Below are 60,948 nucleotides of genomic sequence, written 5' to 3'. Positions count from 1 at the left end.
AACCAAAGTTAGGCATGCAAATAGAAAAGTTGGGTACATAAATATTTTTTTCAATTTAAATGTGGTTTGTAAATAATTAAAAGTATTGCTTCGAAAATATTATAAATAATTGCTCAAATGATTAAAACCAATTGATATATTTCATTCAACATGCATAACATTCAATGTTTATATGGTAAATAAACAATTATTGTACCAAAATGTAGTTTTTATTAGTAGCTAAATTATCGTATCTTATTTCTTCCAAGAATCTGTATAGTCTTAGTACTACATGTACTATACAAATTCTTGATTTAACAGAAGAAAATTTGTGTAACTTAACTGTTGCAATATATATTAAGAATTACATGTGGACAGGATGTTCTCAAGAAAATTCAGGTATTCCAAGTAGGCTATACACACCCAGGGGTAATACGATTGTCGTATAAAAAATTGCTGCTTTACCAGTATTCATCCATGCAACTTACCAGTTGACGGACCATGCCACAACAATATAAAAAGTTTATGGTTATCTCGAAAATCTTCATTTGTATCAAAGGTTTTAGAACAAAAATGGATTTTCTTCGTCAAAAAAGTGAAGGGAAATATTTAAACATAAAAAAAATCAAAAAAATCGGAGAATTTGTCAATGATAAAAAGAAAATTAGTATCTACTCCGGGATTAATAGAAAACTGTATTTAAAGGGGGTCCCACTAATGATGTCTATAGTAATCATTGGTTGGTATTATAAAATCGATCTAACACAGACAGATTCTTGAGAAAAAATCAGAAGGAAAGTATATCAAACATTTAGATTTGATATAAAATTATAAAATACAACACTACAATTGTAATAAAAAATGTTTTGGTTGTTCTAAAAAAAATCAATAAATCTTAAATCAAGATGAATTCATTGTCTGAAAACAAGAAGGACCCTCCTTTTAGACAAACACGCTCACAAGAGGAATGGTGGGGTTCAAAACAGATACACGCTCACATTTAAAAAAAGCCCCAGGTCGCCCATTTTAGTAAAGCAAATTTGACTGGTAGTTTTTAGACTGGCAAATATGTCAAATGCTGTTTGTCAGTGACTTCGACATAAACTCCAAGTGAAAACAATTATATTCCACATTCGATAAAAAAAAAATAGATAAAAATTAAAATATATGGCGGGGGGGGGGGGCGGTATTCGGAGTACTCCAATCAGGGCACACGAAGGTTATCGTACTATACAAACCCTTAATTCTTCTACGTTTAGTAAAGCGATAATAAAAATAAGTATATAACAGCAAGAGAAAGTGCAGGATATGTCTATACATAATTAAGACGAAATTTATACTGTTGCGATAGTGTCAAAACATCTTTAGGACGGTCGAGATATATTCAGACAGGTTTAAGACTGTCAAAAACGTGTAGAGACTTTATCAAGAATCTCAAGAATAGGTCGAGACTTATCGAGACAAATTTAAGACAATCAAGAAATTGTCGAAACTTATCAAGACAAATTTAAGACAGTAAAGAATTGGTTTAGACTAATCAACACTCTTGTCAGATGATTCAGAAAGGGTCAAGAAATATTAAGACAATGTTAATACTGTCAAGACAACATAGACAAATCAAGAAACTTATTAGACAAATTCATACTATGTTAAGAATTTTAAAAAACAATTCAGACGAAGATAATTCAAACAAAGAAAGAATGTCTAGTAAAACCTCATGCAAACTCAGACAAAAAATGGTCTTTTCAGACCTTTCTGATTTTGTAGTGAGAGCGTCTGAGATCACCCTCTGTTTTGCTCAGGTTTGTGTTGCTGTTATACTCCTATTTGTGACATATTCACTTATTTTCTCTGTTTTTTTTTTGTTCACCCACACCGTTGTCAATATAATCGAATTTAATGCGACTGGCATACAAGTGAGAGGTTTAGCTAGCTTTACAACCAGGTTTAATCCACCATTTTCTACATAAAAAATGGCTGTACCAAGTCACAGGTCAGGGATATGACAGGTGTTATTCATTCGATTGATGTGTTTGATTTTACAATTTTCCGTTTTGAATTTTCCTCGGAGTTCAGTCTTTTTTTTTTATTGCACTTTTTTAAGATCTAAAATAATTTGAAATGTTTAAAAAAAATCTAATTTGGATCTCACAAAAAGGGTAAGGTGCAATGTGCAAAATGATAATGAGTAAACCACTGGATTGTTTGCTTAACAGCTAATTATGGTTATTTCTGGAGTCGATATATTGAATTTCTTAAAGACAAAACAATAATGATTTTTACATGTGACTAAGATGCTTTTTATTTTTGGTTAATTACATAACCATGATAACCACATTAGTATCTAAATAAAAATGTTAATATATGACACCTAACGTAATTACTGTTCTGCTTTCATTGTATTGTTTAACCGAGCAATACGCGTATGGTCGGATCATTCAAGTATTCTAGTATACGCGTATTGTCCGAATACGTTTATTATCCGGAAAAAAATAAAATATATGTATAGACATGTAATAATGATCAAAGAGGCTATGACATGTGTAAGTATTATTTCATTAAAGATAATAACATGATCAACACGACGGGTGTCACATGTGGAGAAGGATCTGCTTACTCTTGAACATTGACACGCAGACAATTAATGTTAATCAGAATTGATGATTTGTGTATACTGCTTCCTTTTTCGAGTCCGTTTGAAGACTTTCCTCTTCACTCTTATTAGAATCAGTAGATGAGATGCTAGTATGCCTTTCTTTTGTGATCTCAACATATTGATGACTTTCGGGACGATTTTGTAAAACCGTTTGGTACGGGTTTTCATATCCATCTCCAACATTGCCAATTATAACATTATTTGACGTGTCACTATCAGAGTCACTACAATTAGGACTCTCTTGATCACTTGATGTTTCAGCGTTTGCATGTTCATTAATTTCTATGCAGTTTATGTTATCCATGCTTGAAATGGTAGGAACTTGCAATAAATCTGTACTAGAAGTGTTTGTGTCATTCGAAGAAGGAGACAAATGTTGATGTTGCCTTTGTGCGTTGTAAACTTCAATTTGTGGTAAATCATTATGGAAATAATCAAAATTTAATTCATACGTATTATCATCGATTGGTAGCACATTGATTTCATTTGATATATGAGCTGCCTGTTGGTGTGTCATATTTTGATCTTGGTTGTCACTTCTGTCTGACGAACGTATGTTCCTTTCAGCGCGATACGGTAGTGTGCCAATTTCATCATATGTATGATAATTGTGGTCTTCATTATGATGTATTTTATCCCGAGTCTTTTTATGTTTTACACAAAAACAAATGTGCATAATGGTCATATACACAATTAGAACAGCAGCAATGCTGCAAAATACCATGACGTATATTCTCTTACCTTTGCTCAACGGGAGATTCTCTGTAATAAATAAATTTAAAAATATATATATATATATATATATATATATATTAGAATTAGCTCTTCACGATATCACGTCGCCGTCAAATTTTGTTTAGCGGAAGCAGAAGTGTTTGTTTTCAATCTCATGCCGATAGGCTTTGTCATGTTATTGAACAGAAAAAAAGGTAGCCGAGTGGTCTAAGTAGTTTTTACTTCTATCGCTTGCCGTCAACACTAAGCTTGTCAATTCGAATTCCCCTCATGCGGTTGCACTCAATTCCAATTTTAATTGAATAGGATTGTCAGTTTTCCTATCGAATATGGGTGGTTTTCCCCGGGCACTCCGGCTTCCTCAAACAATAAAATAGTTATCAAAGGTACCAGGATTATAATTTTAATACGCCAGACGCGCGTTTCGTCTACATAAGACTAATCAGTGACGCTCAGATCAAAAAAGTTATAAAGCCAAACAAGTACAAAGTTGAAGAGCATTGAGGACCCAAAATTCCAAAAAGTTGTGCCAAATACAGCTAAGGTAATCTATTCCTGGGATAAGAAAATCCTTAGTTTTTCGAATAATTCAAAGTTTTGTAACAGGAAATTTATAAAAATGACCATATAAATTGATATTCATATCAACAACGAAGTGCTGACTACTGGGCTGTTGATAACCTCTTGGACGAAACTGGCCGCCACGAAATAGCGGTGCTTAAAACACAAAAAAAAAGAAAAAAAGAATAGCAATCGAATATAAGATTCTAACCGGAAGACGATATCCCCAGTTTAGTGGGAAACGCTAAGTATTTCATTGTTATGTACAATGTATTTCATGCTGAATATTGCTTTCTTTTTACCAACTGTTTTGTATTTTTTCTTGAAATCTAGTTTTTAATTTTAACACTTATTTCTTACGTTTCATTTGTAATCTTTATACCTACCATTATCTATAATTTCAAAATAATAATCGGTATTACCAAGTTGATTCTTTGCTGTAATACGATAAGTTTGAAAATCAGCGGTGTCCAATACATCACTTTCAATTAAAATTTTATAACCTTCAATTCCTACATTATTGGTATACTCTGTGTAACGCAATGTAGATTTAGAAAGGGTGTATTCTTGTAATTTATTACTTTTAATTGAGTTCAGTTCTTTCATTTCAACAAATATTTGTTCAACATCAGGGTAACTATAAAGGTAAAACGACAGTGTAATTGACTCTCCAACTTCTCCTATTTTAACATTTCTGTTTTCTGGTGCAAATACAGGTAAACCTATAACAAAATGTTAATTATAATCAGTTGGAGACAACATCATTCAATCAAACTGCATCATGATATTTTTAATTATCAAAATCAATAATCTATTTTGTGTTACAAAAAGTCCACGCCGTCCAAGAATTTTCCTTCATATGAGAATTCACAAACAAAAATAATGTTTACCAATTAAAAATGTATACATGTATTCAAATTTATCAAGCTCAACAAATGTGTTTGCGATGAAAATGTCAAGACTTTTGATGATATCATCTTCAATAAATGTGGTCTGTGGAATCGGCGCTAATCTTCAAAATATTTAGGTTTCATATTTTTGTAGGAAAAAACAGCAACTAATATGCTTTCATTCATTCAGACAAAGTGTCCACCTCCTGTTTGATAATGATCATTTTTTTAAATTGGTATTCACCATAGATGTAAATCAAACTAATGTGCTATCCTATTTTTGTTACTTGCGTTTGAATCTGAATTGGTCTTTTATGTAATCTTCCGGCAACATTAACTACAAAGAACATGTTAACCGATAATTTGTTAAACACAAATATACTTTTTTAGATATTGTTTAACTATCATTTGACATTTTGAAATATAACAATAATAGAAATATATAACTTGTAACCCATAAATGTTAAGCAAATGTATGAATTACATTTAAATTCATGTGTCTAACCTTCATATTTAACATTAGTTGACCAAGTCTGAAGTACATTTCCGTTACTGTTTGGAATACCATTACTCACAGCACAAGTATATCTGCCATTTTTCAGGTACGGAAACGTTTCCGTATTGAAAGGGAATGATTCATTATTCAAATTTACAGAACGTACACGTTTCCCGTCCTCTGAGTCATGATCTAACCAGTACACACTATACACTGCTGGAACTCCATCGCAATCACATTCAAACGTTCCATTCGTATAACGGCCAATAACGGAAGGAGCATCTACAATGTTAAATTAAAATGTAACTGTCTTTATCTTTAAATACTCATATATACACGAAAATTTAACCAAATATTCATTGACAATAAGTCAATAGTGTACGCAATTAGGTCCAACAAATAAATGTGTTCAAACGTGAAAATATGACAGATATATTGCTTCATCGGAACCTTATTAGTTATTTCAGCAGGTTTTCAACACACCTATTGCGCTTCATTTTGCGGTGTGCTTTATTATCTAATTATATCCAGGAAAATTTTATATTTCTATGAGCGTCTCAAGTATTTTGATAGCCTTTACATCATGATGAATTCTTTGATTACGTTCTACTAAATGTATTGTTGTTGCTCACATCTAGAGCGAGAGTTTGGATTTCATATTTCTGCTGCGTCAAATCAAAAGTTGTAACGGTGTAAAGTTCTAGTAATTTGCCAATAATGAGGCATGGTAAAGATTTTACAACCGGACAAAATAAACGTGTAAATAGAAGTTAACATGTTTTTTGTGGATTTCATGATTGTTTTTTTTTTTGTTAATATTTATTTAATTAAATGATATGTCACTTGGTACACATGAAATTGTCCTAAACAAAAAACAAATATTACATTTTCAAAATCTTTCTGACGAAACTTTAGTTTTAACTTTTGCACTAAATCGCCAATAACTAACTAATGTAGACATTTCCTAGGTTACTTCAGGATGATATGTATGAATTGGTGTTTTCATGGTTTTAAAAATCAATAGCTTCAATGTTATTAACTGTGCTTATATATTTCGTAAACATACTAAAAATATTGAAATCTTCAAATTGTACTTGCTATTTCGAAACAAAACAATCTTGACGTTCCCATGACAGAATTTAGTGTTGCTTCGTTACCAAAAAACAAAGCCATGACCTTGCATACTTACACCTTATTATCAATTTTACTTCAATCATTATCGACGAATGCGTACTGTCGACACATTTGTATGATGTCAGATGATCTGTTCTGTCTGGTATAAACAAATAGCTCACAGATTGATTATCACCAATTGCTTTGACTGTTCCGTTTGTTTCAATCTTTAATTCAGTATTGTACTGTGCTGTGTTAGAGGTACAATGTATTTCCAGTTCTTTCCCTTCTTGTCCAACTATTGTTTCAAGATCTGTTTGGGTTGTGAACCGTAAATCTGTAATGAGAGGTCAGTTTTGCGTAGGGCTAACGTTATACAAAACAGCTGTACTTACTTCTGTTGTTAATGTAATCCTTACTTCAAAAACTGTATTAATATTGTACTTACTTCTATTTTTTATATGTGTCTTTAATTTATTATACTTGCTTTGTTTATTTTGTTTTTGCTTATAGTTAAAATGTGTAAGTTCTCCTAGCTGCTACTCAAAGTGTTAATGTTTTCTTCAAATCTACCTACCATGTGTTTGTTGTGCAAACATCTTCTGATTTGTTTATATTAACATCATATCACTTACTATGATATTTTCTCTACACATTAATTTTATTTGTTAATCTTTTCCACACGTCTACTTCATATGGTAATATTGTTTTGACATCAACTTTCTATGTTTGGTTTGTAATGACAATCAACTTACTATATGTATATTGTCAGTTTATTTCTACGTTAATGCTATGCCATTGCAGACACATAATTGCACCATTGTCGTTGTTTCGACTTTCTATGATTATGCTGTGCTTGCATCTGCATACTTTATTTGTTTTGTCCTCGCATCTTCATACTATGTTGTGGTTATTTGCACATATTTTGACTATGTTGTGGTCTTCTGCTTACTATTTTCATGTTGTCTCAACAAATACTTTCAATGTCCATGTTGTCCTTTCATTCGCTTACATTGTGATATTGTCATAACCCCCACCGTGTATGTAAATGTTGTGCTTACATCTTCTAATGTAACTGTCTTTCTCTTTATTTACTCATATATACACGAAAATTTAACCAAATATTCATTGACAATAGGTCAATAGTGTACGCAATTAGGTCCAACAAATAAATGTGTTCAAACGTGAAAATATGACAGATATATTGCTTCATCGGAACCTTATTAGTTATTTCAGCAGGTTTTCAACACACCTATTGCGCTTCATTTTGCTGTGTGCTTTATTATCTAATTATATCCAGGAAAATTTTATATTTCTATGAGCGTCTCAAGTATTTTGATAGCCTTTACATCATGATGAATTCTTTGATTACGTTCTACTAAATGTATTGTTGTTGCTCACATCTAGAGCGAGAGTTTGGATTTCATATTTCTGCTGCGTCAAATCAAAAGTTGTAACGGTGTAAAGTTCTAGTAATTTGCCAATAATGAGGCATGGTTAAGATTTTACAACCGGACAAAATAAACGTGTAAATAGAAGTTAACATGTTTTTGTGGATTTCATGATGGGTTTTTATTTAGTCTATATTTATTTAATTAAATGATATGTCACTTGGTACACATGAAATTGTCCTACACAAAAAAACAAATATTACATATTCAAAATCATTTTGACGAATCTTTAGTTTTTAGCTTTTGATTTAAATCGCCAATAACTAACTACTGTACACATTTTCTAGGTTACTTCAGGATGATATGTATGAAGTGGTGTTTTCATGGTTTTAAAAATCAATAGCTTCAATGTAATTAACTGTGCTTATATATTTCGTAAACATACTAAAAATATTAAAATCCTCAAATTGTACTTGCTATTTCGAAACAAAACAATCTTGACGTTCCCATGACAGAATTTAGTGTTGCTTCGTTTCCAAAAAACAAAGCCATAACCTTGCATACTTACACCTTATTATCAATTTTACTTCAATCATTATCGACGAATGCGTACTGTCGACACATTTGTATGATGTCAGATGATCTGTTCTGTCTGGTATAAACAAATAGCTCACAGATTGATTATCACCAATTGCTTTGACTGTTCCGTGTGTTTCAATCTTTAATTCAGTATTGTACTGTGCTGTGTTAGAGGTACAATGTATTTCCAGTTCTTTCCCTTCTTGTCCAACTATTGTTTCAAGATCTGTTTGGGTTGTGAACCGTAAATCTGTAATTAGAGGTCAGTTTTGCGTAGGGCTAACGTTATACAAAACAGCTGTACTTACTTCTGTTGTTAATGTAATCCTTACTTCAAAAACTGTATTAATATTGTACTTACTTCTACTTTTTATATGTATCTTTAATTTATTATACTTGCTTTGTTTATTTTGTTTTTGCTTATAGTTACAATGTGTAAGTTCTCCTAGCTGCTACTCAAAGTGTTAATGTTTTCTTCAAATCTACCTACCATGTTTTTGTTGTGCACACATCTTCTGATTTGTTTATACTAACATCATATCACTTACTGTGACCAATACTTTCAATGTCCAAGTTGTCATTTCATCCGCTTACACTGAGACATTGTCATAACCCCTATAGTGTATGTAAATGGTGTGCTTACATCTACTAACCATAACGTGTTATCGTAATTTTTAAATACTTTATTTCTGCTGTCCTATCACCTACCTTCCATGCTATTGCGTTGCTGTTGCACACATTTACTTACTATGTTGATGTTATCCTAAGCTCTAATTAGGTCTTTTCCCTAAGAGGACCTATTGATTTTGTTCTGATTTGTTTTTGTTTTCATCCGCCTTTTTTTCTCTTGGTTGTTTAGCAAGATGTCAATTTGATATCTGATAAATGATTTCGAACAGTTTATGCGCATTCAAAACTGATACCGTTTAACTGAATACTTTTCGTTATATCCTCAGAATGCTGAGATTGGTTTGGATCGACGCGTTTCAAAGACTCCATGTAATAGTTGTTTTGCCTGATTTCACTGGATATAAATGATATGCATTTGTAACGGGTAAATCATAAGTGATAGAGACCTAGTATCAATTGATTTGAGGTCATTGGTCCAAAAAACTAAATAGGTCATGTTCAAAAGGTCAAGTTCATAATCTTTTATTCTTCTTTAAAAACCCCGTATAAGATAACGATAACATTTTTTTACTAACTTATTAGTTGCGACATATCGTTAGATATAAAGTTTTAAGTTGAAAGTGTACTTTGGCATAAAATGGCAGTTTTCTCCCTTTTTGTATTTAAAATTTTGTTTATCATGATATGACTCGTTAACCATTTCTAATAAAAACTTATGGATTTTGTCTAATGCTTAGTCCGTTTCTGTGTGTGTTACATTTTAATGTTGTGTCGTTGTTCTCCTCTTATATTTAATGCGTATCCCTCAGTTTTAGTTTGTTACCCCGAATTTGTTTTTTGTCCATGGATTTATGAATTTCAGTTTAAACAGTATTTATTAATTAAAAATGTCAAGACAAATATTACAATGTTACATAAAGTTCAAATATGGGATTCGGAAACAAGTTTGGAAAAACTTTTATAAATCCGTCTCCCTAAAAAAAAACAAAAAAAAATCTATTTAACATACAATATTACGTGCCAACAGTATATTCATTTTATGGTAGCATATGATACATTGAAAAAATAAACACACACACACACGCAAAAAAAAAATAATAATAAAAAAAAATACAAAAAATACAAAACAAAAAATAAAATAAAGGAAGACAATAAAAAGTGAGGGAAAAAAAAACAAACGACAAAAGCAGTCAACTCTTATTTACTTTTCTAGACAGTCACTGGAACCAACACACACGTTCGACCACAATCAATTACAACGGACAATCCACTCGATTTTACATCATATTTAAAAAAAAAGTATAAATATATAATATATATACATATACTAGATTAACTTTCAAAACGTTTTGTTTTATTTATGTATTCAGAAACTTTATGAAATATTTGCATATTGTCCTCGTCAGCTTTTAGACCATCCCCATATAAGATAATCTTAAGATTAAAACAAGAGATCGTCCCGATAGTATCCCTTCGAATTTCATTATATTTTGGACATTTGAAGAAATAATGAGAAGTAGTTTCTACTCGACCACAGGAACACAGTGCGTTCTCGATTAGATTTTTTTTAAATAGATGGTCCCTTAGAACACTACTCTGGAGCCTTATTCTGCTAAGCATATCTGTTCTCTTCTACAGCCGAAGTGAAAATACAATGGTATTTTATTAATATTTTGAGAGAGATAAGTCTTAAAACCCGATTTTGATTGGTTTAGACGGATGTCGTCAGGAATATTGTTCCAAAGGTTTACTACGGCTGGTAGAAATGACTTTTGATAATAGCTTGTTCTGCATAATACAGTTTGTAAATTTGAAGACCCCCTGGTCCTGTGGTCGTGTAGATCTAGTCTCTGATTTGGGACTAACACAGAAAGATAATCAGGACAATCTCCGTGAAACATTTGATGAAATTTTAATAACTTATGTTTGTCACGCCGAGACTGGAGAGTTTCCCAACCGGTTTCATCGTACAGCAACTGTCTCGATGTTATCTTAGTACCACCTGTAACGATTCTTGCTGCTTCTAGTTATAAGTTTTCCAGAGATGTTTTCAAATAATTAGGTATATTATCCCAGACAATGTCCCCATATTCTAAGACTGGGCGAATGAAAGATAAATAAATAGTTTCTAAATGTTTCCTTTTAAGTTTAAACTTTAACTTCCGGAATAATGCTAATCTAGGAATAGCCTTATCAATAATCATTTTTACATGATTATTCCAGCTTCCATCTTCATTTATAATAACCCCTAAATGCTTATGCGACTCAACTTCTTTTATGATATTAGTATCCATATACACTGGCGGGTGGTGGGGTTTTTGATGCCTTTTTCAAATGGTCATTATTTCTGTTTTGTTTGGATTGAAATTGACAAGCCATTGCTTAGACCGATTATGTATTTTCTCAATATCTTTATTTAACTTTTCTGCCGCTTCATATTCGTTATCAACCACTATATAAATTGAGATGTCATCAGCAAAACGTTTTATATCACATTCGATGTCATTAACTATGTCATTTATATAAACGAGAAATAAAATAGGACCCAAGATAGACCCTTGGGGTATCCAAGCTGAGACATGTTCGTTATTGGACGTTTCTCCACCAATGACAACCTGTTGCCTTCTTGAGTTTAAATAGCTTTCAAACCAAAGTAACACGTTACCATTAATTCCTATTTTTCTAAGCTTATATAGTAAGCCTTTATGCCAAACTCGGTCGAAAGCTCGACTAATATCGCAGAAGATTACCCTGACCTCTTTCCCTTCATCTAATGCTTTACCAAAATCGTTAATAATACATAGTAGTTGGTTTACTGTCGAATCACCAGGGATGAAACCAGACTGGAATTTTGTTAATAAAGAATTTGTAATAATAAAGTTAAAAAGGTATTTAAAAATGCATCTCTCCATTGTCTTACCAATGTTAGACAGCAAAGATATAGGTCTATAATTAAGTAAAAATTCTGGGCCACCTTTGTTCTTATAAACAGGTATAACATTTGCTAGTTTCCACACATCTGGAAACCTCCCTGTTAAGAGGGATAGATTATAAAGTTTTGTAAATGGATACTTCAAGACAGTTGCTGCCGCCCTCAGTAGTCTTGGACTGATTAAATCAGGCCCAGTAGCTTTTGAAATATCAAGATTCAAAAGCACATCTTCAACATCCTGCTCACTTATAACCAGTTCTTCTAGTTTATTAATTTCATCATTTTCTAATATTGGTAATACATTATATGAATCATCAACAGAAGACTGAGCGCAGAAATAATCGTTAAAATATGTAGCTTTGTCGTAATCACTTTCTATATATTGGTTATTGAAAATTAAAGTGGGATATGCTGATTTTTTGTTTGATAGTCCGATCAAATTTTTAATGGTTTTCCACCATTGTTTAGTGCTTATTGTGTGAATACTATCAACTTTATTTATTTGCTTTTCTAAGAATTTTTTTTTACTTGATCGAACATAGTTAATGCATTTATTTCTTATGCGTCGAAAATTTGACCAATCAATTTCATCGTTTGTTAATTTTGCTTTTTTATTTAATCTCTTACGTTTCAGAATCATTTTTCTTATATTTGAATTCATCCAAGGTGGATCATTTTTCCTGACCTGAACCATTTTATTCGGGATTGATTTTGCTGCCGCTTCGAGAATTTTTTCCGTAACATTTACTGCCGCGGTATTAATGTTGTGATTATCAATTAGATAATTCCAGTTAATTTTAAGGAGTTCGTTTTTAAACAATTCATAATCGCCTAAGTGGTATTGCCAAATGTGTCTTTTAAAGGATTTTGTTAATTGTTTTTCGATATCTATTACTGCACTTATAGGGCAATGATAACGTAAAGATTTTTCGAGGATGTTTTCACCAACTTCTGAGTAAAGTATTACCTCCGGATCATTTACCATAATAAGATCAAGTAGCGACACTGACTTTTCGCAAAAATATGTAGCATCAGTAATTATTTGATATAAGCTATTTTGGTTGCAAATTTCTCTAAGATTTTGTTTGCTATGATTAAGTTGGTCATCATTAAAATCACCGCAAATTATAATTTTATCTGCATTCGAATTAATGGCAAGATCTATTGAATAGTTTATTTTTTCCCAGGTTTGGTTATCTGAATCTGGCGGTCTATAAAAATTCCCAAATAATATATTTGTTCCTTTAACATGTATTTTGACCCAAACACATTCCAATCCGTTTATTTTAAATTCAGGTTTTTCTTCACTAAAACTATTTTCTTTCACATAAATAGCCACACCCCCTCCTGCTTTATGATTTCTATCATTTCTGTATGGTTTTTTAAAAGATTCCAATTTGATATTGCTGTCATCAGTGTGTTTATTTAACCAGGTTTCGGTAAATAACAAAATATCTCTGTCGCTAAGCTCAGCTTCAATTAAATCTCGTTTCGCTAGGAAACTTTGTGTATCTAAACATGTAAAGGTTAGGAACTGACTACCAGTGAGCAAAGAGTCGGAATGTGTTGAACAGCTACTTGAACTACTTGTAGAATTAAAGATTGGACCGGGATTTTTTTCTATATCACCAGCTCTATACATGAGATAAAACGACCATAAACACGTGGCAATAATTAAGATGATCAGTAAAATCACCAACGACGACAATACACTCAAGTTCATTTTCTGAAAATCGTCAAGTTTATGTTTTTGTTTTGAGTAATAGTTCAATTTAACATTCAGTAAAGCATAAAATAACTTTGTTATTTCAATGTTACATATTATTCGACATAGAACATATAAATGTACACCAAAAGATTTGTACCTTGATAGGATCAGTAATAACACAAGTTGATCTATAGTTAGGCGTAGATGCTTAGGCAATCGAGTAGACCGCGAGTAATTTGACCCAACGCGTGCCCTATATGTAATAAGGTCAACGTTTGGCATAACGGTATTATTATAGTAGATACTTTGTGTAATATAGGACACGCTTGGGGGCTTAGTGTGCTCATAATATAAAAATGGTTATAATCGGATCGTGTGTTGGAGGTAACAGTGACTGTCAACAGCTGATAAAAAAAGTAGGACGTGGATGACTGATAAAAAAAAGTAAGTAGGAAAAAGTAAAATATATACAAAATGAAAAGGGGTAGCATGTAACAGGAAAAACAGGATTTTACCACAACAGTGCCAAACATAGTTGTATTGTTTAAAGAAAATAAATAGTATTAACTCTGTTTGGACATCAAGATACTTATCGTTTATCGAGAAAATATATGAGAATAAGTTTTTCATATACTTTTTTATATGTTTTTTTTTTTTTTTTTTTTTTTGGTGCTTTAATTGATTACAAATAAGCAATGAACAAAGGCTTTTTGAGTGAGTTTGATCTTTTTAACTAATTCAACTTTGCTTAGAGGTGAGTATGTATGTATCACCCTGATTTACTAAAAACAGTTGGAGTATTGTAGGCTAAGTCTAAAAAGAATCGTCTTTGATTTCTTTGTTATATAACTTATGCAAAAGTGAATTTTCTTAATTATTCATCGTGACTGATATTCATCAGAAAATAGTATTGTAGGAGTTCCGGTATTTTGAGTAAAGGGTGCAAAAAAAGCTTAAACAATGCAAGAAAATAAAGCAAACACAAAAAAAACACAGAAAACAAAAAAAAAACACCAACAACTGAAAACCCAACAACATAACCAGAGAAAAAAAAGGAAAAAAAGGGGGGAGAGAACAAAAAAAAAGTAAGTAAAAAGCCAACGGGAAACGGGAATACAACTTATTTCGACCTAAGGGGTAGAATACAATGACACTTTAAATTACATGTAGTATAGAACATAACTATTTTTAGCATTTTTTTTTTACATGTATCAAAGTAACAATATGTATACATTTTCATAAGTACTAATAGTCAAATGAGTACAGGTGTACGCTTGATTAATCTAAAATTTTCACTGTAGAGGAAAATTGTAAATGTGATATTTGTTCATCGATTTTAATTGGTTGATCATTTATAAGTAACAAAGAGCACTCGTATAAAGTTAAACAGGAACGTCACTAGCTGGTTGTTCGCTGACCCTGTCATGATCATTTGACGCGTACTGCATTTCTGTTTCTTGGTTGTCTTCAATCTCGTTTATTTCAGTAAAGTTATCGGATTGGAAAACATAGTCATTCAGATCATACATACGTGTGACGGCGTGTTTTTTGTTGTCCTTCCCAATAATCATGACCTTTCCATCAACCACCCAGGTTGCCTTGAGTCTATGGTTGCGCACGTACGCTCTAGCTTTGAATACTATTTCATCTCGCGTCTTTGTTAGGTCTTGGTTTATACAGATATCTTGAAGACCTGGTATTTCTCTAAGTTTCTTGGCCGATTTTAAAATTTCGACTTTTAAATCATGCTTTGGGAACCTTGTGATGATTTGGCGAGTTTTATTTTCCCTGAATTTTCCTGTGCGATGGCTTACGCTAATGTCATCATCTTTTATGTTCACTCCTATCCTTTTTACTATGTCAATCACCTTTTCAGTAGTATTTTCACCTCTTGAAAAAGGCACACCACTTAGACGGAGAAGACCTTTTCTACTGTGCTGTTCGAGATCGTCAACTTTTTCTTGTAGTTTAGTGTTTTTTACATGCAGCTCATTTAGTTGGTTTGTTTTTATTTGAAGGGTTGTTTCCAGTTTACATTGTTTTTCTTCTATGACGTTTATCCTGTCAATTAAGTGTTTTTGTTTTTCGTTTACAACCCTCTCGACGGTCTTGTCAATATCGTCTTTCAGTAGCTGCTTAACAGTTTCAGCTATCCTAACTATATCAATTTCAGTCAAAGATACTTTAGGAAGCAAATCTGATGGATTACTCATTTCGTCTTTTCCTCTAGAATAACAATCTGATTGTTCTGACTCGCTGTCTGTGTCCGACTCGGAGCTTATTTCACTATCTGTACGTTGTCTCTTGTCCTCAACTTGCGACGACGGTGATGGTTTAGAAGATTTTCGGCGTCGACGTTTTTTAATGTTTAATGGGGTTGTTGAGTAAGTTTCGTCGGAGTCGCCTCCCTTCATCTACTCAGTTATGAAACAATCACTATATATATAAATATATATAAATGTACAATATAAATATTTTGGTTTTCAGTTTGTAGTTGGTAAGTTAGAGGCCAGTTTTGAGGCGTATTTGCATCACCAAAGTCATCAAAGCCAAATTCAAAATGTTAGATAAAAGTTCATCCACGTACTAATGGCTGTCGTTGTTTTGGTGTGGTCTCGTAGACAAATTATCCATAAGTAGGTTCATTTAGACACAAAATTCATAGTTCATGCACTAAAGTGTTTTCCTAGAGTTTAACAAATACACTGCTGTGGTAAAATGTGTTTGAAGTTGTGTTATTTACATTTTATCGGGATTTTTTACCAAGAGTCATTTACCATACCTGTTGGCACTAGGGTGCACTCGATTGTCGCTCTGAATTTTGAACAGCGGTATACTACTGTTGTCTTTATTTATGTATTTTGATTTGAGGTCCTTGGATTATGACCTTAAAATTGAAGTCATGGTCAAAGTTGAAATTAATGTATTTGATTTTGACATTTTTCTTTACTTCATATTTGTATATGTTAAAGCCATAAGACTTTTCAATAAGATTGCAATCCATATGACTTTGACAAATCCAACCAGACATGACTTTTAGTCAAATGGAAGTAGCTAGTATATAACGTAAATTTAAAAAAGAACATATATCTATGGAATCAATGTCAAATAAACTATCAAATAATACAGGAAGTGATATTTTTATAACCGGAAGTAACAAATGATATCCTTTATTTAAAACAAAAGTATATAAAAACCATACATTTTTTTTTTTAAATCAGCATACAATAAGCTACCAAATATCACTGGAAATGGCACTCAAAACTGGAATTTTAATATTTTCGTATACAAATATATCGTCTCCAGTGAAAAGACCTTCGATTGATCTCTTAATAATTGGTTATTATTTACAATATATGAAAAAAAGAGTGCCAACAGATCACCTCTTCTTACAAGTCACAAAGTATAAAAATAAACAATGTCAGGTCAAAGTACGGCTTCAACACGGAGCCTTGGCTCACACAATTTAGCAATCTATGAGGGACCCACACAAATATTTGTGTGTAACAACATAAACATGAAAACCAACGGCCTATGTTTATTATGTCCTCCATTCGAATCAAAATCTTGTGTTAAAACAATGTTCTCCGACACATTACAAATACGTTATATAAAACTTTTCGGTCTTTGACAATTTGAATTGAATAGTGGATATCAACACAAATGTACCATGCCTTGATAACAGTTTAGCATGTTATAGCCTTAATCGTGCTCTCGTTAATACAATATACTGTTGTTGTTGCTTTTTTATTATTATTGTTTTGTTTGCATGTGTTTTCTTTATCACACTGATCGCTAGTTTTAGTTATATGAGCCCTTTCTAAATAAATTATAATAGTATATCAAAATTAAAAACAAAATTATCTCTTTTTTTCTTTTAAGAACAGTTACAAAATTTAAAATTGACCAATCTAAGGCACCTGTGTGTCATGAATTCTTTTTTGGTTAACAATACAAAGAAACAACATAACATAATCCCATGATGACATCATCCATAAAGAACGGATGTAAGTACAAAAAGGAGACGGGTGCCAGCCTAAAAAAGGACTAAAGTCAGCTTATAAAGTAGACTGGTACCAGTAGTCAGCACTTGTTGTGCTGACATGAATTATCATTGATATGGTTATATTTATAAATTAACTGTTTACAAAATTTAGAATATTTGAAATAGTAAGGCTTTTCTACCTCAGGCATAGATTACCTTAACTGGATGTGGCAAAACTTTTAGGAATTTTTGATCTTAATGCTCTTCAATTTTGTACTTTATTTGGCCTTTTAACCTATTGGAATTCGAGCGTCACTGACGAGTCTTTTGTAGACGAAACGCGCGTCTAGCGTATATACAAAATTTAGTCCTGGGATCTATGATGAACATCCAACAGACATGTCTATAGGCATAAAATCTATAATATGTCAAAACAACTGAAATGTAAGCATATCGATTAACTCAAATGCACGAAATATTCATGGAAAGCAAATATCTAAAAGAAAGGTTGATTTATGTGTATATAATTGGGATCATGCAGACAAGATGTCGATGAAATCTATATAATTTAATATTACCTGCTAGCATTTAAATGCTGTAACTTAAAATGAAATGTATAGTCGCCGACAGCTGAAATTCGTAGCAGTTACCGGTAAAAATAATTAATACTATCAATCGCGTTCACTTGAGCTACAGTGCAATCTCTTAAAAGGTAGATAAGTAGTGATTTTTCTTTTGTGATTTAGAAATGTAATGTGAAAAACTATATCACGAGTGAACACGATTGATAGTTTAGATTAATTTTACAGATAACCGCTACGAATTTCAGCTGACGGTGACTTTAGTAAAGTCATATCAGCATTTTTGCATTTTTTTAGCCGCAAACACAGTTTTAGAATAAACTCTATATACACTGTGGTAAAACTGGTGACCGTAACTTCATTCACGGCCGTCCCAAGATGTCGGATGAAAAATTAGGTCAGTATCTGTATTGTCTGTTTCAGTGTTTCTATATCATTTTCTTTACAAAGTATACATTGATACGATGTAAATTTATAAAAGATTCACACAGAAATCACAAATTACTACCGAAAAATGTTCAGGAAACGTGAAATTCAATTTAAAACAATCGCTTAGATGTCCGTAAATCATTATCAAATATTTGCAAGATGACCGTAACATAAAAACAAGGATGACCGCGATTGGTAAACAGATGACCGTAACTTGTAAAAGATGACCGTAATTTGTAAAGAATAACTGTAATTTATAAAGGATGATCGTAACTTTTAAATGATGAACCTCAATTCTAAGAATATCCGTATTTGTATTCATAGCTTTTTGTTGTGTTTGTCTCAATAGGGGCTTAGTTAGCAGATATAAATATGTTTCCTCAATTTATTTTTAACTATTTGCCGTATTTTGAGTTCATGACCATAATAGTAAATTGCAAATTTCTCGTAAACAATGAAATATTTCTTGATAACGACTTTAAAATTGTAATACAAATTGACAGAGATACGACGAAATGTTGAAGAACAAGAATGTGTCCCTCTGAGGTGTCTGTGTTACATGCCTCATCTACACTATAATTTTCTATGTTTAGTGGACCGTTAAAATTGGAAAAACTGTAATTTGGCATTATGATTAGAAAGATCATATCATAGAAAACATGTGTACTAAGTTTCAAGTTAATTGGACTTCAACGTCATCAAAAACCTCCTCAACCAAAAACTTTAACCTGAGGTGGGACAGACGGACGAACGAGCAGACGAACGAACAAACAAGCGAACGGACGCACAGACCAGAAAACATAATGCCCATGGATGGAGCATAAAAGGCACTAATCAAACATATGAATATCCGGTAATCGAGCCTGTGTGTATGGTTCCAGAGGAAGCAGATTAAAATCTTAGTTTGTCTTTATATATGAATAACATTGCTGTATATACAAATTGACAAGGTTCCCCTCAGTGGTGGATCCAATGGGGGGGGGGGGGGGGGGGGGGGGGGGGTCCGGGGGTTGGAACCCCCTTTTTATTTACCGATCAGTGCATTTGAATTTAGACAAATGGTTTAACCCCCTTTACCGTGGGTTTGAAAATGGCTTAATCCGCCCCTGCCCCTTGTGATACACTATACGTACAGGACTATTTTAAGGATCTATTTTGCTGGAGCTCGCCTTCACTAGTTTGGTCGTAGTATTTTAAAAACAGGTTCTGTTATTTTGCTTGCAAGACAACATAGATGACAAATTAAAGACGATATAATATCAATGGGTGTGCATCCATCGGCATTCTTAAAAAAATACATTTATTATATGTCATTACAAGGAATTCCAAAAATAAAAAAAAAATATTTTGGCTTTAAGTTTGAGGCTGTGCAGCACACTTTTTTTTTGTTATACTTGTAAGGTGTCATTTAATCGCGCTTTTGTTGCATGTTTTCCCCACTTTTTTATGTGCATGTCTTTTTGTATGTTCATTTTAAAAATTATACGCTCAACCGTAAAAAAAGATATATATGGTGAACTTTGTATTTAAAGCACGTCTCATTTTCTCCTACCTATAGGATAATACTCTCATACAAATACGTTTTCTATCAACACCATTAGTCATTTGATACACAAATAAGTAGTTATACAAATACGGATATTTCTTAGAATTGACGATCATCCTTTAAAAGTTACGGTCATCATTTAGAAATTACGGTCATCCTTTACAAATTACGGTCATCTTTTAACTAATTACGGTCACTCTTGTTATTTATTGCGGATTTTATTACGGTCATCTCGATTGTGATTTCCGGTCATCTTAGCGATTTTTGTCAATCGAATTTCATGTTTCGTGCACATTTCTACGTGTAATTTGTGATTTCCGTGTGAATCTTTTATAAATTTACATCGTATCAATCTCTCCTTTGTAAAGAAAATGATATAGAAACACTTTAACAGACAATACAGATACCGACCTATTTTTTCATTCGACATCTTGGAATGACCGTGAATGCAGTTACGGTCATCAGCTTCACCCAAGTGATACAGAAACAAGATTGGTTTATTGTATAGAACAGTCTGTCAACTACAAAATTTAATGGATATAATCATGTTTGCATCTCATATTTTAGAACCAATAATATTTGTTTAGCAGACATTGTAGTCAATAATAGTTATCAAAGGTACCAGGATTATAATTTAGTACGCCAGACGCGCGTTTCGTCATAATAAGACTCAATTAACATGACATGAATCATAGTGTTGAAGAATGATTAGCATATGATGATACTATACCAAAAGCAGGTAAAGGAAAAATATAGTGATGACATCTTTTTGACCCTGAAATTGTGTTATATCGTAAAAAGGAATACACAATGATTATAACACTTCTAAAAATATAAATAATGTCTATCATACCATATGCCAATTTGAAAATTTGATTCAAAACAAAGTATTCAATTATTTTTCCCCAATCAAATATTTTTTTTGAATGTTCATAATTCAGAATAAAGAATACGGAGTTACTTTTTATAATTCTATAATTCAATTACATTAAACATTAGAAATTGATATACCTGAACACATTCTATTCATAAATTTAGTTGATTAGTAGTATCTAGCTACATAGAATTCAATCATAACTTACAGCTGTATGTAACACAAAGTGTAACCTGATTTGATAATGGGGGATGTAGGGTTGAAATGGATAACAGTATATTACTACTAGACTTGTAATGACTTTAACAGGTAAATAGTTATGGTTACTACAAGTGATACAAATAGTAACCATTAATGTTCAATTTGTATGGTTCATAAATACTCCCTTTGTTAAAAAGCTACTTACTGGCTACGTAAAGCTCTATAAAACCAAACAACGAACATGAATAATGTCCTTCGTCTGCAGGAGTTACATTGTAAATGTACAGGTCTTCTTGCAATTTAAAATTGCTAAATTTTCGAGATGTTGAGTTAAAGTAACGTCTTGGTGTAGATGTGTCATGATAAACATGACCGTTGATAGTAAATGACAGTACTGCTGACGATCCCTCCCTAGCACAGACGTTTCTGATTGCTTGAGGTAGGCAGGACACGTCTACAATAGAAACATAAAAGAAAATCCATTTTTTTTTTCAGTATTTGTTTCTTATTTTCATGTGCAGACATACATAGCTGGGATATCAACTTTGTTACCGTTACGGTGTTAATCATTTTCTTAAAATGTGTATAATATCATATGAAAAATGAATGCAAAGTGCCTTTGCCATACATATATATTTTTTTATTTGGCATACCATATTATCATGTAATCTTGCAAATATGCTTTGAAACGATATATCTAATATAATTGAATAAAATATATGTATCATAGTAAAGCCTCCAATGGGATAATGTTTATATTCAATGGAAGCCTTAATAACCCCGGTTGTACGCTGCCGATACAATGAAATATTACATTACTTCTTTTTGGTACACTATTTTTTTTAAGGTCCCTAACTTTCTTTGTTACCAAGGATTTGGACCACCAACCTATTCGTTCAAAGATATAGTTTGACATTAAAACGCATTTCTAAATTGTACCTAGGCTGTGACTTTGAGATTGTTATAGCCTATTTCTGTTCAGCATTTGTACCAATTTATAATATACATAGCCCATTTCCTTTCGTAAATCACAGCCTAGTACTCTCTCAATTTTGATTTCATATACCAGCATTATTGGGGTTTACTTTCTAAGTGTCCCAATTGACATACTACTACTCAAATTAAAATAGATGAACACTGCTCGTCAGTAGCGCCTGCCCTCAAACCTCAAACACTTAGGCAACACATTTGTATGAACACAATTGACGTTCCCTCTGTTGGTGTCTTTTCTCTATATTGTCTGTTGTGTATCTATTGATGATGTTTTGTCAAAAATTAAAAAAAGAGCGCTTTTGTGTAATTATTTTGAGAACACTGAATGTTATCTACAATCATTTTGAGGACCCTAAATTTTATTTACAATCATTTTGAGGAGCCTGAATTTTGTTTACAATCAATTTGAGGACCTGAACTTTGTTTAAAATCATTTTGTGGACCCTGAATTTTGTTTACAATCATTTTGAGGACCCTGAATTTTGTTTACAATTATTTTGAGGACCGTAAATTTTGTTTACAATCATTTTGAGGACTCTGATTTTTTTTTTACAATCTCTTAAAGTATAACTTTTAAAAACGCATCTGCTGTTTGACACACTGGATAAGTTGAACACAAATTACAACTGGGTTATGAAATCCCGTCAAAACAGGAGCCATCAACCCTGTAAGTGTCTATATTAGCTTCAGTTGGATATTTACTAATTTGGTTAAGACTGTTATAACGGTCTGCAGTACTTGTGTGCTTGTGATATCTGTTCAACCATGTTCTACTCGTAAACGGCAACAAACGTTTAGTGTTAAAAATTCTGAAAGGGGCCAATGTTGTTTCTCTATAAATTATCAATTGGAATTTGGTCTGCAGTAATGGACGGTCAAATTTCTTTTTTATAAATAATGCCGTTTCTATCCACCCGACGATTCCCGGCCTACTATAACATCCGAGTCTTACATGTAAGAACTAACCGGCTCATGGATTTCCTTGTCTAATGTTCTGCTCTATTGATGTTATATAGTAAAATCATTTATTCTGTTGAGAATGAAATTGACCATCAATTGCGTATGCTCCACCTGTGGTGTCGATTATGTTACCCCTATACATTTTATTTTTCCGATATCCGAGCTTACCGTCTTATACTTATATACTAGCATATGACATGAAAGGCATATATCCGGAAGCTAAAGCAAATCGTGAAATAAACAAGATTGGCATAAATGAGTATTACTGATCAAATGACACACACAGGTTATTTAAGTGAAATATGTATATTTCATGTAGACTTAAACAAAAGAATATCTGACAGTAAAGCAATTTTTGGAAATACTCAAGATAATAAGCCTTATACAAATTTATCATTTTAATGTTAAAAGGTCACTTGTGGTACCTACATTTATATGTTGGAGATTAAATATGTCACAAACAGGAATGTCTATCATTCTGCTTACAAGTTATCAATTTTATTTTTCATTTATTTGTTCAGTATCTACTATTTACCCCATACAATTATCTGACACAAAAAGAACACAACGGAAACATGTAACATGTAATGATACACGTACTAGTTATACTTAGCTCAACGATAGATTCTGCATCACCATAATTATATACCCAATATTGTCCTGTGTCATTTAATGTTCCATTTTTGATCTGTAATTCTATAACATTTGGACGTGGTATAATGTCGTATTTGTTGTCGTTTTTGTTTTCCCTAAAGTCAATATGATTAATATTTCCATTTGAAATAATATCCATCAATGGATACATTTCGAATGTCAGATTGATCGTTGATCCTTCCACAGTGTATACATGTACGAGGTTGCTTGAATCTGTAAGTATGGATTGTTCTGTAAACAAGAAATGAACTTGAAAATATTTAAAAACGAAAATCATGATTTGAGAAATGTTATATAAAAAAATGCATGCAAAAATATGAGTTATTCAAAATATTAAGGTCATTCGAACAATGCTCGATTGTTGACACATATCGCATCTTCTAATTGAACATATAATTTATTTCTGCAAGTTATTCGTATAAATGTGTTCAACGTTATTCATACAAAGTATCATGACCTCAAATGGGAAATGTTAAGTTAGAATATTTCTGATTAATATCAGAAAGCATGTCAGATTTACTACATGTAGATGTGTTTGCTGGGTAAAATCTTGCTTGTCTTTCAGTGATATTGACACAACAATTTGTTTTCTTGCACATGCTGTATAGTATTCAGTTAGTAAAAAACTTAAGATTACAATATTTTTAAATTCAACAAACGAAAAAAAAAGCAATCACTATGATCTTGACCTTTACTATTCAATACAAAAAATATTGCAAATGACATTGCAGACAATTAGAAGTAAAAGACATATCGATATTTTTTTTTCATTTAGAGAATCAACATCCAGTTGCATAATGCGGTATCTCAATGATACGACTTAAAACATCTTAAACTTCACATGGGATCATATCATTAAATCTTTGATTGTGCAACTCCAACAAACTCATTTAAAGTTAAAAATTATAATCCAACTGGAAAGTTTATGTCATTGTTTGTCAGTCATACAACGCAAAGGCATAACCATATGTGATTTCAATTTCCGTTAGCTTGGTTCTAGAGGCTAGGAAAGTCAAATGAAGGATTTGCTGTGTTTTGTGCTGTTTTATCGGGTGTTTGTTTCTGATACACATATCTCGTTTCCATTTTCAATTTCATTTATACTTCAATGTCTATCTTTGGATTTATATTTCTCGTGGTTATATTTTATTCTCATTGCTGCAGTTGAAATATGTTTTTGAATAAGACAATTTGTTTGTAGTTCTACTACATTACAAACAACCGAAACAAACATATTCAAGAGAAGAATTTGCCTACAATTTGGAGTAATCAAAACCATACCCAGTGGTGTCTTGTTTGACTTTTGAGCAGCCTAGAGCTTCTATTGTTTTGTTTTGTATTTCCTAATTTGGCGTTGTTCATGGTGTTGTCAGTTTTTTTTTGTCTTAGAGTTATTAGTGTCCTATTAATAACTTGGGCCTCTTTTGTATACGTATATGTGTGAGCGTTTGTAAATATTCTTAAACATAAGCTTACCTTGTAAAAATAACCAAATCAGACAAAGTGTCATCAAATCCTAAAAAGATATGAATTGCTTAAATTAAAAAAAAATATATAGATGGAAACCATGGTGTTAGGGTGGTGAAATTTCGTAAAACATATAGATACAATGCCACAAATTTATCAAGTATTTGTTCTTGGGTTTCACAACCTTGAATTTTTGACTGGTTGTAAAATTGTATAAACTTAACAGGCACCAATTCCTCTGAATTACTAAACATGTATGATTGTTCTTTTTTTATCAATGCATAAGACGCCTGATTTAAATTCAAGTTATTTAGCTAATAGGTAAAATAGTTGTTTCAGACTTAATTCATTTGAATCCGAGGAGCCACAAAATGGCGGACCTACACACCTGTTGAGCGATTTGATAAAAAAAATTATACTGAAACTATACATTACAATGTCTTTATATGTGTTAATTATAAGGGGTAAGTTCAGAATCCTTGTACACCGAATGGATACCGCTCATATTTGGATAACACAAAGTGTTGCGACTGCATGTTTCTTAGTATTTACAGAGTCCTGGTCTATTAACTTTCCTTCAAAATCTTCTTATCTTTTTTTATTCTGAACCAGGCTCTACTTACACGTCCAAAGCACCTGATATCCCCTCTACCGTATTGTAGGTTCAACATGTTCACTTAATAGTTTCAAATGTTATGTTTTGTTACATATTGTTTGTCTGTTTTCTTTTTTAGACATTAAGTGTCAGTTTGTATTCTACGTATGAGTTATATATTATGTTGATGGATATGCATTGTATCCGTTTAGCGTCAAGGTGTCATTGGTATTTCATATACACACTATTTAAATAACATTACCGCCATTTTAACCATAAAACCAAACTGTTAAAATCGGTTATTGTAAGTAGGAAATGTATGGAAAATGAAAAAAGGGTAAGACAAATGAAAAAATAAATATAAGCCTACCATTTTTGAAGCCATTTTGTATATACTATATATTTCCTTGTTTTACATTTAAGCAACACAATATATCGAAATCGTGTCATGTTTCCGTAACTATGTGTATTTGTTCACAGAATGATGATAACAAATACAAATATTCAATCTAGAAAACTGAAAATCAATTACATTTCAAAAAATATTAGTTAGTATACACATATATATCTAAAATAAAAAATCATCATAGATACCAGGACTAAATTTTGTATATACGTGAGACGCGTGTGTCGTCTACAAAAGACTCATCAGTAACGCTCGAATCCAAGAAATTGAAAAGGCCAAATAAAGTACTATGTTAAAGAGCATTAAGGACCAAAATTCCTAAAAGAGGTAGAAAAGCCGTATTTTTTCAAAAATTCAAAATTTTGTAAACAGTGAATATATAAATATAACCATATCAATGATAATTCATGTCAGCACAAAAAGTGTTGACTACTGGGCTGGTGAATCCCTCGGGGAAATAAATTTCCACCAGTAGTGGCATCGACCCAGTGGTTTTAAATAAACTCATCATAGATACCAGGACTAAATGTTGTATATACGTCAGACGCGCGTTTCGTTTATATATATACGAAAGCTCTTTTTTTGAGAGCCCAGGTGGTCATGTGGTCTAACGGGACGGCTGCAGTGCAGGCGATTTGGTCTCACGATATCACAGTAGCATGGGTTCGAATCCCGGCAAGGGAAGAACAAAAAAATTTGCGAAAGCAAATTTACAGATCTAACATTGTTGGGTTGATGTTTAGACGAGTTGTATATATATATATATATATATATATAAACGTCTAAAAAGTGTACATAACAACACCAATGATATTAAAAGGAACTATAAATGTAATTATTTATAAATATTTCGGATAACAGATATCCTTCGTCAGTCAGATTCTGATGTTAAATGAATCATCTTTAAGTCTATCCTCCCTAGACCAAGACTGTTAAAAGTCACTCCACTGGTACAGAATACACCATATTTTGCAATGTGCACACTAAGGCAGATCTCTATCGACTGACCATTACTATCATTGACCACAACTCTGCTTGGTCTAGGGAGGATAGACTTACTCGGGAAAGATTTTGGATAAGAAAATTAACAACTTTGGCACCAAATGGGATAAATGAAAAGATGTAGTTCGACACCATGCAGTGCTTCACATCTGGGTTATATTACATATTATTACAGTCTCCGTTTCTATTTCTTTACCTTACTCATCTCTAAAATAAATCTGTTGAATATAACAATTTAAATTGCTCAATTTTTTGAGGGATGTATAAGTACCAAGCCACGTCCAACTATTTTACTTTAGTCAAAATTTGCTATTATATTTTAACGGCCGTCTGTTTTAAACATCGCAGACTCTAATGTAACTACACTACAGTTGTCAAATCTGAAATATTTAGAAATTTAGACCGTTCAGTGCTGTTTATTTGGAATTCTTATTGACGCAATCTTTCTTGTAACATCATAATATCGACACCATTAAAGCTTTAAAATTGTGCTAGTTCACATCGCACATTATTATTTTTATTTAAAGCATATATTTGAACTCTCTGATGTAATTAGTCATATAACCTATGTCATATTCAACAAATTTTTAGAATGGTGCAAGCGTCTTAACTGATATTCGGTTTGCCTTTTTTATTGTATAAATTTCAAGATTTAGTAAAAGTTTAATCTAAGAAGACTTAAAGATGATTCATTTAACATCAGAATCTGACTGACGAAGGATATCTGTTATCCGAAATATTTATAAATAATTACATTTATAGTTCCTTTTTATATATATACTTTTTCACATTTTTTGTCTTTTGAAAAATGTTGTTTGTGCTGTTTTTAGACCCTTCTACAACGAAATTTGTTTTACATGCACACGTATACGAATTGCGGTTTTTATCCAACACAATCGTAGGTTTGAACGAAGTTTTCAATTAGACATTGTTAGACTCGTTTATATTTTTTCGTTTTGGCTTGTATCATATTTTCCCTCCGATTTATATGATCCGTTCATCCTATATTGACTCTTAAAATTCAAGAGTCTATCTAAAAATGAGGGTACTTTTTATATGGTCTTCCAAATACCGTTTCCATCCCTAACAATACTGAAGAGACAATTATTGTCGAAATCCGGATCTGGTGTACTAAAAAAATATTGATACCGTATGTTTGTGGCATAACAGCGTGGCCACAAGTTAATTTTTTTTTCTGTTTAGTATTAAATTTATATTAAGATCCATTTTGTTACATCTTGTGATCAATTTTATTTGGCAATTGCCAATGCCAGTCACCAGGGTTACGAACATCAGACCTGTTAGTCAAATGCGTTTTGTTTAAATATACTTTTTCACTTTTTTTGGTCTTTTGGAAAATGTTGTTTGTGCTGTTTTTAGATCCTTCTACAACGAAATTTGTTTTACATGCACACGTATAAAAATTGCGGTTTTTATTCAACGCAATCGTAGGTTTGAACGTAGTTTTCAATTTAGACTCGTTTATATTTTTTCGTTTAGGCTTATATCATATTTTCCCTCCTGTTTATATGATCGGTTCATCCTATTGACTCTTAAAATTGAAGAGTCTATCTAAAAATGAGGGTACATTATATATGGCCTTCCAAATACCGTTTCGATCCCTTACATCACTGAAGAGACATTTATTGTCGAAATCCTGATCTGGTGTACAAAAAAATATTAACACCTTACGTTTGTGGCATAACATCTTAGCCACTAGTTAATTGTTTTCTGTTTAGTATGAAAGTTATTTTAAAATCCATTTTGTTACATCTTGTGATCAACTTTATTTGGCAATCGCCAATGGCAGTCAGCAGGGTTAAGGAACATCAGTTGTTCGACCTGTTAGTCAAATGCGTTTTGTTTAAATATACTTTTTCACTTTTTTGGTCTTTTGGAAAATGTTGTTTGTGCTGTTTTTAGACCCTTTTACAACGAAATTTGTTTTACATGCACACGTATAAAAATTGCGGTTTTTATCCAATGTAATCATAGGTTTGAACGTAGTTTTCAACTAAGACTTGTTTACATTTTTTCGTTTGGGCTTGTATCATATTTTCCCTCCAGTTTATATGATTCGTTCATCCTATTGACTCTTAAAATTCAATAAGTTTTTTAGTGATTAAGATCCTTACACAACGTTATCTGGTGTATGAATATTTTTGAGATTTTTACCAATTATGTCAGTTTTTTTTTAGCTTACACATTATTGTCAATATAATGGAATTATATGAAACCACCCTACACGCAAGGGCTATACAACCATGTCAAATACACCATTTTATACATCAGAAAATGCCAGTTCCAAGTCGGGAATATGATGGTTGTTTTTTTATACCTTTATGTGAAAAGATTTTATTTTAAATTATATTACGTTTTTAACTTTCACTGGAAAATTGTCCTGATTTAAATTTTATTTTCTGTCATGGCATATATACTCAAATGTGCCTCTAAGATGTGATAAACGCAGATGTCATTATTTCTTTTTTCGTAACATACGTCTGAATTTTAGATTATGAATATGATTGTCAGGCTGATTATCTCTTTAGCTACATTCTACTTACATACAATAATTTTACAAATACTTGACACATACAACGTTATAAAAAAACTTTTTTCAATAAAAGTATTTATGTTCCCTTCATGTTTTACATGTGTTGACCATGTTTGTAGAACATTTCCATTAGTATTTGGTACACCATTAATAACGATACACATATATATACCGTTCATCTGGTAAGAAAAACAGTCCGTTTTGATATTGGTTGTTTGACTACTCAAGTTAATTGAACGAACAAGTTCCCCATACTTTGATATTTAATCTAAACGATACATTATGTATGTTGCTGGAACGCCATTGCAATCACATGTAATCGTTGCATTCGTATAAAAGCCTTTGATTACAGGAGAATCTACAAGAAAATTGAGAATGGAAATGGGGAATGCATTGTTAGTAATTGTAGGAATATCTTCAAGAAGTGTTGAAATCGACTCGAAAATTATATTTTTTTTATTTCAATGAGACTAAATACATACAATTTACATATGATCAGTTGCTGTTATAATCCTTGTACATCAAAACATAATTATGTTTTTGTTTACATAAGCACTGGTGATAAATTTACCATGATAAATATATCTTAACGTTGTTGTCAGATTGCAAAAAAGTATTGTTTGCTCATGATGCTACATACTTACACCTTATAGTTAATTCCACTTCAATCATTAACGAAGTGTGTATACTGTCAACACATTGATATTTTGGCAGACACATGTCAGATGGTCTGTTAGGTATAAACGAATAGCTTACAGTTTGATTATCTCCAATGGCTTTGATTGATCCATTTGATTCTAAAGTTAACGCAGTAATATACTTTCCAGTGTCAGTGGAACAAATAATTCGTATTGATTCACCTTCTTGTCCTACTATTGTTTTAAGATTGGTTTTATTAATCATGTTAATGAACCATAATTCTGTAAAAAGAAAACCAAAAATAATTTCAAAAATAAACTTCTACTTACTGTCTTTATGTTATCCTAACTTTTATGTTATCGTAACAATACATATTATATAACAGGACCTTCTGCGTATATATTCTCCTACCAAACAAAGCAGGACCTTCTGTGTATATATATTCCGTATGTCCAATCAAAATAGTACTTTTAAAATATGATTATGTTACTTACTATATCTGTGTTGTCCTCACAATTACCTACTATGTTTGTGTTATCCTTGCATCTCCCACTAGGTTTATGTTGTCCACACAACTACTTACAATGTTTGTCTTACCCTCTCATCACTTTTCTATGTGTATGTTGTCCTCACATCTGCATGCTATATTTATGTCAATTCCATATCCACTAACTATCGCATGTTTTTCCACACATGCACTGTCTTTGTATTTACTGTCCATAAATCTAATAGCTAAATTTGTGTTGTCCTTACATCCACTTATTATGGTGATGTAGTTTTATATCTAATTGCTATATATATGTTGTCCTCACAACTACTTACTATTGTTTTGTTGTCCTTGCATCTACTTCGATGCCTATGCTGTCTTATGATTTAATTACTATGTTTGTGTTGTACTTACATCTACTATTGATGTGTGTGTTGTTTCTAAAGATTTATTTAATACGTGTATCGCGTCCTTACATTGTCTCACTATGTTTATTTTGTCATATAATCTGTTTGCTATGTGTTTGTTGTCATAACATTTATATGCTATATTTAAGTTAATATCACATCCACTAATTATCGTATATTTTCCACACATCTATTTACCTGGTTTATGTAGTCCAACAATTTTCTAGCTATTTTGCATTGTCCTCAAACCTACTTACTTTCTTTGTGTTGTGTTATTTTGAATACCGGCATAATATTGTACTGGTTTTCAGAGTTTTACTAAAAACACATTTGTGTGCGATGCATGCATACTAAAAAACGTACCTGATCTGGCTGATATTGAAAGGCATTCGTCAATATTAATTCTTCAGGTGTTTTGTTTTCTGTCTCTTTTTAAATTATTTGCACATTTTTATACACTTAAAATTACTGTAAACCTATATTTTTCTTGAAGCTGTAAAAATGTTCGCTTCGTCAGAGAGTTATAAAAACATTATCTCTGTATTTAAGCTTGTAGCTACTGATCTTTTAATATTAATCAATTCAACAGTTAACGCCGACATTTTACTGAAATTTTAAGCAGTGTCCGTTCACACCTATTTCCCATGGTCCAGAGTATGACATGAGTGAATACAATATTGGCAATACCAGTTACAAAAACAACAAACACGTCAGTCAATAGCTTTTACAAGTCCTTGCTGTTAATATGCATATTATCAAAAGAAATGCATCGAATATTTTCTTTTCCATTAACCAAATTGTTCGGAACATTTCTTGAATTTTTATTAAATTATGTACTAGGATCGATTCTCTATTTGAATTTATGTCAGTTAGTTAACTAACAATGGCAGTCAACAGTAACGGCGGTAATAACTTACAGATTGATGTGTAAAGCAAAATATTGTCCAATAGAATACTGTCCACCAAGACAATATTTCATAACTATGTATCATGAAATAGTGTCCATATTCACGAAATTATGTCCAAAGAAAGATATATTTTGATTATGAAATTTTATCTGGTTTGTCCTGGTAAAAGTTGGTTATTTATTGTATGTATTGAGACAATATTACAAATAAAGATTGTCTCATGAAGGGGAGGTTATCTGTGGAAATGAAATAGAAATATTGAACAAGGACATTTCAATTATTCTGTACCTCTGACATACCAGCAAAACAGATTCGCCAAACTAGTACATTGTATATACAAATAGTACATTCAGTTTTGGAATGTCAGTATATTACTTGCATCAATACAGTACAGTGTTTACAATAGAGCATATAGTAGACCATTTTTTAATCTGTTAGCAATGTATCAAGTATCTATGCAAATTTAAATCTAGCTTACATCAAAATTAAAACTAGTTTCAAATGGTACGTTTTTGCTTTACAAAATGATTACAGATATCTAAAAATGTGTATTCTGCATTCTGAAGTGTACTGTTTTTATTTTTGTTTTATAATTTGATTAAGAAATATTTTCATGGACAGTATTTCACAGTGAACATATTTTCCCTAATGTAATATTGTTCGTCGGACAAAATTTCATATTATATATTGTTTACGGACATTATTTCATCGTGAAATATTGTCATGGACAGAATTTCATAATGAAATATTGTCCAGAAGGAGGTGACAAAATTTCATGGACTAGAACACTTTTTTATAATGTAAAATTTTCCTGGACAGTATTTCCAAACAAATTAGATCAGTGATGATCATGGGTAACCTGTTACAGGACTTAGGACTGTTCTTACCAGTCCTAAGACGACAATTAAGTGAATTTAAAAAGGGTATTTGGTCCTATGACTGTATTTTATGACTGCCAAAATGTTAAATGCAAACAGGTCTGTTACTACTCAAACTTCGAAACCGGTCCTGCAAAAAGCTAACTTTGATTTGGACACTTCTGATCGAACCAGACATGCTCTTTCGTTAATTGTTAACTGGTCTGCTAACACTTACGTAACATGTAACCATACTAACCTGGTAATCAAGATCGCCTTACATCGATTACTATTATATAATTTTAAATGTCTCTGTTTCTTGATATAAGTTATACAGAATAATTATATTTGTAATTTTTAAAAAAGCAAATCTGTCTATTATCAAAACAAATTTCATAAAACGAACATGATCGGTTTCGTATGTTGAGGTACAAGTAAACATTACTGTGTTACACAACTAGCTTTCAGGTAGTAATGTTACCAATAAGTGACGGTACAATTACCCCATAAGATTAACAGTACTCACTGGCTGCATGCAGCTCTATTCGAGAATATGAATTATTCGAATCAATTTCATGTAATATGTATAAGCCTTCGTCTTCACGGGTTACATTGTAAATTTGAATGTCTGTATGCCTTGTGAAGTTGCTGACTCTTCGTGTCTTTCTAAGCCTGCTGTGAATGTAATATCTACTATAGAAAATCTGCTCATTGTGTATAAATTTCAGTATTGGTGACGATCCCACAATGGCACATACTTGTCCAATTTGGGAAGATAGACAGGACGAATCTATAACAAAATAAAATAAAAACATACATGATTAGTCCACATTTTTCTTTAAGAACCACAAATTACTTAAAAACTTTACAAAATTTCTCCATAGATATAAAGCATTGGTTTTGAAGTTTGGTTGTACCCGTAAAAAACTTTTTTCAAACGGGATAGCACTTCTCCATTTTTACGGAAATATTGTTTACCGCGCCAAGAAATTAAGAAATGATACTTGTAAACTTATCGATCCTTTAAATAAACTTATTCTGAAAGGTAAACAATTGAAAACTGTAATTAAATCATTGAATATTGTTAAATTGGTACTAATATTGATTTTGTAATCAGTAAATTAAAAGCAAACTTAATATTTGTGTTATATACATATACACATTCATTGATATACAATCTGTCAATACCTGTATCTTGGCATTGCACAAGGTTATGTTTTTGTCTGACTGTTTATGACGACTTTACTATAAATCCATTGGATGATGGATGTGTACTGATTGATAATTTAGTCTTAGATGCATGATTTTGTTGTTGTAGTTGTTACAGTCCATGTAACGTAAAAGTTAACACTTTTTTCGTTCGGGAATCGTACGTACAGCGTTCGGTAATCGTTCGTATAGAGTTCGGTCATCGTTCGTACATCATTCGTATATCGTCCGTACAACGTTCGGTCAGCGTTCGTTCATCGTTCGTTCATCGTATGGTAAATGTCACCGTTGAGGGTTTTGTTATAACGTATGGTTCATGGTATCGTTAATCGTTTTATTTGTCGTATGGTTTATGGTATGGTTTAGCGTTTAGCGTTTCGTTTATCGTATGGTATGTGCTATCGTTTAGCGTTTCATCAATCGTATGGTATATCGTTTTGTTAAGCGTCTGATATACACGTATGTTTTGGTTTTATTTTATAAAGTTATTTCAATTATTATAGTTTTGAGTTAAAATGATTTAATATAAAAAGACACGGGATAAAAAAAAAAACAATTATTAGTTTGAATTGGATTAAATCTCTAACTAATATCATTATGGAATATATATAAAACGAATAGGAAACGTTTCTTCCATCACATTTTGACATGAATAACATGATCGAGACCAAATACCGTGATATAAGTCAGACTCTCTATGTTTCTCTCTCTCTCCTCAGCCAAACATTTCTCTGATCCAAATATTTCCTTGACACAATAAATTATAACGAATGTTCTATAAATGAGGCTTTATATGAAGTACATGTTTTATATTTAAATGTATTAAAAAAAAATACAACACATCCATGGTATTTGTTCTCCTCAATGTCAGAGTCTGATATAAACCGAAAACTGTCAGAGATATATAAAAATTCGTTAAAGATATCTATGGAACCAGTGTCGTTTGTGATTCCTGCTGTTGGTGTTAAAACTGGGTTTTTTTTACTGTAAAAAGTGCTTAAGTCCATGTATGAGTAAAATACAGAATTTAAAAATAACTCTACCTTTTTTATATTTCTTTATTTTAGAGGTAAGCTTCTGGCAAAATTTCACTTATTCTTTCGCAAATCATTTACCTTAAATAACCAATCAATTGTATTCTAAAAGAAATTGATTTGTTCTTTGTACGAATACATGAAATATTTCTCACTGGACGTTATGTTTGCAATCGATGATAAAATACAAATCTACAATATTTATATGAAAGAGACTAAATAATATATTTTTTAATTATTATTCTACACATATTTGAAGGATCGAAATAATCAGTTCTACAAATGGATGTTATTTAAAGACTTGAAATTTTACAATTATCACATGCATCTATGAAATTTTTTATCGACGCACCAAAATTTTCCCTTTCATCGTGCATAGCTCATTTTCCGATTCACTTAAGGTTTCTAACGATCTTCTTACTTGTTCATTACATTCTAAAATTAAAATCCTACACAAATTGCAAAAACTTTTATTCTTCGGCCAGACTGCGTAAAAGATGAATACTGTTTTGTTTGTGTACACACCATGTTTTGAAGGCCGACATCCAGTTTCGCTAAAAAAGAATTAATTTGAGCCACAACTTAATTACGCCAATCCTTTTTTGCATCACTTTATTGTAAAAACTGCAGCATTTATTTGTGCCAATAAAACAATCATTTAATTGCGCAAATATTATAGACTTGTTTTCAAATGTTTGACTGTTCTTAGTGCACTGACGAGGTCCTTTCCGGTATTTACAGGTACAGATACCGCAAGGGCCTCCTTAGTGCACTTAGAACAAAATAGTGCACTAGGACCTGATGGACACAAAAAACATGGCATACGGAAGGAGAAGTACATAATTTCAAATTTTAGTAATTTTAGTTATTTAACAGTTGAAGTCAGTATTTTAATGTTACATGTACGTGTAAATAGGTTAATCGTTTCGAGGTAAATATGGCACAATTAATAAAATTGAGAATGGAAATGGGAATGTGTCAAGTTCCATTTATTGGCGCAATTCATATTATAAAAAAGAAGAGATGAGCGCGATTCAAACCTTTACAATATGACAAATTACACCTAACCGTTTTGACAAACCAGTAAATTCTTCACCCGGTGATATACACCTGACAGTAATCTTCATTCAGTAACTTTACAATACCCAGCCATGTCATTTCCGTATATTGTACATGTAGATAGCACGTGTGATACATGTATATACACCATAAATACCCATTCAAGTGATTTTTATTTTTAGGAGAACACCATACCGGGTACATAAACATAAAATTTCAATTGAAAAAATGTATTAATAAGTTCAAATGTTGTTTTATTAAATACACCTAGGTATGTATTTGTAAACTTATGTTAATTCGTTATTCCATGTATCTTTTTTTTTTTTGTTGTTGCTTCAATTACTTTTTTTTATCTTATTGAATTATTCGTAAATCGAAAAACGCACAAATCTGAATAGAATCATATGGCATTGAATGATTTCTGTTTTATTTTTCTCGTTGGGTTGCTTGTTCATTAATTGACGTTTACGCTATATTCTTTTGTTCGGTATTTGTGAAAAAACCGTTCATCTATCGATTTCACAAGAAATATAATACTCGTAAGTCATATAAAAAAGAAGATGTGGTATGATTGCCAATGAGACAACTATCCACAAAAGACCAAAATGACACAGACATTAACACTATGAACATTGAAGTTTAACTTGCTATCAATTTTTCGTATACGCACAAACATAAAATAAAATGAAACACTTTAAAGCGGTTCAAATTATGCAGTGCATTTTGAAAATATAGTTTTGAACAACCGGTTATTTTTGTTTCATACTTTTTCTGTCCCTTTTCTTAAAAATTAGGACTAGTGTCACTGGTTAATTTTGAACTAGTCAACCATGAATTATAGTCCCAAACAACAAATTTTTGATTGGTTTGTCACACTTGCTTATATTATCAATATTACGTATTGTTTTCGGCTGAGACTACTACATGTACATTGTATAACAGTTATAGTAGTCTCAGTTTTCGGCAATATTGAAACAATATTCTTAAGAATTTTAATTGCTTCAGTCATTTAATATATATATATATATATTTATTATTTCATGATTAATATTTTTAGATTGATAACATAATTGCATCATTTTTTTAAGCATTTATTTATTCATATGACATTTTTAATATTTATTTAACGTGCATAACGATTTGAAAACTGTTTAACAGGTCGGGACCACTACCTTATATGGAAATGCATAAATTAGCATACTTATGTTCTCGCACATGTAATTGTTTATTTACATGTGACGCAAATTATTTTTACCTAGGTTTTTGACCAATCCACTAAATGAGTCACAATGCATGATGGACTACTACGTGTTTACAGTCAACCAAGAACACGTGTTATTTACTGAAATACAACACATTTTTTCGTGCAATGCGGGATTCACAATTTCGCTTAGTTTTTCAGTTTGTGTAATCTCATTTATAGTTCGTGATATAAAGTATTATTTCCATGCTCAGATTAACGAAAAGTTGTTTCTATGCGAAGAAAAAAAGGGTTTGAATTACCCGATATATAGTCATTAACATGTTTGATGATGGCACAGATATTTCATGTATTTGTCCACCACACAGCAACAAAACAACAGCGAAAAAACACAATTACACACGAAGCAAACTTACTAGTGTAAAGTAAGCCGTCGATAACAGCCGGTGCTGATATTCACGAGTACAGCAATTTTCGTATAGATAATTAAAGGCAAATGTGTGATCCTTGAATTTTGTGTTCGTAAAAAAGGCGAAAAAATATTTACATACATGGCAGTGTTAACAAAATCTATAAGTATTTATTTTTGTCACATTACAGTATATTGGACTTCCAAACTGTTCCCTTTGTGTTGAATGTAGTGAAGTCAGCAACTGTAGTTTCATTTTGTTCGTTTTTTAACGGACTCGGACATTTGCCAAACTGAATAAAATCATTACAGCTGATTTCTTATACCTGCAAAGTAAAACTGTGGTTGGCTTGCTTGCTTTGTTTTTATAGTTGTTTATACAAGCTTTGAAAATAAGATTGACATCTTTAAACAATATATATATATAGGCATAGTTTAACTTGTATATTTTATATTTTGTACAATATACAAACAAATCAAGCAAGCTAACCAAAGTTTTGCTCTACATGCATTAGGAAATAAGCTGTAATGATGTAATCCATATGTATGTGCAACAAGGTGGAAAATTTGATATGTTTTGTGAAAATTGCAGCGTTGGATCTATAATAAAACAGAAAATGTGGTATGATTGCCAATGAGACAGCTGTCCACAAGAGACCGAAATGACACAGAAATTAACATTTATAGATCACCGTGCGGCCTTCAACAATGAACAAAGCCCACATCGCATAGTCAGCTATAAGAGGCCCCGATATGACAATGTAAAACAATTCAAACGAGAAAACTAACGGCCATAATTATATAAAAAAAATGAACGAAAAACAAATATGAAACAAATAAACAAACGACAACCACTGAAATACAGGCTCCTACACAATATATGTTTTGTTATGGAATAGATTTCTTCTCCTTTTATATATTGAATTGGGCGGTTTTTTTTTTTGGTTTTTTTTTATTGTTTTACACAAGTAATGTTTGGGTCATTTATAGCTTACTTTTCAGCATTGAACCTATGACTGCTTACTTTACTAAATTATGTCTTTGTTGAAAAGATGTCTCATTTGGCACTCATACCTTATCTTCTTATTTATATATACAAAGCATGTTTTAGAAAAAAAAATATTAGGTAATATGGCACGCACTATGATCCAGAGACTTTTAATATTGGAGATATTTTATTTTATATATGTCAACAGGACAGCAGCCGAACGATAACAAACCTCTGAGGCATATTTTGTGATAAAATTAGCAACAAACGGATATTATCGATGGATGAAACTATAAAAAAATGTATTGAGCTATATACCGTACCCGCTCAGTGGCGGATCCAGGGGGCGGGGGTTCCGGGGGATGGACCCCCTTTTTTTGGACGACCAGTGCATTTGGATGGGGACATGTAGTTGGAACCCCTCCCCTTTTGTCCAGTGTTAGGACCCCCCTTTTTAAAATGGCTGGATCCACCCCTGCCGCTTTCATAACACTTGTTTTTAGCATACTGAAGATTATGATGTTCCTACTTTTAGTTCAGGTCCTGATAAAAAAAATTACACATTCAGTACAGAAAGAAGAGTTTCATTGAAAGTATTCGTGTTTTTGTGATAGCCTGTTATTTTATGTATTTTGTATATTTTTATATTCTTAATAATTGATATTAGTACATATTTGAATAAAGTTATATTGTTAGCTTATTAATTACATTCTGTAATTAAGGATTAGTATTATGTGTTATTCTATTTTTACTTATTGACATGGACTATTGACGGACGAATTCTATTCTTATGCTTTGGTTAAGTCTGATTTCACTGTAGTTATTACTTTATTTTCACGGTTGATTTGAGCGCTTTTGGACATTTCTTCTATTGGTCAGTACTTTTGGCGGTTTAATTCTTTTGTTCTATATCTTATGGGAAGACATCTTGTGGTCAACACCTATATTTACCTGTCTGCATATAACAATCTATACAATAACAATTCTGTGATTTGGAGTTTCATAAATAAGGTCAGTCCTATATCTTTCTTTATTAACTTTGCAATATACTGTCCTATAGTTCATATTTTACACGTATGCATGTTGAGATTGAATGTCGAGAACGAGAGCTAAATTTCATAACAAAAGAGAATGTAAATATATATTAAAACATAAGAAGAGTTGAATTTTACGATCATATAAAATAATACTTCAATAGCCTATTAAATCTGGTATAATGATTTGAAGATAAAGTTTACATATAACTTGAATGAATGCGAGTGTCGAGTGGACCGAAAGAATGTTGTAATGTTTAAAGGTTAATCGAATTAAAGTAAATCGATATAAGAACTAAAAATAGATATCTAGGTTAGTATTGATTTTTACTATAAACAATCAACATTGCTTAACAAAGATTTATAATAAACATTTTTGTTATACAGGTATATTTAAACCTTACTGTATTAAAGATGTAGTGTGTAATATGGTTTATATGGAAATGTGCCACTTGCACGATATGTGAGGCAAGCTAAGTGTATTTGTATTCTTGCTCCGCTTAGCTTTAGTTTTTTAATTTTTGCTTTCCTTTTATTGTTACTTTTTGCGATTAGTTGCTTTTTGATTTAACAAGCATGCAGCTTACGTTTTGTGTAGTTTATATTATCAACACAAGTATTGCTCAATAGACTTTGGTATGAGACAGCATATGAGAACATGTAATACAATAACTTAAAGTCGAATTGGTATAATTGTAATTGAGTCAAGTAATTGCTATGGTATCCACATTATATATTTTTGTGATCAAATACATATGTATGCAGCTAAATAAGTTTGCATGAAAATGAATTACGAACATTAGTTTTAATTACTATTACTTAATAAACAGATTTATCTTTCTGTAATTTATAAGTACATTTATATTTTACAGGGCTTTATTTACATTACCATAATTGAACTTCGTTAGTCTGAAATAAAAGTTACAGAACCCTATTCAGAAGTTTAGTTATCATTTACTAAAAGCCTCAAGAAACCGGCTTTTACATTGGCGCCCACGTAGGGACAAAGTAGAAACCAGGAATATATTCCGAATTTTGAGAACGACAGTGAATCCGTACGGAAAAACTTCATGCGCATTACCGGAAACTGATCAGTGACTTATATCAACATAACCGGTTCATGAACTAGGACGACAGAGAACACATTTTTCGTTGGATTCATCTTGATCAACAAACATTATTGCTGGATTTATTGAACATATTGATATTATAGTAAGTTCATATATACTTATACTTAATTGCCTGATAATATACATTGTATATATATATTTGTGTAGCATTTATCGTATGCAAAGACTTTGAAATAATTGAAATTGGTGTTGAAAAATTTGTCCAATTTTTATTTTGTAAACATTACACGCCGATAAGCGTTAATATTACTGACACTGAGTTAACATAAAACTCAATTGAATACAAGCATAGCAGTTGACTGTCATTGAGATTTAATTCATATTTAGACATCCACATTTGTACTTTGTAATTTGTTTATTTGTTTGTTGATACTTGACCCCCCTAAAAGACCACACCCATAAGCATAAGGTCAAGGTCAACCGGAAGTACACTTGATAAAGCAGTCTAGACATACACCACATGTAAACAAACACATTTATTTATGCATAGAGAGTGACATACATTTAAAATTGGTATTTTGCATTGAATATAAGACACATTGATTGTGTTTGAAATATTTATGTCAAATTAAAGCAAAACCACACTTTGTTAATTTACGCATACACTTTGATAAGCGAATAAAGTCCAACTTTGTTTGACACACACACATACACACATAGGGTTCTTTGATATTGATACATCCATATGGACTTTGTGAATTTTGGTTGTTGTGTATATATAATATTTATTTTGTGTGCGACTTTGTTTATTATCATTGTCATTTGTGTTATATGTTGATTGTGTGTGCATAGTGCTATATAGTATATAGTTGTTTACATGTATTAGTGTTGTATGTTGTACATTGTGTTGTGTTGATTGTAAAAATATTTGTTGGTGCATTTAAAATTTCAGATTTAATTTAAAATTTAATTTTCAGTTTAGTTTAAAATTTAAAATTCAATTTTCAATTTAATTTATAAATATCAGATAAATTTATTATACAAGTTAAACAGTTGAATAGTCATTTAATATAAAAAAAAGTTAAAATTTATACGCATAGTAGTTAAAGTTGTTTGAGAGTTAAGTTGCATGTTCCTTTATAACAGTTAGTACTTTAACAACTACACCGCCTATCCCTATTCCTAACCCTTACCTATTGCATGTAATACACATACATCCATTTCAGCTTTCCCATATTTTTTTCTCTTTTCTTGATTCTCTTGGCTATATTTTTCTAGATAGGATAGTTTTTAGGATTTTGATTCTGATTTAAGTTGACACTTGATACTTAGACTTACATTGACAATTTGATTTGATATTTAGTACAGAGTAAGTATTGTTGTTCCATAGTTTTAGATAGTGAACGTAAAAGATTCACATATCTATTCCATATTGTTTTAGGTAGAAGCAGATTATTTATATTATTTGGTAGGTACATTTGAGAAATTGTTCATATATACATATAGTTTATTTCCACACACTGATATGGCTTCAAATGGAACTGAGGAGAATGGCACTACTGATCAACCTACTACACCATTAGTTGAAAGTCCACCACCTGCACTTAAGGATATCATGGAAGCATTTGCCAAAACAGGAACCAAACCAAAGGCTGATACACCTGAGGACCTAACAAAATGGATGATAGACTACCTGAAATCTACTGGGGCCATCAAGTTAGAACATGTCAATCCAGACATTGTATTACCACCTCCACCTAAGCCACCACCAAGGGAGAAATCTAGCAAAGTAGTCATGACACACCCACCAAGGATTTCCAATTTTTCTGGAAATGAACCGAAGTCAGGAGACACCACCTATGAGTTATGGAAGCAGGAAGTAAAGTTATTGATGAAGCAGTCATATGAGAAGGAAGCCATCTTGAATGCTGTTCGGAGATCGCTCCGAGGGGAAGCTGGATATGCAGCTATGCGACTAGATTTAGATGCATCAGTTGAAGAAGTCATTCATAAGCTAGACTCTATTTATGGGAATGTTGACAAGAAGGAGGAACTTTTAGCAGAGTTTTATGGATCACGCCAAAAAGAAGATGAGACTGTTACCAGCTGGAGTTGCCGTCTAGAATCACTCATGGGACAGGCAGTAGAGAGAGGTATTGTGGGAAGACAAGATGTTGATGGTATGCTTCACTCCATGTTGTGGACTGGTTTGAGAACATCACTCAAGGACATCTCAGGACACAAGTATGACACCATCAAGGAATTTGATTCACTGAGAGTTGCACTTCGTCAAATTGAGAAGGATCACATGCACAGAGAGGTATTAATCAAGTCTTCCAAGCCACAAAACCAGTAAAGCAGCAATTGAACAATCAGATGCTGAGGATATCAAAGGAATGATCCAGCAGATGACAACTAGAATGGACCGTTATGAAAAGAAACTGGAAAAACAAGAACCTACACAGCAACAACAACCTACATGGCAACAACAACAACAACCTCCTTGGCAACAACAATCTACATGGCAACAACAACAACAACCTCCTTGGCAACAACAATCTACATGGCAACAACATCAGCAACCCAGATGGCAACAACAGAGAGGTAGAGGCAGAGGTAGAGGACAACAACAGACACATGATGAACCACAATGTTGGAGATGTGGACAAACTGGACACTATAAAAGAGGTTGTGGTGTAAGAATGGATCACAGCAGGAAGGATTTAAACGACAAGAAGCCTATGTAGGGGGAGCGTCCATAGGCTTATGCAGAAGTAGTGTTCCCAAAACTAGTCATGTTAAATTACCACCAGGATTATTTGGAAAACCAACAGAAACTAAAGTTAGTATTGAAGGATTAGAAACACCTGCACTTCTTGATACTGGTTCAACCGTCTCAACTATTAGCGAATCTTTTTACAGGGAACATTTAACAACACCATTGAACAACATAACAACACTACTAGACATTGAATGTGCTGATGGCCAGAAACTACCATACTTAGGCTACATAGAAGCAGATCTACGAATACCAGGTTATAAACAGACACATTCATCTATCCTGTTAGTTACACCAGACAGTCGATATAATCAGCAAGTACCATTACTACTAGGAACTAACACTCTGTCATACTTCATGGAATCTCTCAAGAAGGACTTTGGAGAAAGATTTTTACAGACTAGTAAGCTGACTACACCCTGGTATCTCACATTTAGATGTATATTACTACAAGAACATGAACTAAAGAGAAACAACAACATCTTAGGTCTTATAAAGAATGCTGAAGTTAAAAAGATCATTGTACCACCGAACACGACCATCACATTGTCTGGATATGTTGACAAGGAAATACCATACCATACTACATCAGCTATGCTCCATCCTTGCAACTTAGCCAAAGATTCGGAAGACTTTGATGTTGAACCATCATTGATTACTTACCAACACCAACAGAATGGGACAGTAGCTGTTACCATAGAGAATTTGACAACTAGAACACTGAGTATACCACCGAAGGCAATAGTATGTGAATTACAACCAGTTCAACTAGAACCTACACCAAGTATACCATCTGAAGAGGAAATTACTGACATCATGGAGAAGATTAAGATAACACAGAGCACTTTAACAGATGAACAACTAGATACAGGAGTTAAACTTCTACGCTCATACATGGACATATTCTCCAAGACTGATGAAGACGTAGGACGTACTGATATTGTCAAACATCGCATCGATATGACAGATGATCGACCTTTTAAGCAGCGATACAGAATAATTCCTCCATCAGCATATGAAGAAGTAAGAGATCATCTTCGACAACTCACACATGCAGGGATCATTAGACCATCTAAGAGTCCATTCGCCTCCAATGTAGTTCTTGCTAGAAAGAAGGACAACACTCTACGCCTATGTGTTGATTATCGCCAGCTCAACAATAGGACGAAAAAGGATAGCTATAGTCTACCAAGGATTGAAGACCTGCTTGACTGTCTCTCCGGAAGTACCCTTTTCAGTGTCGTTGATATGAAGTCCGGGTATCACCAGGTGGAGCTGTACGAACCACACAAGGAAAGAACTGCATTCACAGTTGGACCTTTAGGTTTTTATGAGTACAATAGAATGCCATTTGGACTCACCAACAGTCCAGCCACATACCAAAGACTCATGGAAGACTGTCTAGCTGATTACCATCTAAGAATATGCTGCGTGTTCATTGATGATGTGATTATCTTTGGAAAGACATATGAGGAACATCTTAACAACTTGCAACTGGTAATGGACCGCATCAGAAAGGCGAACCTGAAGTTGGCACCCAAGAAATGTTCGTTCTTTCAACGCAAGGTAAAGTTCCTGGGACATATTGTTTCAGCAGATGGAGTGGAAGTAGATCCAGAAAAGACCGAGAAAGTCCTGGCTTGGCCTACACCTACATCACCTGAAGATGTTCGACGTTTCTTGGGATTGGCTGGATACTACAGACGTTTCATAAAGAACTTCAGCAAGATCAGCAGACCATTGACAGAGTTGATGCCAATTCCATCAGGTAGGAAAGGACAGAAAAAGAAGAAACAACCACAGAAGGAATGGCCTTGGGGAGAACAACAGGACCAAGCCTTCAGAAAACTGAAAGAACTCCTTACGTCAGCTCCGATACTGAGTTATCCTGACAACAGTTTACAGTACGTACTTCACACCGATGCGTCTGGATTTGGACTTGGTGCAGTACTTTACCAGGAACAACACGGAGAAAAACACGTCATCTGTTATGCTAGTAGAGGACTTACGAAAGCTGAGAGGAATTATCCAGCTCACAAGATGGAGTTCCTTGCGTTAAAGTGGGCGATAACAGACAAGTTCAAGGATTACTTGTATGGACCAGCACATTTTACAGTGATGACCGACAACAATCCTTTGACGTATGTCCTTACTACTGCCAAACTGGATGCCACAGGACACAGATGGTTGGCTGATCTTGCAACTTACAACTTTGATATCAAGTATCGTCCAGGGAGAAACAACTCTGATGCTGATTCCTTAAGCAGACTACCCAGGGATATCATAGAGATCAACACCGACACTATCAGAACCATCTGTAATTCCGTAACATCAGTACCTTATGCCGAGTGTTTAGCAGTCAATCCAGATATACTACAAGATGACATAGATCTGAATGGAACATCAACATCAGATGTCATAGACTGGAAGAGAGCTCAAAGACAAGACACAGTTGTTAGTCACTGGATTGATATGATACAGAAAGACCAGAAACCAGAGAAAGGAGACGCCATATTCAAGAGGCAGTACAATCATCTGAAGATCATAGATGGAGTATTATATCGTCAAATTACTATCAACGATGAAGTTAAACAACAGCTAGTACTTCCAACAGCTCATATTACTACAACACTCCAGGCATTACACAACGACATGGGACACCCTGGCAAAGACCGTACTTTGTCATTAGTGAGAGACAGATTTTACTGGCCTGGTATAGCCAAGGATGTTACAGAGTGGATAGCGCATTGTGGAAGGTGTATTAGGAGAAAGACACTTCCAAACCAGAGAGCTCCGCTAGTAAGTATTGAGACAACAACACCACTACAGCTAGTTTGTATGGACTACCTTACGTTAGAACCATCTAAAGGAGGTCAACAACACATCCTGGTCATAACAGATCACTTTACCAGTTTAACTCAAGCCATTCCCACCAAGAACCAAACGGCAAAGACAACAGCTGAAGCCTTTTACCAGCACTTCATAGTACACTATGGAACACCCGACCGTATACATTCTGACCAAGGGGCTAACTTCGAATCAAAGATCATAAAGGAGTTATGCTGTCTAACAGGAATGACCAAGTCACGTACCACCAGTTATCATCCGATGGGCAACGGAATGTGCGAAAGGTTCAACCGAACACTACTTAACATGCTAGGAACACTTCAACCACACAAGAAGAGGAACTGGAAAGCCTATGTAGGACCACTTGTCCATGCCTACAACTGTACTAAGCATGAGTCTACAGGATTCGCACCATACTACCTCATGTTTGGAAGAGATCCTAGACTTCCAGTGGATGTAGCATTTGGCATACGGAAAGATACAGGATCCAATTACATCAAGGACCTTAAAAAACGGTTGGAAGTTGCTCATAACTTGGCTAAGGAAACATCTAAGAAAGCACAACTGAGACAGAAGAAGAACTATGACACCAAAGTAAAGGGAGGTACAATCAAGATAGGAGATTTAGTCTTGGTGAAAATAGTGGCATTTGAAGGCAAACACAAGCTGTCAGACAAGTGGGAACAAGACCCTTACGTTGTACTTGAACAACCGAATCTGGAGATACCAGTTTTCACAGTGAGGAAGGAGAGTGGAGAAGGACGTAAAAGGAATCTCCACAGAAACTTGCTGTTGCCAGTGGGTCATCTGGTAGAACCAACTAGACCAGTACTGAAACTCAGAAAACCAGCTAAGAAAGAACCACCGAAACCAGCACCTAGAGTATTGAGGAAACCGACCATTGATTATCCGGAGTCATCTGATGAGGATATTATAGATGTATTATTGGAACCGCTAGTTGAGGAGGATAGTGATTCAACCGTCACTTCAGATATCATTCAGCCAGTGGTGAATCCAACAAGCGATGTGGAAGCAGAAGATGAATCTGAATCTGAAGGGGACGCCCACTCTCATGACACCAATGGGACAGATTCGGATATCGGCGACAGAAGGCCTTCACCAGAGGTGACAAGTGACAATCAGGAGGATAGTTCTGACAGCTCGTCATCGTCGTCACCTGTTAGTATTCGTCGGTCGACCAGAGCAAGGAAAGCACCTGCGTGGATGACGTCAGGGAAATACGAGCTTTCGAAGAGTGCAAGTCATACCACCACTACAGATTGGTTTCAGAGGGTTCAATGCCTTACATCTTTAGCAGACACTCATCTATTTCATGGAAAACAGGCAGAAGCAGCACAGGCTATTATTGACGTCATTACAACAGCAACCACAGACAGGAAATGACGGGACGTCATTTCACGGCTGGGGGGAGTATGTGATAGCCTGTTATTTTATGTATTTTGTATATTTTTATATTCTTAATAATTGATATTAGTACATATTTGAATAAAGTTATATTGTTAGCTTATTAATTACATTCTGTAATTAAGGATTAGTATTATGTGTTATTCTATTTTTACTTATTGACATGGACTATTGACGGACGAATTCTATTCTTATGCTTTGGTTAAGTCTGATTTCACTGTAGTTATTACTTTATTTTCACGGTTGATTTGAGCGCTTTTGGACATTTCTTCTATTGGTCAGTACTTTTGGCGGTTTAATTCTTTTGTTCTATATCTTATGGGAAGACATCTTGTGGTCAACACCTATATTTACCTGTCTGCATATAACAATCTATACAATAACAATTCTGTGATTTGGAGTTTCATAAATAAGGTCAGTCCTATATCTTTCTTTATTAACTTTGCAATATACTGTCCTATAGTTCATATTTTACACGTATGCATGTTGAGATTGAATGTCGAGAACGAGAGCTAAATTTCATAACAAAAGAGAATGTAAATATATATTAAAACATAAGAAGAGTTGAATTTTACGATCATATAAAATAATACTTCAATAGCCTATTAAATCTGGTATAATGATTTGAAGATAAAGTTTACATATAACTTGAATGAATGCGAGTGTCGAGTGGACCGAAAGAATGTTGTAATGTTTAAAGGTTAATCGAATTAAAGTAAATCGATATAAGAACTAAAAATAGATATCTAGGTTAATATTGATTTTTACTATAAACAATAAACATTGCTTAACAAAGATTTATAATAAACATTTTTGTTATACAGGTATATTTAAACCTTACTGTATTAAAGATGTAGTGTGTAATATGGTTTATATGGAAATGTGCCACTTGCACGATATGTGAGGTAAGCTAAGTGTATTTGTATTCTTGCTTCGCTTAGCTTTAGTTTTTTAATATTTGCTTTGCTTTTATTGTTACTTTTTGCGATTAGTTGCTTTTTGATTTAACAAGCATGCAGCTTACGTTTTGTGTAGTTTATATTATCAACACAAGTATTGCTCAATAGACTTTGGTATGAGACAGCATATGAGAAAATGTAATACAATAACTGAAAGTCGAATTGGTATAATTGTAATTGAGTCAAGTAATTGCTATGGTATCCACATTATATATTTTTGTGATCAAATACATATGTATGCAGCTAAATAAGTTTGCATGATAATGAATTACGAACATTAGTTTTAATTATTATTACTTAATAAACAGATTTATCTTTCTGTAATTTATAAGTACATTTATATTTTACAGGGCTTTATTTACATTACCATTATTGAACTTCGTTAGTCTGAAATAAAAGTTACAGAACCCTATTCAGAAGTTTAGTTATCATTTACTAAAAGCCTCAAGAAACCGGCTTTTACATTTTTCTAGGCAGAAATGATTTTGGAATGATATTATACCGGTTTAAAAGAGCTCAAATAATTTTCTTATTGGACAGTGGTCACTTCACTGGATATTTCACTGTTTCATGTCGTGAAATTAATGTAGGTTCAATTCATAATAATGCACAAAACCGGTTCAACTACTAATGCAAGGCAACAACAAAAAAGTCGAATCGGGAAGCCAGTAAACAAATTTTTTTTAATCTGAGCATGCAAATTTAAGATTACGTTATATATATTTTACATTAAAGATATTTGCAGAATAAAAACATTGGTAATTAGAGTCCCAGACAATATATTAGTTGACTGTTTCCCACTAATTCCACGTGTTTTAAGTAGTAGTTTACTCGTAGTAGCCCACAATGCATTGTAGTTCATTGAGTCGATTGGTCAGTTTTTCAAGGCCATATTGGCCTTGTGTTTTGGAAATTACTATGCAAATATATTCTGACGTCAGAAAATCTAGAGTTCTCGACCTGTTTAAACACTTGACGCCGTATTAATATTATATATGAACATTTCGGAAAAAATTAAGGTGGATATTTAATCATCGGCTCTCATGAAGTTTTCTTGTAGGTTAAAAGAAGGGGGACAATATACCTCTTAGTAGTAAAACTTTAATATTGGTATTCTTTAAATTTTATAACTTTCTTATTCTGGCGTTCTCCTCAATTTTTAAATTATATTGAGAATCACGTTTTTATGCCAAATCTTTTATCATTTGTTAAATCAAAGACTTGTAGTACATGTATTTTATTTTCCGAGATAAATTATTCACAATGATAAAGAAATAAGGGATGATTTAGAAATTGGCATGTTGTATATACACCTATCTATAATTGGTGAACACTATATAATATAATTGCTATGTTCCGCTTCATTCTTAAACAATGACCTATTTAGAGCTAATATTATAGATGATCCTTCTTGCCATTGTGGGTCCGATATTGAGGATGTCTACCATTACTTCTTCGTTTGCCCAAAATACACATTATGTAGAAAAACCTTATTCCATAACCTTAACTGGCTATCTGAAAACTTTGTTTTAGATACAAAACTATTAATTTGCGGACACTTGGAACTTTCGAACGAACAAAATATTCAAATTTTCAAACATGTTCAAAATTTCATAAAAAGGTCAAACAGATTTCGGATAGAGCGTTATTATTACTGACACTGAACGTCATCATTGCCATCAATTCACAAGTCATCGTCACAGAATTATACGACTTTTCAAACTTTCTTTTTCTCTTTTTACTTTCTATCCTCTTTGTTCACCTATGAAAGCTAGTATTATATTGTATAAATTGTTTGTTTTATATGCACGTCTATTATATTATACTATTATTGTAACTTTATATTGTATTATGGAGAAGACTTCATAAGTATGATTTACTTGTGTCTAATCCATTTTGCTTTAATTCAGCAAATAGAATATGTTTAAACTAAACTATATAATGTTACCCACTAGCTGTCCTTATGTGTTTTTGTTGTTTGATTGCTGTCTCGTTGTCGTTAAACCCACTATGATCTTCTACAGTTTCAATATATATTTCCCTTGCTCAGAGGAAAGTGATATAATAGGTTTGTATATACATTTTAGCGTTTCACTTTTCAATTTTTAACTCCCCAAAATGTTATTTTAAACTATTAATTTTGAAGACGTGTGTTATCTAAACGAAGTCTAAATGGTCACCAACTTACCAGTTTATTGTTTCCCTATTTGGCACACACCTAAATATAAATCTCATTGTAAATACAATTTAATTGGTCGCAGTAAGTTCTACTGATCACAAAACAAATCCACCTTTTTTTTTTTAAATATGATAATATTATTATTTTTACTTTGAAACAAGGAAATAATACTTTAAATTACATTGTGCAAAATATGACGTAAATTCTTCCTGCGAATTAGAAACTCTTTTCTTCATAAAAATGTTTGACATAGTTTACACTGGACATAAAACAACTTACAATCAATCAACTAAAATATATCTAAAGGATTATTATTAATTTATGCATGTACATGTATATATACAAAAAAAAATGCCGTATACCATATACATATATTGTGGGTTAATTATTTTAAGCATAAAGTTCATAAATCGATCTCTGAAACAAATTATATATAATTATATAGAATAAAGTCAAAGTAAAGATTAAACTTATGCATGGCGGAAAAGAAACATATGAAAACGATTGATGCAATAGGCATGCAGGGCATGCAGCCTTGCAAATGATATTCTAAAAAAATATATATTTACTTCATTAATCTTAGGACTTTAATTTAAGTATTGTTGATGGGATGTTGAATTTTCCAGAACATAGAAAATACACAAGAAAATTTATCAGTACACTACTCTATCAAAATGTGTTTGGTGTCCATTTTACAATATATTTGTTTAAGAATTTAGTGTTTTCTTATTCCTTCTGACATCTGTGTCCATGGATCTGAACAAGAAATTGCGAAGACATTAGGCTTATCTGTTTACCTTTAATTTAAAAAAAATATTTTTCAACAGAATATTTTATATATAAAATTATTTAATTTTTGTTTGTCTTTGCGAAAACAAAATGGCCCTAAAGCTAAATGTCATCGTCAGCATGTATAATGGAAGGCGATAAACACTTTAGAATATACACCGCCTGCTGGATCTTTTTACCTGGGCCCAGATCTTGTTACGTAACAAGTATGAATGTAAAATACTCGATATATATGGTATATTCAGTCGAATATACACGATATCTCTGGACTGGGTTATTTAAGGTATTTTGATCTCATAATGTAACATGTAAATTTATTTGTGCTTTATGTAAAAAAAAATGCATTTGACCATTTTATTTTCAAAACTTCTTTAAAATGAGTTGGCTTTCAGCATTTATTTATTTTCAAAACCGGGTACAAATCACTGATTTCCAATTTTAGACCAATCTCATTATTATCAGTAGTAGGAAAATATTTGAAAAAAAAAATGTATTTAAAAACGTATTTAATCACTTAATTAGTTATATTTCAAATATACAAAATGCGTTTCTGTTTCAAGTTCATATTTGCCTTCTGAGAATACTAATGCCGGAGTTCCACAAGGCTCTGTATTAGGTTCCCTACTATTCCTTATTCATGTATATGACATAGCTGGTAATTTGATAAGTATAACTCGATTGTGTGCTGATGAAAAATCCCTTTCTTATTCAAGTACTAGTCCTAACAAATTAGCGAATGTCTTAAATAGCGATTTAGAACAAATGTTAGTATGGTCTAAGGATTGGTTTATTGTTTTTAATCGGAACAAGACTATTACTATGCTATTCTCTTGTAATAGATCTCCAGATGATATTAAAATAGAACTTCAAAATCAAGTAGTAGAATTGTCTCCTGTCATAAACATTTAAGTATTACTTTTGATTTCAATGGTAAATTCTATACAATATAGAAAACGTTTCAAAGTGTGAAAGCACAAGATTAAATTTCTAAAAAAAATTGAAATATGTATTGACTAGGAATTATCTTATTCACATAAGCTTAACACTTATAAGACCAATTATGTAATATGCACGTGAGTTATGGGATGACTGTACTCAACAAGATTACAACAATCTGGACCATGTCGTTCAGTTGGAAGCAGGAAGATTAGTTACTAGGTTGCCTGTGTTCGCTAGTCCAGAAGTTATATATATTTTCAGTGGTACAGGCAGACATTTGCTAGTGGACAGAAGAAAATCCAAAAAGATGAATACGTTCTATTCTTCACATAAAGTGGGACTGCCTCTACGATTTAATGCCATTTTTTTTTCAGTTATAGATAGAATATCTGAAAATCCTTTTTTTTCATCTGCTACTATCGAATGAAAAAGCCTAAACTCTCACTGACATATGTACGTCCAGAAATATGAATATATTCATCTAACTTGACACAGACACAATTGCACGTCAATCTTTATTATTAAGGACAGTTGATTGGATAAAAGTGATGGATTGCCACGCCTATATTAATACTGAGATCCTATGAACAGACTTTAGATAGCTCCCAGTATTCGAATTTGATAAACAAAAATATATTTATATCTTGCATTGTTTCAATATTAAAAGTGTTGGGTAACGTAGTTGAATTTTAGATTAAATTTGGGAAGTCGTGGATACATGTATCCCCATTTGTTAGGTTATTCAACACGAAGAAATAAGAAAAAAAATATCAGCTGGTTTTAAGAGTTGCAAATATTAACAAATTAAATTTATGATACAGAATTATTTTTTTATTTGTGTTCCTCAACAGTGTTTGCTAAATATTTTTTTTCCTCGAATCCCGAAAAGTGAAGAGGTTTTAATACGTGTAAATCCCGAATTCACACAAACGACGCACAGGCACTTGTCTCAATAAAAAAATCCTATATACCTTAATATTAAGGTATATAGGAAAACAAAATTTGAGACAAGTGACTGTGAATCGACGTTCATAAATGGTCTGTTCAAGAGTTTAATTTCATTTTTCAAAATATTTCAGACACGTAAATAATATAGGTTATTCGTAAGATTTTTATATTAAAATTTTCGATAACATTTATTTATTTTTGTTCGCCGTACCATTCTTATTTATGTTTAAAGTGACTTATAGACGCAAAGGGTCGGGTGTTCTAATTATTGTTTTTATATCTCACTGTATAATACAATATTTTGTGAAAAAAAACACATGTCACTATAATAAATAATTTACCTACTTACTTACTTGCTTACATTTTACTTACTAGTGCTAGCTTCACAATGAAAATATCCACTGACATGCATAATATCTAATGCCATGGGTCACGCATGGACTGTCTTATTTTATAGGGATGCCCATATGGCACATCAAAGATAAGATTGATTTAATCATTGTACTTTAGAATTGCAACAAATCTTAAATTCACTTGACTACATTAACCTGTTATCTTGTCGACTTTACAGCTAATTTCCCAATGCTTGTAGAGTAACACTTTGATAGGCTTGCTTGCTCTGTTTGTATACACATGGATTCAAGCTTTGTAAATAACATTGACAACTTCAAACAATATAGAGGCATATTTTCATCTGTATATATTATATTTAAATTTGACTGGTTATCCCAATTACAATTGTAAAATATACAAACTAAGCAAGCAAGCTAACTAAAGTCTCGCTTTACATGAATTAGGAAATTAGCTGTAAAGCCAACAAACAGATAACCGCTATATCCTGAGAAGAGACCACGATAAAATTTGAAAGTTAAACAAATCTTAGTTTTCACGGGAACGAATATTTTGTTAAAACGTAATTTAAGAAATAAGACGACAAGGTTGAAAATAGTTCTAGACGTCTTATGGCAAGAAAGTCTCCTCACTCAGCTTGTGGTTATGTGTTGGTGGTGGATAGAGTCACACCGACTTACAATTGACAATTTATCTGCGGTTACAATTAAAGCTCGTTGTCGAAATCAACACTAGGGAAATACCATTAAATGTTTACAGGGTAAGGGTGGGGGAGTTGTGGCCAGGATGAAATATGTTGTCAGACAAACTTTTTCGTGCATGTGACTTCATATTTGAAAAGGGATAAGAAATGTCTTAATTGATAAGTTCTGCATTATATTTAAAACATCCATTGAAAGAATATCGTATAATTATAAATAATTGTCCGCTGTTGGAAGTTTAGTTTAGCCATTTTTCGTGCTTGTCATAAGGTGATATTTCAGGGGTTTCGATTGTTAAACTCGTTAAATCAAATAACGAACATATTCCATCTCAACCTGAGAAAGAGTGGCTCATTTACATCAATTTTATCAATGATTATCGTTTATAAGATGTTGTATTTTCAATGCTATTTATAAACGCCGAGTAAAATTTTAAATGTTTGACATAAAAAATTTAAATTGTTCATCTTAAAAAATATTCAGAAGACAATAGGACATATCGAAGAATCTTTGAGTTCTGACGAAAATTATAGTGTTTTTCTATCTTTCCACAAAGTATATAAAAGTACCAAGCGTTTTTCTCAACTTTGACACCTTTTTTCTGTAACAGATCCTGGCAGAATTTTTCAACGGCAATTTTCAAAGCGCTTAGACTATTACAGTGCACCGTTACGATTCAAATACGATGTAATCATTGATAAAGAAAAACCTTGCAGCTGACTAACTATTGACAAAAACATGTTACATTTGAGAAAAATGGCTGTAAAGATTTTACATATATCTGCCGTCGCCATATTGGGATAGTCGTAATTCAAGTTACGGTTATCAGTTTAATACCAGTGCAGTTGAGTAATATGGTGCCGTTATTCAAATGCAGATTTAAACATTATCAATATTTAACCCAATCCCGCAAGCAGCTGTGGTCATCTTGGTGAGGATAGTATTCACTATTTTGTAAGTGCCCTTTTATCAACGGAGCAAGAGAAATATTGTTTTCAAAATTAGAAAGATCTACTATATCCATTTTGCTTTTATTGGCTGACGACGGTGACTTTTCATTTCAGCAAAACAAAGACATTTTTGAGTCTGTACAATCATAATCAGAAATACACTAAGATTTAGAACATTCAATTAAAATTTGTAATTCCTACTTCTCATCTCTTCACTCTAGTTCAGTTATATATATTTCTCTTATACGTTTTATTTTTGAAACAAGGCTATATTTTGTCAAAAGACAAGCACAATAACCCCAAAGGAAATTGCGAGAAGTGGTTTCGTATTTCGTTTTCGTTAAAGAAAAAAAAATACTAATAGTTTATGTAAAATAACGACTCTTGTACGGTGTCGCGTTTATATCTTTTGAATGCATTGGTGCAACTTGATGCAAACAATAATGACCATGACATGTCAGGTTTGCGAGATCAGACAGTTACCTAACAACTAAACAATTATAAACCTAGAGATCAATGTTTAGCATTCGCCAGCAATGAGCAATTTTCATAAATAAAACATGATTTAGGTGAATACTTTTCGAGTAAAGAAACAGAGACTACTGCATGTCCATAGATTTGTAACAGTTATTAACCCCAGATGCCTGATGGGTACAAATCAGTATTCAGGAATTACCACTTTGCATTACACCACATTACAACAGAAATTAGAAAATACATGTAGGGAATCGAAGTATTTCTAAGACATTGTTTTTTTTCCTGTTGTACATGTATGTAGCTTTATTTTTCTGGCAAACACGGTTTTATAAATCCTAACAGGCACCGACCATTGAAAAACAATCGATTTGTTTAAAATAAGAAATGAAAATAATTGTTTTTTTTATGGCAAATAAGAAAAATGACCGTTTGATTTGAAATTGTTTAAAATTATTTAGAATACATGTAGATTGAAATAGATGAAAATATCGAATTTTAATGTGAAAAGGCTAGACTTTAATTTGTGTCGTAGGGATGTGAGTGAGTGGTTTTGTTAACAATTATTTCCCATTATTTCCCTTGTGAAAATCTGCAATAATTATTGTATCATCATGTTGTTTGATTTTCGCATTATAACAAAACTAAGAATATGACGGATGAATTTATAGTTAGTTGTTTAATGTCCAGTGGCAACTATTAGATGTATCATTAGGAGGGCATTTACAATGTTATAATAACATTAAATGTATGTTTCATTATATGTTGTGTCACATACTATAAATATGTAGTTTTATGGCAATAAAGATTTGAATTGAATTATAATACGTTATTCTGATTGGCTACACTGCAATTTTGCGTTATTCCTTAATCAATTTCATTACACAATAAAATGTATCATTAAAGATGACACGAGGTCCCACAATAGAGTGCACAGGTAAATTAAAAAAGAACTTGATAAAAATCATGTTTTCATAATCCTAGCTAAAAAATGTATTTATATTATAAGTATTGAATGCTTCTTTCTGTATCTTCATAGGGTTGTTGACCGTGTGCACATTTTTAGAATGGAGCGCTTTCGCGCTTCTTACAAAATGTACTTCGGTCAACGCTTTTACACCCCAATGAAGTTACAAAAAAAAAGCATTCAGTACTTAAAATAAATATGAACAAGGACATCCTGTGTTATGCAAAGATGTGTATTTCGGCACAAGCGATGACCTATAGACCGTGTGTATCATATGTATATTTAGTGTGGGTTGCTCCGAATTAAGAAGGTATAAATACAGGAAAATAAAGAAAAAAAATACAAAATGAGATTAGAGTATAACGGGCAAAATAAAGAACAGAGGAACATGGTATAAGAAAATTAAGGAAAATGGTATAAGAAAATTAAGGAAAATGGTATAAGAAAATTCAAGAATAGAGGGACATGGTGTAGTTTTTGGTCGGACAATTGTTGATGATTGTTTAAAGTAAAGTGCATTTATAGGTAAAAATTTCCCACAATCGTGTGTACATTGGTAGGGAATTATGTTTAGAATTGATGAGACACATAATGAGTAATTGTTTTTGTTTGAAATTTCTCGAATATTTTTTTTTTCGTCTGATATTAAAATGAATAATCAAATCTATAATAAAAAAATAACTTGTTTAATTACGACACATAGATAAAACTTCTATTCAGTCGTTTTTAAAATACATGCTATAAAAGAGAATACATAAAAAATATTTAACAATCTTTTTGAACAAAAAGTCAACCTTAAGACCCCGAATATATTTTTGTAAGAACATTATATTAATTCCGACTTCAATCTAAAATAACTTGAATTGTTCATTTGGAAAAAAAAGTGTGATACCTTAGGCTATTATACGTTGACCTATATTTGTTTATTTCTGTGTCATTTGGTCTCTTGTGGAGAGTTGTCTCATTGGCAATCATACCACGTCATCTTTTTTATATGAAGCCCAGCTTTTGGTGCGAAAATCTCTCACTGTACTGAAAACCCATTGTAGGTATTGAGCTGTTCTCTGATCGAACTTAGTTTATTTTCTACTAATTAACATATAACATTTACTCAGTGGTTAAAGTTTTAAAAAATTGAATAACTCTCTCAAACTATCCTTGATTTGTAAAAGTTTGTTTATGATCTAAAGCATGTATCTTGAAAACATTTGTAAAATATATTTCCTGTTTTTCGTATATTACTTAAAAATAGTCTTATTTTTTTTTCCAGTTAACATTACATCAGTCTGCAGTTACATTTTGTAAAACATTATTTAGATTCATAACCCATCCTGGATTGTTACCAAATATGGACAAAAGATTCTTACAATCAAACGATATTGTATCTAGAGGAAATAGTTTCCCCATTTTATTCAAACTGCGACTAACAACAAAAGTAGGTGAGACACTGGGTTCCGCAGAAGCCTTTCGAATGTTTTTATTTCTTTTAAATACTGTGCAGTGTTCCTTCAGAATACTCCACAAGTACCGGAGTCGAAATGTTCCTTGCCTTTTCTGTATCTTGTCTGCCATCGGCATGGCAAAACACACAGTTTGTCTCCAAAGATGATTCGCTCACTTCTTGCAATGCTAATAACGTAGCTCTTAGTTATATATGAAATACTGATATATAAATAACATGAATTGTTGGTCCAATATCTGAAGCAGCCATAATTTATTTCATTAATAATAATACGTCTGTATGTTTAGCGAAGAGGTATCGATCAAAATAGGCTGATTCATGAGTAGTTTTCGAAAATTTTCTGATTTGTCTGTCTGGTACATGTGGTGATATTACGCTTACTGTACCCATACCACAATGGAATGCAGTTCAAAATATATTCCTTTGTTTATAGATTAAGCTCTTTCATATAGAAAATAGTGCAAGAATCTATAAAATATAACAATCATGAGGTCGTTTCAATTACATTTTTTAACATTTATTAAATACATTTTTTCTACTATATTTTTTCTTTCCAACTGATTCACACAAATAGAAATTAGAATGCTGACTGTTGCTTCTTCAAATCCTAAAATATGTTTTATGAGTTAATCGACTCACTCTGTCCTCAAATATAAAATTTATAAGCCAATAGTAGTAAGTGTTTTATAATCAAATAATATAATAAAAATAAAAAAAAACACTTTGAAAAAACAACCATTAAAAGAGGGACGAAAGATACCAAAGGGACAGTCAAACTCATAAATCTAAAACAAACTGACAATGCCATGGCTAAAAATGAAAAAGACAAACAGAAAAACAACAGTACACATGACACAACATAGAAAACTAAAGAATAAACAACACGAACCCCACCAAAAACTAGGGGTGATCTCAGGTGCTTCGGAAGGGTAAGCAGATCCTGCTCCACATGCGGCACCCGTCGTGTTGCTTATGTGATAACAAATCCGATATGTATAAATAAATGCAGACATAAATAACAACATTATTTTGACAGATCCTGTAGTATCTTCCCAGAACTTGAAGACAACTACATTAAAATCTGTGTATAGGTAACAACCCAAAAGTGGCAAAATAAGAGTAAATATTCAAGTCTATCAGTTTCTGGTACTTCTAATATAATAAAATCACATTAGTGTGAAAAGTTCACGTTTTATTTTGGCTTCCATATATCATAAATGTGCCAAAAGAAACAGATGGAATACTTTCCTCTATACTGTGTGAACAGATGATTCATTTTGCTTTAGAGGTATATATACATTTTGATGTTCAATTTTAAGGAACCAGAGCATACGCTATCTTTTATAATTATGTATAACAAACCAAAATAAGGAGTGATAACCATAGTCTAAAATTTAGCTTACAATTTGCCAATTTGATTTTCCATGTAATATGTAATATTTGCAACTGCCGACAATTATAAAACACAGCTAACACCAATCAAATGTATGCACGTAATGATCAACTTACCAGATATGTTAAGCATTATTTCATATGTACCAATCCAATTGTCTATCCAGTAAGATCCTATGTCACTTGCTGTTACATTTATTATGGAAACTTTTAAAATATCTGGACGTATTACAATGTTGTATTTTTCAGCTGAGAAGCTAGAAAAATATGCTGTTCAAGATATTTGGAAATAAAGCTCTTGGAATAAATTTTTAAATGTCAGATTTATCGATGACATTTCCGTTGTAAAAATTAAACTTGAATCTGTCTGTACGGATTGGTCTGAAATAACATGAATAATTTTTGAAAAAATCAACTTTCAAATGAATAAGAAGGAAAATCATGCTTGCGAATCATTATCGTTGTTATAAAAAGTATTGCAGTAATTTCAATATTAGTTAATTGATCGTTACGATAAGTTATTTATTACTTTGGGGTCGGGTGGTCTATTGTTTTAATTTTGGCATA

General features: G+C 32.3%; 1 protein-coding gene across 1 annotated transcript; it reads right to left on the bottom strand.

The window, feature by feature from the left end:
- Positions 1-14,696: 14,696 nt before the first annotated feature.
- Positions 14,697-16,179, bottom strand: LOC139494868 (uncharacterized). The gene has a single exon (XM_071283026.1). The coding sequence runs from the start codon at positions 16,082-16,084 to the stop codon at positions 15,053-15,055; it is 1,032 nt and encodes a 343-aa protein (XP_071139127.1). The 5' UTR covers positions 16,085-16,179; the 3' UTR covers positions 14,697-15,052.
- Positions 16,180-60,948: the final 44,769 nt, after the last annotated feature.

The sequence above is a fragment of the Mytilus edulis genome, chromosome 11, assembly GCF_963676685.1.
Source record: "Mytilus edulis chromosome 11, xbMytEdul2.2, whole genome shotgun sequence".
Classification (NCBI taxonomy): Eukaryota; Metazoa; Mollusca; class Bivalvia; order Mytilida; family Mytilidae; genus Mytilus; species Mytilus edulis.
Note: the sequence above shows the minus strand (reverse complement) of the source record. Positions and strands in the feature narration are given on the sequence as shown.

What these genes read in the sequence shown, in the direction of transcription:
- LOC139494868 (XM_071283026.1), bottom strand. Translation starts at nt 16,084, where the DNA reads ATGAAGGGAGGCGACTCCGACGAAACTTACTCAACAACCCCATTAAAC.